The following is a 72,089-nucleotide window of genomic DNA, read 5'->3' as shown; positions in this document are numbered from 1 at the left end:
GCAATGGTTCCTACCCCTGTGATCTCTAGGGACCACAGAAAAAGCCTATGGCACACAGGTTCTTAAACCTGGCTGCACATTAGAATCTCCTGGAAAGCCTAAAACTGTATAGCACAGGGAGCTCAGCTCAGTGCTGTGATGACCTAGGTGGGTGGGATGTGGGGAGGTGGGAAGGAGGTTCTAGAGGGAGGGGGTATGTGTGTATATATATAGCTGCTTCACATTGTCGTACAGCAGAAACTAACACAACATTGTAAAGCAATTATATTCCAATGAAAATTTATTATAGGCACAAGCCCCTCCCTCATAGAATCGTTCTTAATCAGTGTGGGGATAGGACCATGGCATCGGCACTTTAAAAGCTCTCCAGATGAAAACCAGAATTGCCATAAAGGACATCATTGAGCTGATTGACCACATTTGAGTATGGACGTTTTATTAGATCATATTGCTGTGTCAATGTTAAAACTCCTGAACTTGATAACTAGATTGTGGTTACCTAAGAGGATGTTCTTGTTCTTTTTTTTTTTTTTTTTTTTTTATTGAAGGATGTTCTTGTTCTTAGGAAATACATGCTACCATATTTAGGAGTGAAGAACATGATGTCTGCAATTTAGGTGAATGGATTAAAGGGGGAAATACCATGTAGAAACATAACAAGGGATGGATACAGTAAGTGGCAAAATGCTAACATTTGGCAAATCTGGGTGAGGGCTTACCCTGCTGGCAAGGGTTCCTTGTACTATTCTTAGAACTCTTCTGTTAGTTTAAAATGATTTCCAGATAAAAAAAAATTCTAAAAAGTACCCCAGATGAAATAATGTACAACAACATTTAGAAACTACTGGATTCAGAAAAACAGAGAATGAGTACCTATTAAACAGCGGTTACAGTGCAAGCCTTTCTGAGTCACTGTCCTACACCAGTTCATCTCTCTTCTTTAATGGTCATGTAAATCTCCTGGGAGTCTGGTTAAAAACTGTTTCTGATTCAGGAAGTCTGAGCTGAGGCCTGAGATTCTGCATTTTTAATAGACTCTCTGGTGATGCCAGTGCCTCTGGTCCATGGGCCACACCTAGAATAGCAAAGCTCTACGACTGAATCACCCTGCCATCCACCTGTCAATCAATCAACATGTTTTTTTTGGAACCATCTCCTCTGGTCTCAGCAGTGTAGGAGAATCCCAAGCTCTGGGATCTAACCCCTGATGATCTGAAGTGGAACTGATGTAATAATAATAATAGAAAGAAACTGCACCACTAATGTAATATGTAATGTACTTGAATCATCCAGAAACTGTTCCCCCCACCCCCCAGTCCATGGAAAAAATTATCTTCCACGAAACAGGTCCCTGGTGCCAAAAAGGTTGGGGACTGCTGCTCCAAGTGAAGTAGGGTGGGCCTGCAGAGCTCTGTGGATAGGTAGTCCATCCATCTTGACCTCTGGACTATGGCATCACCCTGTGAGCCATGCGGCTTGGCCCTGTCAGAGTCACTCTGATCCCCAGAACAGAATGGAGCCCAGCGGAAGAAGCTGAAACAAAGGCTGGCAGCACATGGAAGGGGGGTAAGAAGCAAAACAGCCCATGATGCAGGTCACAGGGGAAGTTCAGCCCCTCCTGGTGGGTGGCAGTTGGGGCCAAGCTGAGGCTCCAGCAGAGAGCAGCATAATTCTGATGAGGTGTCTGGGTACAGGCTGCCTGAATCTGGTTGCCTCCTCCAGCGTGGAGACTCATTTCTTAGAGTTAGATGTCCAAGGAAGATTCTCGTTTCATGCTGACTGTGGCATGCTTCGAGTTTGTTGCTTTTGCTGTAAGAGGAGCCAAAATGTCTCTCCCCTGGTGGGAGCAGATGGAGCATAGCCCCTGCCTCCATCAGAATTTTCCAGGCCTTGCCTCCCTCCTTTCCCTCATGGCAGCGCCCTTCCCCTCTGCCTGCCTGCTGTGATCATGTTTTCCATGCACTGAATTAGAGGCCAGTCAGTTATTTGTATCTCCCCTGTTTACATCCAAATCAAGGCCAACTAATGGGTGCGCAGAAGGACCCAGCTGGGCTTTACTGAGCAGGCAGCCCCAGAGAAGTTTCTGGAAGACAATTGAGAAAGACCTGGCTGACAGGTCTGAGTTTGGATCAGAGTGTTGCCATCGAAGAGCTGTATAAACTTGAGCAAGTTATTTAACATCTCTGAGGTTTAGGTTCCTCATCTGTAAAGTGGGGCTGATGATAGCATTAAATTCATAGGGCACTGAACATCAAATGAGTTAGAGAGCTGAGCAGGAGCTTACTAGATGGAAGACAGGCATTCATTTGATGGGGATTTATTGAGTTTCTTCTATGTATAGACATATGTGTGTGTTAGTCGCTCAGTTATGTCCGACTCTTTGTGACTCCATGGACTGTAGCCCACCAGGCTCTTCTGTCCATGGGATTCTCCAGGCAAAAATACTGGAGTGGGTTGACATTTCTTTCTCCAGAAGATCTTCCTGACCCAGGGATCAAACCCAGGTCTCCTGCATTGCAGGCAGATTCTTTACTGTCTGAGCCACCAGGGAAGACCTATATGTATAAACATACTTTATACTGTTCTGAACCTGCAAGAGTGTAGGTGTTTGGTGCAGGAAGTGGAGAGCTTCAGTGCCTGGCTTTGGGTCTGAACCTGTACACTTCACTTACTAGGTGACTTTGTAGCAACTCCTGAACCTTTCTGGGGCTCCATTCTCTCATCTGTAAAATGGGTATGGTAATAGTCCCTACCTCTGAGGATTGCTGTGAGGATTAAAGATGGGCTTAGAATGGGAGTTTAACAAGGATTAAGTGTTATTTGCAAAAGTTCCTGCAGTCGAGAGTCATAGGAGCTGCTTTGAGAAACCACACACACACTCATACACACGCATACACTATCACCACATGAGTGGGCAGCCCAGAGAGGACAGGTTACAGGAGAGACACAAATAGGCATTCATTGCCTGTTGGAGGCTCTTTGAACCTCAGGCCAGGGCCCGTTTCTGCAAAAAATTCTCTCTGGGACTGTGGTGCTGTGAGCCCCTGGTTTTTTTTTTATATGGAAGTAAAATCCACATAACATGTAATTAACCATTTTTTTTTTTTTTGGCCATGTTGTGCGACCTGTGGGATCTTAGTTCCCTGACCAGCAATCAAACCCGTGCCCTCTGCATTGGGAGTTCAGAGTCTTAACCACCAGCAAAGTTCCTGCAAGTGACCATTCGAAAGTGAACAGTTCAGTGGTATTTAGTACAGTCACCGTGTTGGCTGCCCCCTGCCCCCTGAGTTCTTTAGAGTTGGTTTCCCCTTTCAACTGGCTGTATCCAGAGGAGGCAGCCCTCATTTGTTTTTGTCAGTCTTCCTGTCACTGTACCATACCTGTCTCCATTCCCACCTGGTTCCTCCCCCTCCATTTTTCCAATGGGCCTGTCTCTCTGCACCCTTCTACCTTTTAGGGAGACAGGAGTAGGTGTCTCTGGCTGACATCTACATTTAGGGAGAGGGAGGGAGTATGTTGACCCACTGGAAAGGTGCCAGCTCTGAAGGGTGGCACCAACAGAGTTCAGGTTGGAGCTGGTAAAGCCACTTTTTGATACGGATGAAAACAGGCACAACCCATTGTCGCTTCGCCCTCCAGTGGCCCCAGGGACAGCAGACAATGCAAAAGGGATTACTACAAACTATTCAGTCCTGAATATTCATTGACAGGACTGATGCTGAAGCTGAAATTCCAATACTTTGGCCACCTGATGTGAAGAACTGACTCCTTGGAAAAGACCCTGATGCTGGGAAAGTTTGAAGGCAGGAGGAGAAGGGGACGACAGAGGATGAGATGGTTGGATGGCATCACCGACATAATGGACATGAGTTTGAGCAAGCTCCGGGTGTTGGTGATGGACAGGGAGGCCTGGGGTGCTGCAGTCCATGGCGTCGCAAAGAGTCAGACATGACTGAGTGACTGAACTGAACTGAACTTCTCTGAACTCCCTTCCATGTCTTTCATCAAGTATAGTTGGGAGAGCACTAGGGGACTCCTCAGGGTTTGGTACAGCAAAGGATTAAATAAAGGCAGTTGAAGTCTTTTAAAGATGGCTCTGGCCTAGTCCATTTTCCTAAAATCACAGCCTATCTATCACAGAGGTTGTCAAGCACATTAACTTGACATGATATGGCTGACAATGCCTTGCATGGTGTCAGTGCTGGCCTCACAGCACACGCTCAAAGGGTGATGACTCTTTTTGTGACTTGTTTTTCTTGGAGGGAAGGCAGAATGCAAAAGGAAGAGGGAAGTAGCAGCCAGGGGCAGGCAGTTTGGGCTGTTGGGCCTCCTGGACCACAAGGTTTGCCAATTCCCCCCTTTCCTTGAAATGAAGGTGTGACTTTGAAACTCAGTTGCTTCCTTTTTAAAGAATTAATTAATTTATTGTAATTGGAGGATAATTACTTTACAATATTGTGAAGGTTTTTGCCATACATAGATATGAATCACCCATGGGTGCACATGTGTCTCCCCACCCTGAACCCCCCTCCCACATCCCTCCCCATCCTATCCCTGTGGGTTGTCCTGGAGCACCAGCTTTGAGTGCCCTACTTATGCATCAAACTTGCACTGGTCATCTGTTTTACATGTGGTAATATACATGTTTCACTGCTATACTCTCAAATCATCCCACCCTTGCCTTTTCCCACATAGCCCCAAAGTCTGTTCTTTACATCTGTGTCTCCTTTGCTGTCCTGCCTGTAGGATCGTTGTTACCTTATTTCTAAATTCCATATATATGGGTTAATATACACTATTTGGGAGAAGGCAATGGCGCCCCACTCCAGTACTCTTGCCTGGAAAATCCCATAGACAGAGAAGCCTGGTGGGCTGCACTCCATGGGGTCGCTAAGAGTCGGACACGACTGAGCGACTTCACTTTCACCTTTCACTTTCATGCATTGGAGAAGGAAATGGCAACCCATCCAGTGTTCTTGCCTGGAGAATCTCAGGGATGGGGGAGCCTGGTGGGCTGCCGTCTATGGGGTCACACAGAGTCGGACACGACTGAAGCGACTTAGCAGCAGCAGCAGCAGCAGCATACAGTATTTGTCTTTTTCTTTCTAACTTAATTCACTCTGTATGATAGGCTCCACTTTCATCCACCTCATTAGATCAGTTGCTTCCTTTTAAAATTTGTTTATTTCAGTGCTTCAGGTCTTAGTTTCTGCACATAGGATCTTCTATCTTCATTGTGGCATTTGAGCTCTTTAGATGCAGCATTTGAATGCTTAGTCGTGGCATGTGGGATCTAGTTCCCTGACCCCCTGGCCCTCTGCATTGGGAGTGTGGGAGTCTTAGCTGCTGGAGCACCAGGGTAGTGGCCCCAAACACAGTTGCTTCTTATTCACTCCGGAACAGTTTATGCACCGGGCTGTGTCTGACTTTCCATGTAGCTTATTTCTGTTTCCCAGGAATGTTGGCAAGGGGATGAAGCCTAGTTAAAGCTCTCCCCACTCCCTCACCCTTCACCTTTCACCTCTCCTGATATACAAATGCTTCAGCAGCAAAGGAGGCAAGACTCTCTGAGCAAGAAATAACTTCTCTTGTCCCTAACTGTAGACATGAAAGACAGGGGAGAAGAGAAACCGGGGATGCAGTGGAGGGGAGAGGAGTCCTCTAAGACCCATGGAAAGTTTTCTTTTTTCTTAATAGGAATTGAATTCAATGTTTTCAGAAATTATAAACGTTCCACACCTTCAGTGCAACCAGTGAAACAATACACAGGCATATGAAGCAAAATAAGCAATGTGCTCCCCTCTCCTTTTCCTCTCTACAGAATAAGCAATAGTAACAGCCTGCGTCTGAATCCTCCCTCTGCCTTCCTGTGCACATGCGAAGGCATGCAGGCACAGAGCCTGTGCTTGGAGATTTTGGTGTTTGTACTAGAATGGGATCATGAGATACACATTGCTCTGCAGCCTGGTTTATGCACTTAAGTACATCACATATATGTGTTAGTATGTGATATTTTTCTCTTTCTGACTTTTACTCTGTATGATGGGCTCTGGTTCCACCCATGTCTCTACAAATGACCCAATTTCATTCCTCTTTATGGTTGAGTAATATTCCATTGCACCACGTTTTTATCCATTCCTGTGTTGATGGACATTTAGGTTGCTTCTATGTCCTGGCTATTGTAAATAGTGCTGCAGTGAATATCGGGGTGTATGTGTCTTTTGGAATTAGGGTTGTCTCAGGGTATATATGCCTAGTAGTGAGATTGCCGGGTCATATGGTAGTTCTGTTTTTAGTGGAATCCAGGAAAATGGTACAGATGAACCTATTTGCAGGGCAGGAAGAGAGATGTGGATATAGAGGACGGATGTGTGTACATGGGGGAGGAGGGGAGGGTGGAACAAATTGGGAGAGTAGGATTGACACATATGCACACACATAGACACTGCCATTTGTGAAATAGGCAGCTAGTGGGAACCTCCTATATAGTTCAGGGGGCTCAGCGCAGTGCTCTGTGATGACTTTGATGGGTAGGATGGGGGCTGGAGGGAGGTCCACGAGGGAGGGGATATATGTATGCATATAGCTGATTCACTTTGTTGTACAGCAGAAATGAGTACAACGTTGTAAAGCAACTAGACCCCAATAAAAACAAACAACAATGACCAAAAAAAAAAAAAATGAGTACATCACAGACCTCCCAGCATACCAGTAGTCATAGATCTGGCTCATCTCTTCAAATAGCTACATAATACTCCATAACATGATTCTACTAGGATTTATTCAGCCATTTGTCTACTGAGGAGGGCTCAAGTTGTCTAGAATTTGTGGTCATTCCTGTGAAAAAGGTCACAATCCCCACTCATCTCAGCATATTTACCAAGGCTGCTTAAGAAGATTGCTGGGTTTCAGAGGGCTTTAATTTACCTATGGCGAGATTGCTTGGCTGGTTTTCATAAACAGAATTCTGATTCTCTCCTTTTATTATCAAAAATTTTATTGTTCATCTGTTAAGCGGATCTCACTTGCCTTCTCAGTAATCCATGTATTGCCCCATAGTAGAGGGTGTGAACTGAAAAGGACTTTTGTAAGGAATGGACATCCAAAGATAGCATCTTCTTTCCTGTGTGATCCCAGGAAGAGGTGGATTACAATTTATCCAACTGGACCACATCTTCCTGATGCCTTCCTTCACTGATCTAGTCCAGTTATTCTCCTGCCTTTTCTAGCCATGAGCATTCTAGGCGCAACCTTGATAAGCAAAGAGAAACTACATTTTGTTGGGAGCAAACACATTCTGGCTTCTCCCCCAGGTAAAGATTCCTTTGCAAGACAATGCAAAAGGGCTAGAGTGGCCACACTAGGAAGATGAGCACAAATTACAGAAAATGATGAATATCAATCTGCTTAGCTGGTTTCTTTTGCAAAACTATCATTGAACAGTGCCTTTAAAAATCAAGGACATGGTGGGGACATGGGTGTCCACTGTAAAGTTCTTCCAAACTTGTATAACAAAGTGTGAAAATATTGATATGTGGTTTGAGTTACAAAAATTCTGGTCACATACCATTATCTGGGCATATAAGATCCATATCAAAATACTTTACTGTGTATATACTTGATGCTTTTTAAAGCACTTTAAAACTCAAATTCCACTCTTACAGCAGCCTTGTGTGTCAGAAATCACTCTCACTGGACAACAGAGAGAATGAGGCCTGGAGAAGTAAATGATTTGTCCAAAGTCTCATATATAATTGGCTTCCCCGGTGGCTCAGTGGTAAAGAATTTTCCTGTGATGCACGAGATGCAGGTTCGATCCCTGGGTCAGGAAGATCCCCTAGAAAAGGAAATGGCAACCCACTCTAGGATTCTTGCCTGGGAAATCCCATGGAGAGAGGAACCGGGCAGATTGTAGTGCACTGGGTCACCAAAGAGCTGGACACAACTTACTGACTAAACAACAACACCGTATACATGATTGGCAACAGTGTGAAGCTTTGACTATGGGATCCTGAATCCAGTGTTCATTTCACTTGTAGGAAAGGGGTATAAAATGATATCTTCATTCCATTTTTCATTAGGCCTCTGTTTGAGTCTCATTTGGCTTAACCCAATTTCTCTTAGTCTAGGCATACAGATCTATGCTTCTTTCCATGACTGACTGAACACTGATGGAGCAGCAGTAATGTACTAGGTGTTCCAGAGACTGTAGAATTAGATCTGGCTGCTGCCCTATAGCTCCCAATCTCAGTTGTTGAAGCCAATCTAAAATAGTTCTTGCTCTGAATAGACAGTAGAGGTTTATAGGAACATGTCTCCTCTCTAAGCTTGTTTCTCACCAGTATGGACTCCTAAGGGAATCTCTTGTCAGACAGGAATATCTGGTAACTGGTGTTTGAGTAGTCCTGAAAAATCACCCTCATCTTGCCCAATTCAGTCTTAAAGATAGATGAATATGTCCGTTTGTTTTCCAGAAAAACAAATAGAGGCTAGTTTTCTCTTCTGAGGGGTCAGAAGTACATCTCACCCAAAATGTTATAGTCTGAAGCACATTGGAATGGTCTCTTTGATCCCAAATATTTTCTTTATCAGCGAAAATATCCCTTTTAGAGATATTACTCCTTTCTGACTGGGCTTCCCTCGTGGCTCAGTTGGTAAAGAATCTGCCTGCAATGCAAGAGGCCTGGGTTCGATCCCCAAGTAGGGAAGATCCCCTGGAGAAGGAAATGGCAACCCACTCCAGTATTCTTGCCTGGAGAATTCCATGGAGAGAACAACCAGGCAGGTTATAGTTCATGGGGTCGCAAAGAGTCGGACACGACGGTGTGACTTACACTTTCATAGATACTATTTCTTTCCTTTAGGGACTTCCTATAGCTCAGACAGTAAAGAATCTGCCTGCAATGCAGGAGACCCAGGTTTGATCCCTGGGTCAGGAAGACCCTCTGGAGAAGGAAACGGCAATCCACTCCAGTATTCTTGCCTGGAAAATCCTATGGAGAGAGGAGCCTGGTGGGCTACAGCCCATGGGGTCACAAAGAGTGGGACACGACTGAATGACTAACACTACTCCTCCCCCTCCTTTCTGACTCTCACATCCTGTTAGTTAGCATACTATATTAACCATGCTCTGTGAATATCTTTTGCAATGTTGTGGACATCTATCCCTTTTCTAATCATTCCCACTGCCCCTGGCCTGATCAACTTCAACAGTTACCACAAGGTCCCAACAGGTCCTTCTACTTATTATCGATATCCTGTGGTTCACCCTGCATTCTACCAGCAGGATTCTAGTTCTAAAACACCATTCTGGTTATGTCATACCCTTGGTCAAAAACCGTAGCTGGCTTTCCATTGCCTGGAGTTGTAGTTTTCAAAGTCTGTTTGTTCATTCGTTCATTCTTTGGTTTCCAGTTACCAGGGGATGCTTTTTTCATGCAAAATACTAGGTATCTGAAACCTCCAAGTGAAAAGCAGATTAAAAAAAGTGACATGCTCCAAAAAAAGGAGCTGTGCTTTAGTTGAAGCGAGGAGGGAGGACACAGAGCCTCCTTTTTTCCCTTGGCCTCAGGGAACACAGTGTGGAGACCACTGACTTAACTCCTGAGATTCAAAGGGCTTAACTTGGTATTCAAGAATGCACTACCCTGGCCCTAACATGCATCTCCTGTTGGGCTTCCAACTTTCTCCCAAAGGAATTTGCTTCAGCAGTTTGGTCTCCACACAGCTGGAGCTTTCTCCACATTTTTTTTTTTTTAACCAAAACTTTCTCTTTTTTTTAAAGCCACCCTTTAAAAAATATTTATTTAGTTTTGGCTGTGCTGGATCTTCGTTGCTGTGTGTGGGCTTTCTCTAGTTGCAGTGAGTAGGGGCGACTCTCCAGTGGCGATGCTCGGACTTCGCATTGTGGTAGCTTCTTGTGTTGCAGAACAGGGACTCTGGGCACCCAGGCTTCAGTAGTTGTGGCCCATGGGCTCAGGAGTTGCAGCTTGTGGGCTTAGTTGCCAGGAGGCATGTAGAATCTCTCCAGACCAGGGATCAAACTGGGGTCCCTTGCATTGAAAAGTGGATTCTTTACTACTAGACCACCAGGGAAGCCCAGCATTCCCCACTTTTTACCTTTTCCTGACATATGCATTGCTGTTCTCTCTTCCTTCATTGCACTCACCCTTCAAGGACAAGCTACTTCAAGAAAGCTTCTCTGACTACCTTGCTTCACAGACTACTCGATTCTCAGGGCTATGATGACTTTATCTTCCAAATAACAACAACAACAAAAAAAATGGAGACAGAAGCTGTTCAGCGAAGAGATTGCCACAGAGACTGTTTTTATGTTCTCCTTCTAGCTAAAGAAGTCTCATGGTGTGAACTGTGAGGCCAAGGTTCCATGAGTTTGTGTCCCAGCCCTGCTACTTGTTAGCCATGTGACTCTAATTACTGTGCTTCAGGTCTCTTATCTGTAAAATGAGGACAATAATAGTACTCATCTCAAAGATTTATGTGAAGATTAAATTGTGTCAAGCTCTTAGAACACTGTTTGGCACTTAGTAAGCAGCTGATTGGAGAAGGAAATGGAACCCACTCCAATGTTCTTGCTTGGGAAATCCCATGGACAGAGGAGCCTGGTGGGCTATAGTCCATGGGGTCGCAGAGTCGGATACGGCTTAGCCACTAAACCACCACCACATGCAGTTGATAAAAGTTAACTATTATTAGGATAGCTCAGACATGAGGTCATGAAAGTCTGAGCTAAGGCAGAGGCCGTGGGGTGTCTATCAAGGGCAGAATTGTTGGGAGATCTAAAGGTAGGGAATTGTGGAGAGAGTAAAATAAAGAGAGGGCTTCCCCAGTGGCTCAGTGGTAAAGAATTCACCTGCAGTGCAGGAGTTGAAGGAGATGCACGTTTGATCCCTGGGTTGGGAAGATCCCCTGGAGGAAGGTACGGCAACCCATTCCAGTATTCTGGCCTGAAAAATTCCATGGACAGAGGAGCCTGGTAGGCCACAGTCCTCGGGGTCACTAAGAGTCAGACGCTACTGAGGCGACTTCTCATGCATGGCAAGCAAGATAAAAAGACTAGTACACAACCAATGAAGGGTGAAACGGGTTGCTCTGTCATCAGAGGAAGGAAGTGCCCTGATAGGTGGTTCTTGCCCAGGCTGCTCTCAGCAAGGCTGTATTCTCATGGAGCATGTGCTCAATAAGAGAACGATAACTATTATATTCCAATGCATATATGTGGAATCTAGAAAAATGGTACTGAAGAATTCATTTACAGGGCAGCAATGGAGAAACAGACATAGAAAACAGACTCATGGACATGGGGAGAGGGGAGGAGAGGGTGAGAGGTATGGAAAGAGTAACATGGAAACTTACATTACCATCTGTAAAATAGATAGCCAATGGGAATTTGCTGTATGACTCAGGAAACTCAAACAGGGGCTCTGGATCGACCTAGAGGGGTGGGATGGGGAGAGAGTTGGCAGGGAGGTTCAAAAGGGAGGGGACATATGTATACCTATGGCTGATTCATGTTGAGGTTTGACAGAAAACAACAAAATTCTGTAAAGCAATTATTCTTCAATTAAAAAATAATGAAATTGATCAACCGTAAGTACCTTAGCAAAATTCTATTTTTCAGTTAACTGGAAGCTAAGAGTATAGCCATTTGGAATTGGGCCCTAAGACAGAAGGTGTTGGGAGAGGTGAAAAGAGAGCACAGGGCACTGTCAGGAAGAGGCGGCTACATGGGAGCAGGTGGGAGCATTGTGCCAGATAGCATAAACTGTCTAAAATGTTAGCTGGTAGGATTAAAAGTGCACTAGCTGCCTGGGGCAGGAAGAGACAGTCCCAGAATAACTGAATGGAGACATGGAAAATCCCAAAGACAAATTTTGATAGCTTGCCTACTTCAAATGGAGAAGGAAATGGCAACCCACTCCAGTATTCTTGCCTGGAGAATCCCAGGGACAGAGGAGCCTAGTGGGCTGCTGTCTATGGGGTCACACAGAGTCAGACACGACTGAAGTGACTTAGCTACTTCAAAACATGCGTGTGTCCTAGAGTGTACATGGAGAGATCACAAGGTCCAAATTGTTTTGTTCAAGTATAATTGGGTTAACAATATTATGTTAGTTTCAAGTGTACATCATAGTGATTGGATACTTTCATACATTGCAAAATGATCACCACAGTACGTCTAGTTACCATCTGTCACCCTACAAAGTTATTACAGCATTATTGACTATATTCCTTATGCTGTACATCCCTATGACTTATTTTAGAAGTGGAAATTTGTGCCTCTTAATCATGCTCAACAATTTGACTCATCCCACTCCCCACCCCCAATCCCTTCTCCTCTGGCAACCACCACTGTGTTCTTTGTATCTCTGACACCATTTCTGTTTCTGCTATTTTTTAAATTTTTAAAAAACAAGTTGTTTTAATTTGCTTATTTATTTATTTTGGCCACGCCTCTCAGCTTGTGGGATCTTCGTTTCCCAACCAGGGACTGAACCCCAGCCCTCGGCAGTGAAAATGCAGAGTCCTAACCAGTGGACCACCAGGGGATTTTCTGTTTTTGTTATTTTCATTCATTTGTTTTATTAGATCCCACAGGTAACTGAAACCAAACAGTATTTTTCGTTCTCTGTCTGACTTATTTCACTTAGCATAATACCCTATAGGTCCATCTATATTGTTGCAAATGGGAAGATTTCATTCTTTTTATGGCTGAGTAAAATTCCATTGTATATGTGTACATATTTATCCATTTATTTATCATTGGCCACAAATTTCTGCCATATCTTGGCTGTTGTGAATGATGATGCAATGAACATAAGGGTGCATTTATCTTTTCAAATTAGTGTTTTTGTTTTCTTTGGAAAAACACCCAGAGGTGGAATTGCCAGATTGTATGTTAGTTCTAGTTTTAATTATTTGAGGAATCTCCACAGTGTTTTCCATAGTGGCCACACCAGTTTATATTCCCACCAACAGCACACAAGGATTCCTTTTACTCCACGTTCTCTCTAACTTTTATTATTTGTTGTCTTTTTGCTAATAGCCATGTGACAGATGTGAGGTGATATCCCATTGTGGTTTTCATTTTCATCTTCATAATAATTAGCGATATTGATCTTTTCTTCATGTGCCTGCTGGCTTTCTGTGTGTCTTCTTTGGAAAAATGTTTATTCAGATCCGTGTGCATCTTTAGATCTGCATTAAGTGCCATATATTCATATATACAGCATACATATGGGTCTTGTGTTTTATATCCACTTAGCCACTCTGTGTCTTTTGATTAGAGCATATAGTCCACTTACATTTAAAGTAATTGTTGATAGGTATGTACTTATTGCCATTTTGTTCATTGTTTTCTTCCTTTGATCTCTTAAGTTGCTCTTTGATGACTATCTTTAGTGTTATGCTTGGATGTTTTTCTCTTTTTGTGTGTGTAGCTACTACAGATTTTTGGTTTGTGGTTTCATATATATATATGTATATATGTATTATTGTTTTAAGTTGATGATCTCTTAAGTTTGGATGAATCCTAACAACCCTGCATTTTCACTCCCTCCCATCTTTAATGTTTGTGACATCACATTTTACATATAATTGTTTTGTGTGTCCCTTTAACTGTTGTGGATATAGGTGATTTTACTACTTTTCTTTTTCAGCCTTTCTACTAGCTTTATAAATGGTTAGTCCACTATCTTTACTGTACATGTGCCTTTACCAATTAAATTTTTCCTTTTATAATTTTTATATTTATAGTTGTGGTCTTTTCTGCTTAGGGAAGTCCCTTTAACATTTCTTGTAAAGCTGGTTTAGTGGTACTGAACTCTTTTAGCTTTTGTTTGTCTGTAAAACTTTTTATCTCTCCTTCAGATCTGAATGGATTCCCTGGTGGCTCAGACCATAAAGAGCCTGTCTGCAATGTGGGAGACCCATGTATCCCTGGATCAGGAAGATCCCCTGGAGAAGGAAATAGCAGTCCCCTCCAGTATTCTTGGGCTTCCCTGGTGGCTCAGAGGTTAAAGCATCTGCCTCCAATGCGGAAGACCCGGGTTTGATCCTTGGGTCGGGAAGATCCCCTGGAGAAGGAAATGGTAACCCACTCTAGTATTCTTGCCTGGAAAATCCCATGGACGGAGAAGCCTGGTAGGCTACAGTCCACGGGGTCACAAAGAGTCGGACACGACTGAGCGACTTCACCTTCACCTTCACCAGTATTCTTGCCTGAGAAATCCCATGGACAGAGAAGCCTGGCAGGCTACAGTCCATGGGGTCTCAAAGAGTCGGACACGACTTTCTTTCACAGATCTGAATGATAGCCTTGCCATGTAGAGTATTCTTGGGTTTAGGTTTTTTTCCTTTCATTATTTGGAATATATCATTCCACTCTTTGTGGCCTGCAAAATTTTCCGTAAAAGTCAGCTGAATTCCTTATGGGAATTCCCTTGCACTTGCTTTTCTCTCGTCGCTTTTAAGACTCTCCTTATCATTCATTTTCACCAATTTAATTACAATGGGTCTAGGTGGGGACCTCTTTGGGTTCATCTTGTTTGGGACTCTCTGTGCTTCCTATACCTCGATATCGTTTCCTTCCCTAGGTTAGGGAAGTTTTCAGCCACTATTTCTTCAAATATGTTCTCTGCCCCTTTGTCTTTTCCTTCTGGTACCCCTATAATGCCAATGCTGGTATGCCTGATGTAATTCTAGAGAGCTCTTAAACTATCCTCATTTCCCTAATTCCTTTTTTTCTGTTCAACTTGGGTGATTTCCTCTACTTTGTCTTACAGTTTGCTGATTCATTCCACTGTATCATCTAGTCTACTGTTGATTCCTTCCAATGAACTTTCAATTTCAGTTACTGTATTTTTCAGGCCCTGTTTGGTTCTTCTTTATATTTTCTAGCTGTTAAACTTCACTGTGTTCTTCAGTTCTTCTGAGTTTGTTGAGCATTTTTATGATCATTACCATGAGTCTTTGTCAGGCAGATTGCCTAGCTCCACTTCATTTTATTCTTCTCCTGAGGTTTTGTCTTGTTCCTGCCTTTGGAACATATTTATCTGTCTCCTCATTTTGCCTAATTTTCTGTATTTATTTCTAAAGATGAGGTAGGTTGGTTACACTTCCTGTTCTTGGAGAAGTGGGCTTATGCAGGAGACATTCAATCGGGCCCAGCGGCAAACTCCTCTCTGGTCACCAGAGCTATATTCTCTAGGATTGTCCCCTCTGTGGGCTATGTGGGCCCTTCTCTTGTGGCAGAGCTGACTACTGTGGGCACACTTGTAGGTAGGATTGGCCCCCAGTCTGGTTGGCTGCTGCCTGCTGGTGGCCTGGGTCACAGCTTGACTGGTTGCATGGTTCAAAATGTCCCAGGGCTGGTGCCAGCTGGCTGGTGGGCAAGTTGGGTCCTGGGTTGGCTGGCCATTGTGTCAGGGGGGATCCAGAAGCTGGTGCTGACCTACTAGTGGGTGGGGTCGGGCCCCAAGTTGGCTGATTTGGGGAGCCAGGGGGCCTGGGTCTTGTCCCAGCCTGATGTTGGGCAGGGCTAGGTCCTGGGATCCCTGGCTATGGGGCAGGATGGTGGTCTAAGACTGATGCCAGCCCACTGGTGGGCAGATAAGACCCTGGCACTAATAGGCTAGAAGGAGGACTTGAAAATGGCACTTTCCAGTGTCCTTATGGTAAACAAGCTCCAAAAAGTGGCTGCTATCAGTATTTGTGTCCCTGGGGAGAGTCCCAGTTGCTCTCTGCCTCTCCAGGTCATTCTCTGAGATCAGCAAGTGAATCTGACCCAGGTTCCTTTCAAATTACTGCCTCTGCACTGGGACTTGAAACATGTGAGATATTGTGCAAACTGTTAAAGAGCAGAGTCTCTGTTTTCTACAGCCCTCAGTCTCTCCTGTATGCAAGTTCTGCTGACCTTCAAAGCTGGATGTTCTGGGCACTTGTCCTGCTGGGGAAGAACCCTCAGGCTGGGGTGCCCACTGTGGGGCTTGGACCCCTCACTCCTTGGAGAGAACCTCTGCAATTGTGATTATTCTCCTGTTTGTGAGTCAGCTACCCAGGGATGTGGGTCTTGACTATACTCTGTCCCAATTCTTCTTACCCATCTCATTGTGATTCCTTTATATCTTTAGCTGTGGAAGATAATTTTTGTTAATCTTCAGGTTCTGGTGGTAGTGATGGCCTTTTTTTTTTTTTTCATTTCTGAAATCAGTAATTTGTGCCTTCATTTTTAGTTAATCTGACTAGAGGTTTATCTATTTTATTGATCTTTTCAAAGAACCAGACTTCGGTTTCATTGATTTTTCTCTTTTGTTTTCCTGGCATAACTTTCATTGATTTCTGCTTTAATTTTTTAATATTTCTTTTCTTCTGCTTACTTTGGGTTTGATTTACTCTTCTTTTTCTAGTTTCCTAAGGTGGAAGCTGAGGTTATTGATATCAGGTCTTTTTTTCTAATATATTAATTCTATGCTATAAATTTCCCTCTAAGCACTGCTTAGAATTTTTATAAATTATATTTTTATTTTCATATAATCCAAAATGTGTTTAAACTTCACTTGAGACTTCTTTGGCCTATGTGCTATTTGGAAGTATACTGTTTAATCTCTAAATATTTTGATATTTTTACAGGTATCTTTCTGCTATTGATTTTTTTAGTCTAATTCTACTATGTTCTGAGAGCATACTGATATAATTTATATTCTTATAAGTTTTGTTAAGATCTGTTTTATGACCCATGAATGTGGTCCATCTTGATGAATGTTCCATTGAGCTGGAGAAGAATGTGTATTCTGCTATTGTTGGATGAAATACTCTGCAGATGACAATTAGATCCCGTTGACTGCTGGTGTGGTTCAGTTCAACTATACCATTATTAACTTTCTGCCTGCTGGGTCTGTTTATTACTAATAGAGGGGTTTTAAACTCTCTAATTAAAATAGTGGACTTGTCTGTATCTTCTTCAGGTACTATCCATTTTCGTATCATGTATTTTGATGCTCTGTTAAATATACACATAATTTCCTTCCTCTAAAATCTGCTTTGTCTAAAACTAATATAGTTACTCCCACTTTCATCTGATTAGTGTGTTAGCATGTTATATCTTTCTCCATCTATTTACTTTTTAAAATTTGCTTATTTTTAATTGGAGGATATCTTTTAGCATCCTTTTACTTTTAATCTATATGTATCTTTACATTTAAAGTGTGTAGATAACATATAGTTGGGTCTTGTTTTTTTTATAATCCACTTGGATAGTCTGTCTTTTAATTGGTGTATATAGACCATTCACATTTAAAGTGATTATTGATACAGCTGGGTTAATACTGACAATATCTGTAATCATTTTCTATTCATTTTCCTTGATTTTTTACTTACGTGTGTGTATTCCACTCTTCCACTGCTTTCTATGGCTTTTTTTGAGCATTTACTATTATTCTATTTTCTCTCTTTCTTAGTATATTAATTATACTCATCTTTTTAATTAGTAGTAGTCATAGAGCTTACAATACACATTTACACAAATATAAATAAACTTTTAAATAACACTATACTGCTTCACAGGCACTGCAGGTACTTTGTAGTAGAATACATCCTTTATAAAATCACTGTCATTCATTTCACTTTTCCATAAACTATAATTATTCAATCAGTTCAGTTCAGTCAGTTCAGTCGCTCAGTCATGTCCGACTCTTTGCGACCCCATGAATCGCAACACGCCAGGCCTCCCTGTCCATCACAAACTCCCGGAGTTCACCCAGACTCAAGTCTATCGAGTCAGTGATGCCATCCAGCCATCTCATCCTCTGTCGTCCCCTTCTCCTCCTGCCCCCAATCCCTCCCAGCATCAGAGTCTTTTCCAATGAGTCAACTCTTCGCATGAGGTGGCCAGAGTACTGGAGTTTCAGCTTTAGCATCATTCCTTCCAAAGAAATCCCAGGGCTGATCTCCTTCAGAATGGACTGGTTGGATCTCCTTGCAGTCCAAGGGACTCTCAAGAGTCTTCTCCAACACCACAGTTCAAAAGCATCAATTCTTCGGCACTCAGCCTTCTTCACAGTCCAACTCTCACATCCATACATGACCACAGGAAAAACCATAGCCTTGGCTAGATGGACCTTTGTTGGCAAAGTAATGTCTCTGCTTTTGAATATGCTATTTAGGTTGGTCATAACTTTCCTTCCAAGGAGTAAGCATCTTTTAATTTCATGGCTGCAGTCACCATCTGCAGTGATTTTGGAGCCATAAAAAATAAAGTTTGACACTGTTTGCACTGTTTCCCTATCTATTTCCCATGAAGTGATGGGACCAGATGCCATGATTTTCATTTCCTGAATGTTGAGTTTTAAGCCAACTTTTTCACTCTCCACTTTCACTTTCATCAAGAGGATCTTTAGTTCCTCTTCACTTTCTGCCATAAGGGTGATGTCATCTGCATATCTGAGGTTATTGATATTTCTCCTGGCAATCTTGATTCCAGCTTGTGTTTCTTCCAGTCCAGCATTTCTCATGATGTACTCTGCATAGAAGTTAAATAAGCAGGGTGACAATATATAGCCTTGACGTACTCCTTTTCCTATTTGGAACCAGTCTGTTTTTCCATGTCCAGTTCTAACTGTTGCTTCCTGACCTGCATACAGGTTTCTCAAGAGGCAGGTCAGGTGGTCTGGTATTCCCATCTCTTTCAGAATTTTCCACAGTTTATTGTGATCCACACAGTCAAAGGCTTTGGCATAGTCAATAAAGCAGAAATAGATGTTTTTCTGGAACTCTCTTGCTTTTTCCATGATCCAGCGGATCATGTAATTATTCAGTACACTGTTGCTATTATTATTTTGAGCAAACTTTATTCTGTTAGGTTAATAATAAGAAAAATAAATGATTTCACTTTACCTTCCTTTATTCCTTCTTTAACACTCTTCCCTTCTTTATATAGATCTGAGTTTCTGACGTTATTTTCATTTTTCTTAAAAAATTTAACATTTCTTGTGAGGCAGGTCAATTGGTGAAAAATTCCTTCAATTTCTGTTTGTCTGAGAAAATATTTCTCATTCACTTTTGAAGCATTGTTTTGCTGGATACAGTATTGTAGTTTGCTGGATTTTTTTCTTTCAATAATTTAAGTGCGTCATTCCTCTCTCTTACTGCTTGCATGGTTTCTGAAGAGAAATCATATGCAATTCTTAACCTCATTCCTCTATATGTAATGTGTTTTTCCTTTTTCAAGATGTTCTCTTTGTCTTTGATTTTCTGCAGTTTAAATATGATATGCCTAGGTGTAAGTTTTCTCACATGTACCTGCTTTGTGTTCTCTGGGCTTCTTGGATTTTTGCTTTGGTGTTTGTCATTGCTTTTGGAAAATTCTCAGCCATTATCACTTCACTCATTAATTCTTTTTCCTTTCTTTCATCTCCTTCTGTCATTCCTATTACATACGTGTTACATTTTTTGTAATTTTCCCACAGTTCTTGAATATTCTATTGAATTTGATCACATTTTCAGTTTGGGACATTTCTCTTGGCATACTTTATTTATTTATTTATTTATCTATGGCCGTGCTAGGTCTTTGTTGCTGCATGCAGTTTTTTCTAGTTGTGACAAGCAGGGAGCTATTCTTTGTTGCAGTACTCGGGCTTCTCATTGCTGTGGCTTCTATCGCTGTAAAGCATGGGCCCTAGGGCATATGGGCTTCAGTAGCTGTGGCATATGGGCTCAGTAGCTACAGTTTCCAGGCTCTAGAACAGAGACTCAATAGTTGTGACACATTGGCTTAGTTGCTTGCTCTGCAGTGTTTTCCCAGATGCTGGAAAAAAAATCTGTGGGATTTTCCCATATCAGGGATTAAACCTGTGTCTCCTGGATCGGCAGGCAGATTCTTTGCCACTGAGCCACGAGGGAAGCCACTTGCCGTATCTTTAGATGACTTACTCTTTCTTCAATCATGTCCAGTGTGCTGATGAGTTCATCAAAAGCATTGTTCATTTTTGTTACAGTGTTTTTGATTTCTCACATTTCCTTTTGATTCTTATTTTACATCTCTCTTTACATTGCCCGTATATGCTTACATTTTGCCTCCTTTTTTCACTAGAGTTCTCAACACATTAATCTTATTTATTTTAAATTCCAAGTCTGATAATTTCAAAATATCTGCCATACCTGAGCCTGGTTCTGATGCATGATTTGTCTCTTCAGATTGATTTTTTTTTTTTTTCTGCCTTTTAGAATGCCCAGTACTTTTTTGTTGAAACTCAGACATGATGTACTGAGTAAAAGTAACTGAGGTAAATGGAGCATTAGTGTGAGGTCTTATGTTAAGCTCTCTAGGAGTTAGGCTAGTTTTACTGTTTTTTGTAGCCATGGGGTCAGAGGCTAAAATCTGCCTAGTGTCTTTCTTTATCCTCTCCATTGTTATTGGGTTTCCCTAGATTCTTCTTCTTAAACAGTGTCTAAGGCTTGCAGGTCTTTCAATCTCCTGTTATTATATAGGATCCCAATTGATGTGTAGCAAATTGTAGGGGAAGGAGAAATGTTCTATAATCATATAATTAGCTCTCAGTTTTTAGTGATCCATGTCCCTGAGTTGTGACCTTCAAAAGCACTGATTAACTTTGCTCCTGCCCACCAGTGTAGGTAAGACAGGAAAGCTAGTGGAGTTGGGCATATATTCCTTCTTCCAGGGTGGTTCCACTTCACTGTAGCCCACCAGGCTCCTCTGCCCTGGAATTCTCCAGGAAAGAATACTGGAGTGGGTTCCCATTTCCTTCTCCAGGGGATCTTCCTGACCCAGGGATCGAACCCATGTGTCTGGAATTGCAGGCAGACTCTATACTGACTGAGCCACCAGTGAAAACATTCCAGGGTGGTTAGACTCTGATAAAACCCAAATTAGTTAGTCTAAGATAAAATCATTTCCCTTGGTTTTTCCAGTAGTCATGTATGGATGTGAGAGTTGGACTATAAAGAAAGCTGAGCACCGAAGAATTGATGCTTTTGAACTGTGGTGTTGGAGAAGACTCTTGAGAGTCCTTTGGACTGCAAGGAGATCCAACCAGTCCATCCTAAAGGAGATCAGTCCTGGGTGTTCATTGGAAGGACTGATGTTGAAGCTGAAACTGCAATCCTTTGGCCACCTGATGCGAAGAGCTGACTCATTTGAAAAGACCCTGATGCTGGGAAAGATTGAGGGCAGGAGGAGAAGGGGACCAAAGAGGATGAGATGGTTGGATGGCACCACCGACTCAATGGACATGAGCTTGAGTAAACTCTGGGAGTTGGTGATGGACAGGGAGGCCTGGCGTAGTGCGGTTCACGGGGTCGCAAAGAGTCAGACACGACTGAGTGACTGAACTGAACTGAACTGAGGCCAGGCCTTAGTTAATGAGAATAAAGAACTCTAGGCTTATTTTAAATGGTTACATTTCCCCCTCCTCTACCTATAACAATTATAAGTTTTTCACCAAACCTGAGAACCTGGTGGGGATCCTAAAGGTAAAAACTCACAAAAAGGAGTTTTTCTCTCTGAAGCTAGAACATGCTCCTTCTCCAGCAATTAGTCGATTACCTGATTACCCGTTAAGTGCTCCAACCAGATCCAGCAGTGGTGATTGTATTCACCTGTCTTTCCAGTTTTCAAGGTAAAAACCACAAGGCAGTTTGCCCTGTGACCTCAATTTTCTGTGATTTTAAGAGGACTTGCTGATTTTCATGTCCTTAAGCCTTTGTTCTTGTGACAATAGGAGTGACAACTTCTAAGCTTTTTACATGTTAAGAAACTACAAGCTCTTTCTAGTCTCTCTTCTGTGCATAAAGGTATATAAAGTTTTCTATTTATATAATTAACATATAACAATATACATTTTATAAACTACTTCTAAAGTTAACACATTGTGTACATTTTTGTGCCATTAAATATTCCCCCTATACTACATGCCTAGTGACATGATTTTTCATTAACACAGTTGAAACATAATTTCTTTATCCAATCCCCTATTTGAGGGTTCAAATTGTGTCCTTTTCTTTGTTTTAAAAAAATTCCATGATAAATATCCCTGTATATAGGGGCTTCCCTGGCTGTCCAGTAGTTAAGACTCTGTGCTTCTACTGCAGGAGACAGTAGAAGATCCATGGTCAAGGAACTAAGATCCCATATGCCTCTGCTGCTGCTGCTGCTGCTGCGTCACTTTAGTCGAGTCCAACTCTGTGCGACCCCATAGACGGCAGCCTACCAGGCTCCCCCGTCCCTGGGATTCTCCAGGCAAGAACACTGGAGTGGGTTGCCATTTCCTTCTCCAATGCATGAAAGTGAAAAGTGAAAGTGAATTCGCTCAGTCGTGTCTGACTCTTAGCAACCCCATGGACTGCAGCCTATCAGGCTCCTCCATCCATGGGATTTTCCAGGCAAGAGTACTGGAGTGGGTTGCCATTGCCTTCTCCGCCATATGCCTCTAGGTGTGGCCAAAAAATAAACAAAAAATAAATATCCTTGCATATACACTAATGTATGGAATACTGGTTATTTACTAAATATAAATTCTTAGAGGTAGATTTATTGAGTCAAAGGTAATGAACGCTTTTAAATTCCCAATCTATACTGTCAAGCTGCCTTCCAGAAAAGCTGCACTAATTTACTTCCCAATTGCAGTGTGTGAAAATGTCCAACACTGGATATTTTAATTGCTTAAAACCTCGCAAATTTGGTGAGGGAAAATGGAAACAATATATATTTTTTTTATCAGTAACTTTTAATTTCTCTTTTTATGATATTATGATTATTATTGTTAATATTATTATCCTAAGCTACATTCTGGACTAAATGTAAGTGCTCAAGACCATTTATTGATTAAAAGAACTCCGAAAAATCAAAATTACTTTGTAGGCAAAAGTTATATATTTTTCACCCAAGTCTCAGGAATACAATTTTTTTGGTAAATACACAAATTAGACCTCTGCTCCACAGTGTTATAGAATGAAGTAGGAAATATTTTTAACAATCCCTGCATGTTTAACTGAAGACAGACAAATCATGAATTTCCCAAAATAAACATAAATTAGGCACCTTTTGCAAACTTCCACATACTGGTGAGAAGAGAATGACCGTTTCTCTAAAATAAATTTGATAAATTCATAATCTTTAAAACACCTAAGTTATTTGCCTTTCATATCAACAACTTACCTAGACATTTCAGAAAAATCTGAGTATACACTTAGAAGCAAATCCATGAAGGAGGCTATTTAGGTGGTATTATTAGGCTGGCATAAATTGCCTTGTATGGTTCTTCAATTGCTAATACTTGGATGGAGGTAAGCTGGAAATTACTTTGTTGATTTAAATTCACATTGCAAAGTAAGATGGAACCTGTGTATTCCATATTTGATTCTGGATTATTTTGCCAGAAATAATCAGCTCCCTCAGAGGCTGACATGAGAACTACCTACTTCAAATATGAAACTGGATGAGCTTTCATTATTAGCAATGTGATCTGCATGGTTGGGTGATTTATTCCTTTCTGGATGATAAAGAGATGGGATAATAAAAGATAAGGACCCACCCCTGAAAGACTAAGCAAGCACCAAAATAAGGCAAGCTATCAAAATGTGGGTTTCATGTGCATTTACGTATTTTAAAACTCATTTCCAAATTGCTAAGATTCTAACTTACAGGCAAGTCAATTTCCAAAGGAACGGTATACACCAATGCCACAAGGAGGGTATTCTTTATCTACAGCTGTTAAACAAGTTGCTATCACCTCTCTAAAATATCTTTAAGATAGATTTCTTTACAGAAACTCTTGAATGGATCCTTTCAATATATCTGAGCTCACCACTATTCATGACAACCACAGATGATCCAAATAACTTGTTTCAGCCAACAGATTCTGTTTGCCCCAAATTCAGCCTCTAGACAGAGTATTGTTAGACAATGTGTGAAACTGACTGATCTGAATTTGCCTGCTCCAAATTTGGCTCAAGGATAAGGAGGTAGAAGATAAAGGTAAAAAGAGGCCAAGAAACCAGGTCCTGAAGAACACTGAGCCATTTGAGCATGATGATAACAGTAATAAGAAAAATAACAACAAAATTTGTTGAACATGTCTTATAAGCTAAGGGTTTTACATCCATGAATTCAAAAATTCTTACCACAACCCTACAAGCTAGATCCCATTATTAGCCCCATTTTAGACATGAGGCACAGGGAGGTTTGGTAACTTGCCTAAGTTGACCTAAGTAGTCAAGGTATGGAGGTGGGATTCAAATCTAAGAAGGCTGGCCTCAGAACCAAGGACTGAAACCACAGTAGCATTTTGCCTGTCCTGCTACATGAGTGTAAAGTGCATGTCACCCACTTTTAGAACTTAAAAAATAAAGGGCTTCCACACATTCTTGCCTAACTTTTTCTCAAGCCACCCTTCCCACCCTACCTGGAAACACAGCTTTGCTCACCTTTTAAAGAATCAGGTGTTGTCTGTAGTGAAGACACGTCATACTCAAATGACTATAGGAAACGATACAACTGGAAGACTTCATTTTGCATTTTTTGGTATTTATCTCAAGGACAGATTATAAAGTATGAAATAGTGCCTATGCTTCCAAGAGCTATGAAATAGAGATGGGAAGAGAAGAGTAACTCAGCTAAAAGTTCTTTTTCATTCTCTTTATACACATCAGCATTTTTCTCACAATACATGGCATTTATCTCACATTACAATACTAGGTCAAGGTCTAAGTTGCTTCAGTCATGTCCAACTCTGTGCGACCCTGTGGACTATATCCCGCCAGGCTCCACTGTCCATGGGATTCTCCAGGCAAGAATACTGGAGTGGGTTGCCATGCTCTCCTCCAGGGGATCTTCCTGACCCAGGGATTGAACCTACGTCTCTTATGTCTCCTGCATTGGCAGGCGGGTTCTTTACCACTAGCGCCATACTAGTGTCTTCCCAACTATGCATCTTGAGGATGAAAACATCTTACTCAAAAACTAACTATGCATCAAAACCTGACCATAAATGCAAACATAGTGGTTTGCATCAAGTACTCTGGTCCCATTACCTCAGCAACATGGGATTTGGCTAATTATGCTCCAAAGAGAAATCCACAAATTCCCGGAAGGAGCAAATTCAGGAACTGAAGGCAGAGACAAGGAGCTAAACGGTAATATCACTGGTGCTATAAAACAACACTTCTGCAATTACTGACACTGATTTCAACTACATAGCAAAAGTAAACACTATAATTTTTTTTTAACTATAATCTTTAAGACATGTTTTACCATGGTTGTCCAAGATTGGGTGCTTAGCTGAATTACAGCTGATTTCTCCATGAGTACATGGAACAATGCTCAATTTTCAGAAACTATGATAAAGTCCATTTCAGCACATTCTTGTCAGTCTGAACTTTAAAAAACTTTCATGAGTTACACAGCAACATTGACCACACCTCAAGTTCCAGTATATTATCTTGGACAAGAAGCACAAGTGAGTTGATTTTATTGAAACAGTGATACCTCACCAACTTGAAGGAGACGCAAGTAAGCAAAGTAAACTTATCACTTGCCAGTACCTGAGCGATACCATCTGGAGACTTCAAGTGCTCAGTCTCTTAGTCATGTCCAACTCTTTGTGACTCCATGGACTGTAGCCTGCTGAGTTCCTTTGCCCATGGGATTTCCCAGGCAAGAATACTGGAGTGGGTTGCCATATTCCATCTCCAAGGGATTTTCCCAACCCAGGCATTGAACCCTTGTCTCCTGTGGCTCCTGCACTGGCAGATTCTTTACCACTGAGCCACCTGCGAAGTCCAGAGACTTCATGACTTACCACTGACTCATGGTATCTGTAGAGTAGAACTTGGTCCCAAGGGAATTTCAATGAACATTTGAGATGGACCTTCAACCTGTATCATCACAGCTATTTTTCAAATGGGTTCATGTGGCCCTAATTGAAAGTGATAATCCCTGATACTTTAAAGGCCCCTGTTAACAGAAATGATGACAAACAGTAAACAACAAAGATGTGCTTCTATGCCATCAATGTTTTCCCCAACCATTACTGTCTAGCACCGAGCACCAGGTCAAAAGTTCAATAACTTCATCACCAGTCTAAAGGCAAGAAACATTCCCATAAACAGTTTTTGATAAGAGCTATTACTGTAGACACATCATCATGTCAAGTACTACAATAATATTTATTTTATTATAACACATACAGTCAGTGGACAGGGAGAGATGAATCTTTGCTGTTCATTATATAAGAGGACAAATCAAGTAAACAAATTCTTTTTGGAGTATTTTTTAAAGGCTACTATAATGGTGAAGAAAAAATTAAAAGCATAAGTACTTCTCTTCTGACATTTATCTAACTTGAAGCAGGACAAAGGGCATGATGGAGCAGTCATTACAGGAAAAAAATGTCCTATTGCTCTGGAAATTGGGTTTCTAGAACTGAAGTCTCAGTCAGAATTCCTCAGGGCTTTAAGACGTCATTTTCAGGCTACCAAAGCCAGTGAAAGCAGAAAGTCAAGAAAAACCCAAGTCCTTCACTTTTGAGTATACAGCTTATTTCTCTTTATCTGGTAGTTAATTATCTTATTCCTACTTGTTGGATCATTTGTCCAAAATTAATTCAACTTAATATATATTGAGTGGCCTATGCACAGCCTGGGCTTCCCACTACCTGCCTTTTCTACTAGCTTTTCTACTAGCAGGTGGGCAAACTCAATGAGAAGAAAAGGTCCATATTTCAAAGAGGTTTGAGAGTTGAGCAAGGCAACATCATTGGCTAAGTTGAGAAATGAAGATTTTCCATGAAATTTCACTTCATTGTGCCCTTCTATCTCCCATTAACATGGATAACTGAGACTTGGTGGTATTCTCAAGGCCATGGGAGATACTTTTACAGAAAGGCTGCTCAACTGGTGAAACCTGATCTGAATAATTTTTCTGGCTAAAATAATCTCTTGTCATCTGGCATAGGACTTTGGGCAAAAAATTAAATCTCTTGTCTGAAAAAAACAAATTGTTCTTTCTATCAGCACCTCAGCTGCACAAATCTCTGCTAAAGGAGGTTTACTTACTATTTGGTCAAGAATTTAAGTTGTGCTCTTGAACTTTTCACAACAGAATCAACTTTGTGTGCCCCACAACTGATACCTAACTTATCCAGTTTTCACTTCAGACAACATAGGCTAAATCTCCACTACAGGTGCACTTTAGAGAATCCATGATGAATCAGTGCTTCATTTAAAAAATTTTTAATAGGAGGATAATTGCTTTACAATGCTGTGTTGATTTCTGCCATTCACCAGTGTGAATCAGCCATAAATATACATACGTCCCCTCCTCTTGAGCCCCCCTCCCACCCCTCTAAGTCGTCACAGAGCACTGGGTTGAGCTCCCCATGTTATACAGCAACTTCCACCTAGTTGGCTTATTCATATATGGTAATGTATATATTTCAACAGTATTTTATCAGTGCATTCCATGCTCTCCTTCCCCTGCTCTGTCCACAAGTATGCTCTCTAAGTCTGCATCTCTATTCCTGCCCTGCAGATAGGTTAATCAGTATTATTTTATAGATTCTATACATATGCATTAATATATGATATTTCTTTTTCTCTTTCTGACTTACTTCACTCTGTGTAACAGGCTCTAGGTTCATCCACCTCACTAGAACTGACTCAAGCTTGCTCCTTTTTATGTCTGAGTAATATTCCATTGTACATATGTACCACAACTTCTTTATCCATTCATCTGTCAATGTACATCTAGGTTGATTCCATGTCCTGGCAATTGTAAATAGTGCTGCAATGAACACTGGGGTACATGTGTCTTTTTGAATTATGGCTCATGCAGCTCAATATCAGAAAAACAAACAACTCAATCAAAAAATGAGCAGAAGACCTAAACACATACTTCTCCAAAGAGGACACCCAGATAGCCAATAAACACATGGAAAAATGCTTAACACTGCTCATTAGTAGAGAAATGCAAATCAAAACTACAGTGATATATCATCTCACTCCAATCAGAATGGGCATCATAAAAAAAAAATCTATAAACAATAAATGCTGCAGAGGATGTGGAGGAAAGGGAGCCCCCCTGTACTGTTAGTGGTAATGTAAACTGGCACAGCCACTATGGAGAACAGTATAGAGATTCTTTTCAAAACACTAGAAATAAACTACCATATGACCCAGTAATCCCACTACTGGGCACATACCCTGCCTGAGTGCTTCATTTTTATAAAATAATATATATGTGTTGTTGTTGTCATTTAGCTGCTAAGTCATGTCCAACTCTTTTGTGACCCCCATAGACTGTAGCCCACCAGGCTCCTCTATCCATGGGATTTCCCAGACAAGAATACTGGAGTGGGTTGCTATTTCTTTTCCAGGGGATCTTCCCAACCCAGGGATCGAACTTGGGTCTCTGGCATTGCAGGCAGATTCTTTACCATCTGAGCCACCATGGAGGCTCACATATGTGTGTGTGTGTGTGTGTAGCTGCAAAAAAAAAAAAAAAGACTCTAAGTCTATATACCAATTAACCATGATTAACATAAATGTTGAGATTACCAATGACTTTTGTTTCTCTAATACTTTTATTTTCTTCTGAATGTTGAAAAATGACATCTATTTTTAAATAGAAAAAAATCACGTTGATGTAAACTTTGCTTAGGGCATCTGATAATTGACAATGCAGTCTACTAGACATATTAAACAACCATATGTATAACATTTCCGCGTTCTAGCCTTCGATTAGCTTATATCATTCAAAGGTAAACTATCTGGACTACATTAACTTAGCACTTATAAAAAAACTTATATTGAGCTATAATTTAATGTTTGCCCTATTCCTTTACAGAGGGTTAATAGAGAAATGCCAAATATGATTCTTCTTTCTTCTATGAAACCAAGATTATTTTGTACCACCCAAAATGTACTTTCTGCAAACATCCCATCATGAATACCATTTGAATAAGTGGGAGGTAGATGAAATTGTACCTTTCTCTTGCCAACCAATGGAAAGCTTCTCTTTTTATCTTTTCAGGAAGCATACACCAACTTAGAAACGTGAATCCTGTAATGTATCAACCTTTGTGCATGCTCAGTCACTCAATTGTATCTGACTCTCTGAGACCCCATAAACTACAGCCCACCAGGCCCCTCTGTCGATGGAATTTTCCAGCCAAGAACACTGGAGTGGGTTGCCATTTCCTTCTCCAGGGGATCTTCCTGACCCAGGGATGGAACCCACATCTCTTGTATCTCCTGCATTGCAGGTGGATTTTTTACCACTGAGCCACCTGGGAAGCCTCATGATACCAAATCAGGTGTTAAAAATATCTACCCTTTCTACTTTGGTCAGATGGCCTCTATTTTTGGCTTCAGCTTTTAAAAAGTTATCTTGCAAGTATTCTTTCATATATGCTGTGATGCACTGGGCTTAGTCACTCAGTGGTGTCCGACTCTTTGTGACCCCATGGACTGTAGCCTGCCAGGTGCCTTTGTCCATGGGGATTCTCCTGGCAAGAATGCTGGAGTAGGTTCCCATGCCCTCCTCCAGGGGATCTTCCCAACCCAGGGATTGATCCCAGGTCTCTCACACTGCAGGTGGATTCTTTACCATCTGAGTCACCAGGGAAGCCCAAGAATACTGTAGTGGGTAGCCTATCACTTCCCCAGGGGATCTTCCCAACCCAGGAATTGAACCAGGGTCTCCTGCATTGCAGGTGGATTCCTTACCAGCTGATCTACCAGGGAATCCCATTCTTTCATATATAACCTATATCTACTCTTTGGGGAAGTAGCACGCTATAAATCTTAAATGAGTAAAACGCTTTTTGCAAAGACCTTGTGACAATGATAAAAGTCCAGGTGTGCTCCAAATACTAAAGACAGAGCCTTGGTTTCCCTGATGTCTCAGACAGTAACGAATGTGCCTGCAATTCAGGAGACAGGTTCAATCCCTGGGTCGGGAAGATCCCCTGGAGGAGGAAATGGCAACCCATTCCAGTATTCTTGCCTGGAGAATCCCATGGACAGAAGAGCCTTGCAGACTACAGTCTATGGGGTCCAAAGAGTTGGACGTGACTGAGGGACTAACACTTCCACTTTCATTTTTCTGGTTTCCCTTGCCCTCCCCGCTGCACAACCCCTTATTCTCCCATCCTTTAGTTTGCTGTCCAGAAGGGAAGAATTCCTCTCAGAGAGTAGAGAATCTTTAGTTCAGAGAGAGCGTGAATGACTCAACCAACACCACACAGTGAGCAATAGAACTGACCAGAAGCCAGGTCTCCTGACTTAGAGCACAGTTCACTCTCCATTCGACTATGAGGGCATTCCAATCCTTCTGATAAGTCAGGGAAATCTAAGAAGCATGCACATAAAGGCACATATTTTTAGCCTCCCTCACACATTTCCTTTGGCTTAGCTTATTTAGGTTCCAGAATAACTTTAGTCCTAGACTCTATCTTTTAACTCCCAAATAGTATACTGCCTGTCTTTGGAATTCTGATTACAAAGTTCTTTATTCATCTACTCAGATCATCTCACATGTTAAGTGGCTGCCATGTGCAAAGCTGTGCATGCCATGCTAAGTCACTTCAGTTGTGTCCGACTCTTTGGGACCCCATGGACTGTAGCCTGTCAGGATCCTCTGTCCATGGGATTCGCCAGGGTAGAATACAGGAGTAGGTTGCTATTTCCTTCTCCACATGTGCAAAGCACTGGGCTTCTATTCAAGGGAAGGCACTGGCTTCCTCAAAGAACTGCTAGACACAAACTGGTGTTGTGAACACAACAGCGGATCTGGAGACCTGGGTTTTCATTCTGGTGCTGCCCTGGATTTGCTGTCTGGCTTTGTACAAAGTCACTTGGCCTCACTCAGGTTCAAGTTTCTCATTTGAAAATTAAGGTGATAATATCATTGGGCCTGTAAGAGAGTTACTCTAATTGCTGTGTGTGCGTATGTTAGTCACTCAGTCGTGTCTGACTCTGCAACCCCATGGATTGTATCCTGCCAGGCTCCCCTGTCCATGGAATCTCCAAGCAAGAATACTGGAGTGGGTTGACATTCCCTTCTCCAGGGGATCCTTCTGACCTGAGGATCAAACCCGGGTCTCCTGCACTAGAGGCAGATTCTTTACTGTCTGAGCCATCAGGGAAGCTACCATTCATTAAAAACTGTGTGCCAGCCACTGTCACACAGCCCTCTGTGTGCACAATATGATCGAGTCTTTAGATGACCATGTTTACAATCAATACACTATTATTTCCCCTACTGTACTGATAAGAGCACTAAAGCTGGAGAGATTAAGCAACATTCCCAAAGTAAGTAAGGAGGATCTGGGGTTTGGATCAAAGTGGACTCCAGAGTTTCCATAGCCAACACCACTGGTCCCTCCCAACATAACAAATAATTAAGAATATACCTTGAAAGGCATTAAGCTAATTTTAAAGCATTCTCATTTACTCTACTTCTACCTATCTGAACTTCTAAGACGTGAATACATCTATTCTTCTGCTCATTTCTTTGTCTTGTCAAATAATCACCTCGAATGTCCAAGTGATAACCTGGAGGTGAAGGACTCAAGCCCTTGACTTTCACAATAAAGAGGCTCTGGGTAGGCTCCATAAGACCATGCTTCCTGTGTCTCAAAATTTCACTATCTTCTTCCTTCTCTGCAATCTTTTGGGGACTCATCCTTCCTGGGAAGTTCAGAGGCCCATTTTCAGCCAAATACAAATGTTAGAAGCTTTTCTCCAAAGGAGAAAAATGAGTGAGAATCTAGTCCCTTGGAAGATCCAGCTAACCCATCTTATAAAGCAGGCACAGAAGCCATGAAATACACCAACCATTTCTCTCCCAAGGACTTTTGCCAGCCTTGGCACAGGCTGGTTCATTTGAAATATATAATTAAATATTCTTAACAACTCAATTATTCTACCTCACTTTGATCAATAGTTCATTACCTAAGTCAGATGTGCCAAAAGAGGCAAACTCTTCAGCTCATTTTGTCCTACATTTGCATGAATATTATGCACTGAATATTATGCTTCTTTGAACTTCAAAAGAACTTCCTGGCCTCTTTTGACTACAACTTTAACAATTGAGCATAATGGAATTATAGAAAGACACTTTCCCAGCTAAAGATCTCCATCCTCGCTGCTTTTGGACAGGAACAAACTTTTATATAAGCCATAAATGGCTCATTCATTCACTATGATGGCACTGTCCATATTTCCCGGGTTCCTGAGCAGGTTTTCCCTCCTGTGAGAGCAAGGTAACTCTGGCTAATTAGCTACTAGCAAGCGGCAGCACCCACTTCTACTTTTCCTTGTGCAAACAGCTTTCTGCTTTGAAAGCATTTCCTCCAGACCTCCTCAGATTCTACACCAGTTGAGTGAGTGTCTTTGACCATAATAGCATCACCCCTCATTCCATCCTGATGCCTAAAATGCGAGAGCAAACAGGCTACCGAGCATCTGCCTTGACCAACATGCTTATACTCAAACCAGCCCATGAGTGAGAAAAAACCTTGGCTTCCTTGGGTACAACAGTATCAGGCAGCAAGGAGCGACATGAAACTTTATGATCCTTACACATTTCTTGAAGTTTTTTCTGTTATTTTTTCCCCTCATTTTGCTTCTTCCATTCCTATACCTACTCTTCTCTAGAACTCAACAGCACAATATGGGAATCCTGATTTCCTCTTACTTCAAAGGACTTTTTCCTGTTGTCAAAGTAATATTGCCAATTGTGAAATCTTTGGAATAAACAGAAGTATAAAGATGAAAAAAATAACAGTCATGAAACTACTACCCAGAGATAAAAAATTAGTTCCCTCTTGCACACCATGTGTGTGCGTGCATGCTCAGTCGTGTCTGACTCTTTGTGTCCCCATCGACTGTAGTCTGCCAGGCTGGCTCCTCTGTCCATGGGGTTTTCCAGGCAAGAATACTGGAGTGGGGCTGCCATGCCCTTCTCCAGGGGACATTCCTGACCCAGGGATTGGACCTTTTTCTCCTTCATTGGCAGGTGGATTCTCTACCACCGAGCCACCTGGGAAGCCTCACTGTGCACCAAGCATGAATATAAAGTTCAGGTAGAAGAGAGAACTATGGGTAAAACCCCAAACTATAGAAGCAGTAGAAAAAATATAAGAATATGGAGTAGGAAAGACCTTCTTAGGAATAAGAAGAAATCCACAAGCCATAAAGGAAATGAGTGACAGATCTGACTACACAAAAATTTAAAACTTCTATATGGGAAAATATGGCTTATACAAAGTTTGAGTGAAATGGCAGACTGGGAAAACAATACGTGAAATACAAAAGGTTAATAACAACATTTGAAATAACAAAATGTTAATAAATAAGCTTTTGCAAATCAATAAGACAAGCAACCCAACTGAAAAATAGCCAATTCACTGGAGAAATACAATTGAATTAAAAGTAATTGAAAATACACTCCAGTAACAGGAAACTCTCACAGCACAACTGAAATAGGATTTCCTCTAGTAAACTGGCCCATGAATACAGCCATTAAGAATACTTTTAGTGAAGGAATTAGAAATGGACATGCATACATATATGGTGGAAGTGTAAACTGATACTTTTTTTGGAAGGACAATTTGACAGTTTTTGCCAAGATTAAAACTGAGCATACACTTTGACCTGACAATTACTCACAAACACTTGCTTAAGTGCTTTCAGGCATTCACTAATGCCTTACTTATAGTAATAACAAAACTGGAAACAATCTAAATATCTACAAAGAGGGACTATCTAAACAATCCATGGCACACTCATATAACCGGGTACTATGTAGGCATTAGAATGAACATGGTACTGTTACACTGAAATGTTCTGACATGGAAGGATGTCCTGGACACACTGCTGAATAAAGCAAGTTATAAGGAAAAAAAAATTTACATATATATAATATCCAATTTTTGTAAAAGAAAAAATCCCTATAGATATGTATGTTTTGATAACACAGAGAGAAAACAGCATGGAAGACACAGAAAACTATTACTATTATTAATAGTAACAGTCATCCCTGAGGTGCGGGAATGGGAGTTGAGAGAAACAGGTTCTTTATGAAGTTCAGATACTTTCACATCATTTTGTTCAGTGAGTAGTATTCATTTCACAATTTAAGAAATTTCAAAATAAGCTAATATAACCATTTTCCAGGGCTATCATTTGCAATAAGGAGTGTTTGGTAGCATGAGAATGCATTACAAGGATCATTTATGCAACCGTTTCCTAGTGTTTCTAATGTCTTGTAGAGCTGCAATATAAATTTCGGTGCATGCAGTGTATGTGTGTGTGCAGTGTATGGGTGTGTGAGTGTGTATGTGTGCCGAGGCAACATACCTAAGGCATAGACTTTTAGAGTCTCCTTTTAGTGGAGATAACTTTGCACATATCTTTGAGACAGTTAGCTTGGGTCAGGCCCCAAAGAATGATGCTGAGGGCTCATTTAGGGAATGACGATGACCTAAGCCTCATTATCTGACTATAAGCTGGAAACACTAGCCCAGAACTGGTCCCTTAGGCCATCTGTTACATAATCATTTTGACACCAATTGAATATCCAAAGGGCTTGGGACAGACTCACAGGCAGTAGGAAATGTTAGAGAGTGATAGTTTGGGGTCTGTCAATCAGTTTTCAATCACATTTTTTCTTTGGTTTGTCAATTAAGCTCTAATTGTCTATTTCTATGGACAATATTACTCAATTCTTCATTAATATGGAAGGCTTCCCAGAGAAGATTGTCTCCTAAGAGTTGCAAGCTTCCCCATGCTGCCACAAGGCCATAAGGGAAGTTTCTCCCTAAGAAACAAAGGAGTTTTAAGTCCAGCTGCTTGTGAGCTTAGCTGAGAATGGACTGGACTTTTCTCTCACATCCACTTAAATCAAGGCAAACTTCTGGAAGACGAGGGTTCTGAGGTGGATTACGTATTCAAGCAGAAGAAGGTCGGCTGAGGACTACAAGAGAAGAGGCTGATTTAAGCTCTCTTGCTCCTACTGTGCCCTGCTCAAACTTCCTTTTTTGTGTCTCAATCATACGAGATTACAATGGATCACTCATGTTTAAAAGCCTAATCAAAAGCCCCATTTCTTCCAGGAAGGAGACTCACTTTACTATGAAAACCATAGTGAAGCAGAAAGACAGGTAACAGTGGAACAGATTCGGCACTGTTCTCCCTAACAGAGAGCCTCATGCCCAATATATTTAACTTAAGCTGATAAAGGGGATACGTGTTGAAGTGATGGGCTTCAGATGCTGTTTCAGTTCCTACCAGGCATACTTACACACTTCCTTCTCATGAATAAGTTCAGTGGAGCAGAGAATGCCCCGTCTTGGACCAGTTCCACATTGTGCTTCTTTTGATGCAGCCAAAAAGGGGAACTAGAGAGAGGGCTTTTCCTTCAAATGCAGAGCCAGGGTCCACCTTGGAGGTGGCTGCGAATGGCCCAAAGATGGTGAGGCTCACAGTGGGCGAAGGCAGGCAGACAGCTCCTAACAAGGGCAGAGATGTCAATGGTTACTCATAAGTCTCCCAAATGTGGCCGCAAGGAGGGTTAATTACCCCCCTTTCCTGCCACTCGGCTTTCTCCAATGTGTCAGCCCATGACACGGATCGCTGATTTTCTAGAAATATTCCCTGGCTTTGCAGGGACGTTCCGTTCAACAAATGGCATCCAATTTGCTCATGGTCCCTGGAATCTCAATTTCCTCAAAGGATTTTTCATCTCAATCCAGCTCGTGTGAAGGTTTTTTCCTTCTTCATTTTTCAGCAGAAGAGAATAGGCAGAGCCTGCTTTACTTTTTTTTTTTTTTCTTTTTCTTTTCTGTGTTATTCTTTTTCATAAAGTGAAATCCTTTGCTGAAGAGTCTGAAATTTGGGAAAAAATCCAGCTCATCTGCCAGATATTTCTAGAATTATGTAAAATGGAATGAAATTTGTACAGTTCAGAATAGGAAATGGAAAATAACTAATGTGTCATGTGTTCTATGAGATGAAAACTATATGATAATCAGAAAAAGAGCCCCAAATTCATTGGCCTGATTCAAAGCTCTCCTTTTATCAACTCACACATAAACCAGTAACATTCACTTTCTTAGATTCGTGGCAGGGCCACATTTGGGCTAACTCGCAATCTCTTCAGATTATAAGCACCTTCTCAAAGAAATGACAAGAAAATATCTTGTTTTGTTTTTTTTTTAAATTCAAGACACTTATGTTTTACTTGCTCTGTTCTGCTTCCTTCTAGGAAAAGAAAGAACAGCAACAAGGAAAAGATGTATCTCATGCCTCCCATGCAGCCCATCTTCCACTTTTTTCTCATTCCAGCCAGTGCAAAAGGCAACTTGAAACTTTCAGGGCCCCGTGTACTCAAGCTGCTGGGAAGAAAGCAGACAAAAAGACTTAGAACAGATCTACTGGAACTGATGGAGACCTCTTATCTCAGGCTTCTAACCTACTAGGGGGCGGGAAGGGCTGGGGGAATTTACATGTGTAATAAGCACTGTTTTCCTGCAAAGAAAGAAAAGGCCTCTCCTGCCTTACAAAGACTGTGGAGGAAAATGTAAGTGGACTAACATACATTCCTATCCAACGCTAAGGCTAAATCCTTACAGGCAAGTCATAGGAAAGAAAAAATAAACTTTGAAATCCTCATTTCTAAGGGAATTAAAGATGATTTCTCAAGAGATTTTCTTTGGGAGAAAAGGGAAACTGGGGTTTGCAAAACGGCCATTTTGGCAAACAAGATAAAAATAATAGGCAGTGACCCAAACAATTTTTGAAACGAAAGTCAACTGATCTTAGCTTCAAGACTATCATTATTTTTAATCCTTCAGGGATGGGGCAAGCATTGATCAGTGTTTCGCCTGTGTCTCTTATGAGATCTATAAGGATTTTCAGTTTGGTTACTTATGTTGGAAAAGACAGATGTGATTAGCAAATGGATGTGATGTAAGCACCTGAATGGTTCAGACATACTCCTCTCACATGAAGTCCCCTGTGAAATGGAAATTTTAAATGGACCATTTAAGGAATATTGGGCAAACTTAAGTAGGTAATATGTTCACATTGCATCACCACGCAAAAGACCACCCCAAAAGCACCTATCATTCCTAAAAATAGGAGAACTGCATTTCCAGTCTCAGGAGTGGAAAGCTTTTTGAGGCTTAGAACACAGAAGGTTTGCTATAGATTATATCCAGCCACAGGTCATTTCCATCGACTTTAGAGCTGGCAAAACTCTTCCAAAGGGGGATTTGAAAATATTTAAATAACTCAAGAAACACCATATTTCAGTCTGGGATTAACACTGGATGGGAAGTGAGTTCAACAATCTTTTCAGCAGGTCCAACCTAAATATTGAGTATAGAGAGCTGGATGGAATACAAGATGATCATTCTGGAGAACTGAATTGTCTTTGGGCCACGATGTGAATGCCACCACTCTTACTTTAAATATTATGAAGTTGGCCAGATAATTTAAAATCCATGGTTTCAAATTAAGAGTATGTAACCAAAGCAGAACTGGTCATAGAGAATAATTTATGGTATCAGCCAGGATTTGCAGGACCAGTTTGCCACTCTACCTCCTTCCTGCTCCTTAAAGGACAACTAAATTTTCCTGGGACATGTTCATAGCCTTCAAAAGACCTGGGTTCTGATGACCATATCCCTTCTGGGAGTTTCTGCCCTCCTTCAATCACTCAGAATGTCCAGCTCTGTCCTCTTAGAGTTACCAGGTTCCCTTGAAGCAAATCATTTCCATGAACAGCTTTAACACAGCGACTCACCCCAGTGAGGTTCTTCCCGAGCCTTCTTTAATAAGCTTATCCCCCAAGTCTCCAAAGGAGAAAGATTTTTTTTAAACCACTGAAATTCAATTTATCATAATCACATATGGCTCTCAGGGGGGATTTCTGAAGCCATGGTTTTCTGGTCTCCCCATGCAAGAACCAACTGGATTGTTTTTCTTGTACAATGGTTGGGTGATTTGGTGAACAGTAGCATTGCCTCATAACTCAAGCTGGCAAGAAAACGGCTCTTAGGTTTTGGTTTTTGTTTTCTCTTTTTTTTTTTTTTTTTGCTTTTCTTGGGTCTCAACTAATGGTATGAGCAAAGAGAAAAGTTGGTGACTAGAGAGCAATTAATCTCTTTTGGCATTCCTGTCATCCCTGTGGCCTCCCTGGCTGGGCTGAAGAACATCAGAAAATGAATCTCTTTATAAATAATCACTTTTGCTTTACAAGATCCTGAAGTCCTGCCTTTATGTTCTGTATGGAGCTATAAACCTAGAAGAGTTTCCCTCCCCAGGTCTCTGTTAAATTTCTCTTTATCCCTTTAACTTTTTCTTTTGGGGGGAGGAGAACAGTTCAAGACATTTTGTTGGGGCTGCAGCAATAAACACGAGTGAGCATTGCTCAGCAAACATGCCGACTCTTACACTTGCAAAGAGCCAAACTGTCCTTAATTTTTCAAATTATACTTTGACCCAGTTAACTGGAGTTATTTCGGCATTAACTCTCTGTTTGCTTCACACAGGCCGTTGTGCCATTGAACTTGCACTGGCTCTTTTACAGGTTACTTAGAAATGTAGCCATTGACATATCTGGGGGAAAGCCAGGCTCCAACAAGAAAACAACAAAGAAAACAAAAATTCTGAGACCAACGCTGCCGAGGTGGGGAGGGTGAGTGGGCTTTACAGGAGTCTAAGAAACACGTAAGATCCTAAAGAAATGTACCCATTAAGGTGCCTTCGTAAAACAAGCATTCACCAAGTTCATTTGCAACAAGGGAGGGGATCAAGGGCTCCTTGCCTGGCTGTGACTACAAGGGATCTGGGCGGCCAAGTGTCAAGGCTCTGTCCGTTCTCAGAAGAGGTCTCCTGGGTAGAATAGAATCAGAGACATTCCCAAAGGAAGGCTAAAGGATGGGCAGGTCAGCCAGCTCTTCATGCCCCACAGTGTTCCTTTAATCCTTCCTAGAGGCTTCACTACCCTTGTAATCTTACATGCACTATTGTCTGTGGGACAGCCCCCAGGGTAACAATTCTCTTTTGGACAAACAGTAAGAGGACACTGGAGTCGCAGGCCAGAGTCCATCAGCTAAAATCCTCTCCCCAATCTACCACCCAACAAGAAAAGCTCCATTCACTGGCGGTGGGCTGGCTCTGAAAAATGGCAGCTTCAAGGCCAGGGTGTCTCTGGTCTGAGTTGAGATGCCTTCGTCGCTATGAGGGACAAACAACGACTGGAGTTTGGTTTGCAAAACACCATGCTATCTATCATTTCCTTTTGATTCCCCACAACAACTCCACCTTCAAAATGGGCATCCTGGAGCCCAGAGAACTCAACTGCCCATTCTCATAAAGTTAGTGGCAGGGCCGACAGGAACTAGAAGGCAGGCTTTCCAGGCCCTGAGTTCTGGCAATACTGCATTGCACCCTGAGCTTAGCGGGTCCAACTCTGACCCCAGTGGTCCGGGCCAGAAAATGAGGCAGATGTCCACAAGGAGGACAGAGGCGCCTCCAGCCCCGTCTGCTGTTTCCTTAACTTGAGTACCTCGGAACCACCTACTGGTCCAGGGCACTTCAGCAAGCAAGCAAAAAAGACTCGGGACACAGGCGATCACTAAGGGGACTGCAGAACCTGTTAGATGGCTACCCAAGGGGCCTCCCCGCAGCTCCAGAGCCTGGAACTAAGCAGGCCAAGCGGGAGTGGCGAGTTCGAATCCGGAGGGAGCCGACCCCCCCCCCCCATCCACCCACCTACCTTGGTGCAGCGCCCTGGGCCCCACCTCCAGCCGGGCCGCGGGCAGCTGGAACAGGGAGCCGGCTGGGGTGGCAGGTTCGGGGAACTTTGTGGTGCCGTGGGGGAAGACGGCCCACCTGCGCAAACGCTGGAAAGGAAGAGTGGGAAAGCAGGCGCCAGGCACCTCTCACTGACCTGGCCACCGGCCTCCTCCGTGGTCCACGCGTGCAGGCGCTCCGAGCTCTCCGGGGCGCTCCTCCGAGGTCTGGGATTCGCAGGTTGTGGCGAGAGCTAGAGTGCGTGCGAGGGGGGAGGGGGGACTCGAAAGTGGGTGGGAGGAAAAACATCACCGCCCTCACACCACGAGGGAGCAGCGGTTCGCTTGGCTCCCGGGGGCAGAGCCAAGGCGCAGGTGCGGCGGCCCGGGGCCACCTGCCCGCCCGCCGCCCGCTCCCCAGTTGGCCAGCGAGGCCGGCGGCTCGGCGCGGGCGGGAAGTCCGTGACCACGCAGCAGCTGCAAGCCCGCACCCCCTCGCCTCCCGGACACCGCCGCTTTCTCCCCTATCCCCCGACCCGAAAGTTAAGAAATCGGGAGAAAGTGTGAGGCTCAGCCGGCGACTTTCCCATCACGCAGCGCCAGCCGCCCCCACCCCCCCCCCAACCCCGGCTCCTCTGGCTAAGCGAGCGTTGGGGTCTTAAAGGGACCGCACATCTCCTCCGGCCCCTCCTCCCGCTCCGCGCTGGAGGCGCCTAGGAGCTCCCCGCCGCTTGCTCACGGCCTGATGACCCCGGCTGCCCTCCGACTTCCCTGCTGGAAGCCCTCAGCGCCCTCTCTTCCGGCACCACGGCCGCTCTGCGTGCACCTGGTCTGGTCCCCAGCCGGCGCGCGGGACGCGGGATGAATTGGCCTCGAAAATGATGCCCTATAGCAGGCTGCTGATCATTTCGGGGTGTATCTCAAATCCACATCGCGGCTAGTAAAGTGACAAAACGTTGGTGCCCTTCAAGGCAGGATGGCGATGAGTGTGTGTCTGTGGAGGGACAAGGGACGACTTAGAAATCTGCTTTCGTCCACCAAGAGAGTTCTTAAGACCCAGGGAAAGGGTCTCCAGTGACTGTTAGGTGTCTTGAAGAAAACTTGGGAGTGGCTCACCAAGAACCCATCCGTGAAATCGCAATATCACTGCTGACCCCTTGGTGAACCCGAGATGGACTAGTCCAGATTTGAGTTTATTCCATGAGCAAGAGGTACAGATTATCAGAATTCTCTAAGGGCCTGAAAGCGGTGCCTTGACAGACAGTACCCATTTATATTTTGAGCTCCTAAATTTAAAGGAGAGCTGCAGGATTTTTTCAAGGTGGAACTGCCTTATATTTGATACTCTTAACATCAACATGCCACTTTATGGCTTACAGAGTACTTTCCTATGCATCATCATTACTTTTTAAACTTTCACAACAAACCTAATGATCTGTCCGTGGCCTCAAGTGTTGAAGTTGGCAGGAACTTCTGGACCATTCTAATCAACCTCTTCCTGTCACAGAAGAAACTGATGGAGGAGGGAGCCGGAGACCTGATGTATGGAAGGCCGCGCTAGATAGATTTGACCTTCCAGTTAGGATTTCCTGACTTTCAACCCACTGCTCTCTGGCTGTTATTGCCAGTCTATAGATGAGGAAACTGATGCTCAGAGCAGTTGTGCTTGCCAAAACCATATCATATATCACGAAGAGAGAACAAAGGAGAATGAAAACAAAAATAATTATCCCTGGAAGTTAACTCTTTTTTTTTTCTTTCTTCACAAGTGTTAATATCATCCAACTAGCCCTGAATTGCTGGGGATGTTTATTTCAGTGTTAACAAAGAAAACTTGGCCCTTTCTGAAATGTTGCCTTCAGGGCCCAAAATGTCTAGCTCCATCCTGCTACCTAGGTAGCCACACATTACCACATGCATTCCATTTGTGCTGTACTATATTAGTTTGAACTTGCTGATTTGTTGCCTCATAACCATTCTCATGCCATTTAAGGCACTGATGTTTTGTCTCACTATAATGAGTTCCTCAAGGCCAAGGACTGGTTGTTTAATTTCCTTTGTATCTGCATCCCCCAACCCCCATCATCACTCCCAATGTGCTTAGAGAGTATTCAGGAAAATGGGTCGGCTGAGGACTACAAGAGAAGAGGCTGATTTAAGCTCTCTTGCTCCTACTGTGCCCTGCTCAAACTTCCTTTTTTGTGTCTCAATCATACGAGATTACAATGGATCACTCATGTTTAAAAGCCTAATCAAAAGCCCCATTTCTTCCAGGAAGGAGACTCACTTTACTATGAAAACCATAGTGAAGCAGAAAGACAGGTAACAATGGAACAGATTCGGCACTGTTCTCCCTAACAGAGAGCCTCATGCCCAATATATTTAACTTAAGCTGATAAAGGGGATACGTGTTGAAGTGATGGGCTTCAGATGCTGTTTCAGTTCCTACCAGGCATACTTACACACTTCCTTCTCATGAATAAGTTCAGTGGAGCAGAGAATGCCCCGTCTTGGACCAGTTCCACATTGTGCTTCTTTTGATGCAGCCAAAAAGGGGAACTAGAGAGAGGGCTTTTCCTTCAAATGCAGAGCCAGGGTCCACCTTGGAGGTGGCTGCGAATGGCCCAAAGAAGGTGAGGCTCACAGTGGGCAAAGGCAGGCAGACAGCTCCTAACAAGGGCAGAGATGTCAATGGTTACTCATAAGTCTCCCAAATGTGGCCGCAAGGAGGGTTAATTACCCCCCTTTCCTGCCACTCGGCTTTCTCCAAAGTGTCAGCCCATGACACGGATCGCTGATTTTCTAGAAATATTCCCTGGCTTTGCAGGGACGTTCTGTTCAACAAATGGCATCCAATTTGCTCACGGTCCCTGGAATCTCAATTTCCTCAAAGGGTTTTTCATCTCAATCCAGTTCGTGTGAAGGTTTTTTCCTTCTTCATTTTTCAGCAGAAGAGAATAGGCAGAGCCTGCTTTACTTTTTTTTTTTTTTTCTTTTTCTTTTCTGTGTTATTCTTTTTCATAAAGTGAAATCCTTTGCTGAAGAGTCTGAAATTTGGGAAAAAATCCAGCTCATCTGTCAGATATTTCTAGAATTACGTAAAATGGAATGAAATTTGTACAGTTCAGAACAGGAAATGGAAAATAACTAATGTGTCATGTGTTCTATGAGATGAAAACTACATGATAATCAGAAAAACAGCCCCAAATTCATTGGCCTGATTCAAAGCTCTCCTTTTATCAACTCACACATAAACCAGTAATATTTACTTTCTTAGATTCGTGGCAGGGCCACATTTGGGCTAACTTGCAATCTCTTCAGATTATAAGCACCTTCTCAAAGAAATGACAAGAAAGTATCTTGTTTTTTTTTTTTTAAACTCAAGACACTTATGTTTTACTTGCTCTGTTCTGCTTCCTTCTAGGAAAAGAAAGAACAGCAACAAGGAAAAGATGTATCTCATGCCTCCCATGCAGCCCATCTTCCACTTTTTTCTCATTCCAGCCAGTGCAAAAGGCAACTTGAAACTTTCAGGGCCCCGTGTACTCAAGCTGTTGGGAAGAAAGCAGACAAAAAGAACAGATCTACTGGAACTGATGGAGACCTCTTATCTCAGGCTTCTAACCTACTGGGGGGCGGGAAGGGCTGGGGGAATTTACATGTGTAGTAAGCACTGTTTTCCTGCAAAGAAAGAGAACTTGCCTCTCCTGCCTTGCAAAGACTGTGGGGGAAAATTTAAGTGGACGAACATACATTCCTATCCAACGCTAAGGCTAAATCCTTACAGGCAAGTCATAGGAAAGAAAAAATAAATTTTGAAATCCTCATTTCTAAGGGAATTAAAGTTGACTTCTCAAGAGATTTTCTTTGGGAGAAAAGGGAAACTGGGGTTTGCAAAATGGCCATTTTGGCAAACAAGATAAAAATAATAGGCAGTGACCCAAACAATTTCTGAAACCAAAGTCAACTGATCTTAGCTTCAAGACTACCATTATTTTTAATCCTTCAGGGATGGGGCAAGCATTGATCAGTGTTTTGCCTGTGTCTCTTATGAGATCTATAAGGATTTTCAGTTTGGTTACTTATGTTGGAAAAGACAGATGTGATTAGCAAATGGATGTGATGTAAGCACCTGAATGGTTCGGACATATTCCTCTCACATGAAGTCCCCTGTGAAATGGAAATTTTAAATGGACCATTTAAGGAATATTGGGCAAACTTAAGTAGGTAATATGTTCACATTGCATCACCACGCAAAAGACCACCCCAAAAGCACCTACCATTCCTAAAAATAGGAGAACTGCATTTCCAGTCTCAGGAGTGGAAAGCTTTTTGAGGCTTAGAACACAGAAGGTTTGCTATCGATTATATCCAGCCACAGGTCATTTCCATCGACTTTAGAGCTGGCAAAACTCTTCCAAAGCGGGATTTGAAAATATTTAAATAACTCAAGAAACACCATATTTTAGTCTGGGATTAACATTGGATGGGAAGTGAGTTCAACAATCTTTTCAGCAGGTCCAACCTAAATATTGAGTATAGAGAGCTGGATGGAATACAAGATGATCATTCTGGAGAACTGAATTGTCTTTGGGCCACGATGTGAATGCCACCACTCTTACTTTAAATATTATGAAGTTGGCCAGATAATTTAAAATCCATGGTTTCAAATTAAGAGTATGTAACCAAAGCAGAACTGGTCATAGAGAATAATTTATGGTATCAGCCAGGATTTGCAGCACCGATTTGCCTCTCTACCTCCTTCCTGCTCCTTAAACAACGACTAAATTTTCCTGGGACATGTTCATAGCCTTCAAAAGACCTGGGTTCTGACGACCATATCCCTTCTGGGAGTTTCTGCCCTCCTTCAATCACTCAGAATGTCCAGCTCTGTCCTCTTAGAGTTACCAGGTTCCCTTGAAGCAAATCATTTCCATGAACAGCTTTAACACAGCGACTCACCCCAGTGAGGTTCTTCCCGAGCCTTCTTTAATAAGCTTATTCCCCAAGTCTCCAAAGGAGAAAGATTTTTTTTAAACCACTGAAATCTAATTTATCATAATCACATATGGCTCTCAGGGGGGATTTTTGAAGCCGTGGTTTTCGGGTCTCCCTATGCAAGAACCAACGGGATTGTTTTTCTTGTACAATGGTTGGGTGATTTGGTGAACAGTAGCATTGCCTCATAACTCAAGCTGGCAAGAAAACGGCTCTTAGGTTTTGGTTTTTGTTTTTTCTTTTTTTGCTTTTCTTGGGTCTCAACTAATGGTATGAGCAAAGAGAAAAGCTGGCGACTAGAGAGCAATTAATCTCTTTTGGCATTCCTGTCATCCCTGTGGCCTCCCTGGCTGGGCTGAAGAACATCAGAAAATGAATCTCTTTATAAATAATCACTTTTGATTTACAAGATCCTGAAGTCCTGCCTTTATGTTCTGTATGGAGCTATAAACTTAGAAGAGTTCTCTCCCCAGGACTCTGTTAAATTTCTCTTTATCCCTTTAACTTTTTCTTTTGGGGGGAGGAGAACAGTTCAAGACATTTGTTGGGGCTGCAACAATAAACACGAGTGAGCATTGCTCAGCAAATGTGCCGATTCTTACACTTGCAAAGAGCCAAACTGTCCTTAATTTTTCAAATTATACTTTGATCCAGTTAACTGGCGTTATTTCGGCACTAACTCTCTGCTTCACACAGGCCGTTGTGCCATGGAACTTGCGCTGGCTCTTTTACAGGTTACTTAGAAATGTAGCCATTGACATATCTGGGGGAAAGCCAGGCCCCAACAAGAAAACAACAAAGAAAACAAAAATTCTGAGACCAATGCTGCGGAGCTGGGGAGGGTGAGTGGGCTTTACAGGAGTCTAAGAAACACGTAAGATCTTAAAGAAATGTACCCATTAAGGTGCCTTCGTGAAACAAGCATTCACCAAGTTCATTTGCAATGAGCCAGGGGACCAAAGTCTCCTTGCCTGGCTGTGACTGCAAGGGATCTGGGCGGCCAAGTGCCAAGGCTCTGTCCGTTCTCAGAAGAGGTCTCCTGGGTAGAATAGAATCAGAAACATTCCCAAAGGAAGGCTAAAGGGTGGGCAGGTCAACCAGCTCTTCATGCCCCACTGCTGCTGCTGCTGCTAAGTCGCTTCAGTCGTGTCCGACTCTGTGCGACCCCAGAGACGGCAGCCCACCAGGCTCCCCCGTCCCTGGGATTCTCCTGGCAAGAACACTGGAGTGGGTTGCCATTTCCTTCTCCAATGCAGGAAAGTGAAAAGTCAAAGTGAAGTCGCTCAGTCGTGTCCGACTCTTAGCGACCCCATGGACTGTAGCCCGCCAGGCTCCTCCATCCATGGGATTTTCCAGGCAAGAGTACTGGAGTGGGGTGCCATTGCCTTCTCCGTCATGCCCCACAGTGTTCCTTTAATCCTTCCTAGAGGCTTCACTACCCTTGTAATCTTACATGCACTATTGTCTGTGGGACATCCCCCAGGGTAACAATTCTCTTTTGGACAAACAGTAAGATGACACTGGAGTCGCAGGCCAGAGTCCCTCAGCTAAAATCCTCTCCCCAGTCTACCACCCAACAAGAAAAGCTCCATTCACTGGCAGTGGGCTGGCCCTGAAAAATGGCAGCTTCTGGCCAGGGTGTCTCTGGTCTGAGTTGAGATGCCTCCGTCGCTGCTATGATGGACAAACGACTGGAGTTTGGTTTGCAAAATACCATGCTATCTATCATTTCCTTTTGATTCCCCACAACAACTCCACCTTCAAAATGGGCATCCTGGAGCCCAGAGAACTCAACTGCCCATTCTCATAAAGTTAGTGGCAGGGCCGACAGGAACTAGAAGGCAGGCTTTCCAGGCCCTGAGTTCTGGCAATACTGCCTTGCACCCTGAGCTTAGCGGGTCCAACTCTGACCCCAGTGGTCCGGGCCAGAAAATGAGGCAGATGTCCACAAGGAGGACAGAGGCGCCTCCAGCCCCTTCTGCTCTGTTTCCTTAACTTGAGTACGTGGGAACCATTTACTGATCCAGGGCACTTCAGCAAGCAAGCAAAAAAGACTCGGGACACAGGCAATCACTAAGGTGACTTCAGAACCTGTTAGATGGCTACCCAAGGGGCCTCCCCGCAGCTCCAGAGCCTGGAACTAAGCAGGCCAAGCGGGAGTGGCGAGTTCAAATCCGAAGGGAGCCGACCCCCCTCCCCACCCACCCACCTACCTTGGTGCAGCGCCCTGGGCCCCACCTCCAGCCGGGCCGCGGGCAGCTGGAGCAGGGAGCCGGCTGAGGAGGCAGGTTCGGGGAGGTTGGGGTGCCCTGGGGGAAGACGGCCCACCTGTGCAAACGCTGGAAAGGAAGAGAGGGAAAGCAGGCGCCGGGCACCTCTCACTGACCTGGCCACCGGCCTCCGTGGTCCACGCGTGCAGGCGCTCCGAGCTCTCCGGGGCGCTCCTCCGAGGTCTGGGATTCGCAGGTTGTGGCGAGAGCTAGAGTGCGTGCGAGGGGGGAGGAGGACTCGGAAGTGGGTGGGAGGAAAATCATCACCGCCCTCACACCACGAGGGAGCAGCAGCTCGCCCGGCTCCCTGGGGCAGAGCCAAGGCGCGGGTGCGGCGGCCCGGGGCCACCTGCCCGCTCGCCGCCCGCCCCCTACTCGGCCCGTGAGGCCGGCGGCTCGGCGCGGGCGGGAAGTCCGCGACCACGCAGCAGCTGCAAGCCCGCACCCTCTCGCCTCCCGGATACCGCCGCTTTCTCCCCTATCCCCCGACCCGAAAGTTAAGAAATCGGGAGAAAGTGTGAGGCTTAGCGGGCGACTTTCCCATCACGCAGCGCCCCCCGCCCCCGAACCTCTGGCTAAGCGAGCGTTGGGGTCTTAAAGGGACCGCACATCTCCTCCGGCCCCTCCTCCCGCTCCGCGCTGGAGGCGCCTAGGAGCTCCCCGCCGCTTGCTCACGGCCTGATGACCCCGGCTGCCCTCCGACTTCCCTGCTGGAAGCCCTCAGCCTCCTCTCTTCCGGCACCACGGCCACTCTGCGTGCATCTGGTCTGGTCCCCAGCCGGCGCGCGGGACGCGGGATGAATTGGCCTCGAAAATGATGCCCTATAGCAGGCTGCTGATCATTTCGGGGTGTATCTCAAATCCACATCGCGGCTAGTAAAGTGACAAAACGTTGGTGCCCTTCAAGGCAGGATGGCGATGAGTGTGTGTCTGTGGAGGGACAAGGGACGACTTAGAAATCTGCTTTCGTTCACCAAGAGAGTTCCTAAGACCCAGGGAAAGGGTCTCCAGTGACTGTTAGGTGTCTTGAAGAAAACTTGGGAGTGGCTCACCAAGAACCCATCCGTGAAATCGCAATATCACTGCTGACCCCTTGGTGAACCCGAGATGGACTAGTCCAGATTTGAGTTTATTCCATGAGCAAGAGGTACAAATTATCAGAATTCTCTAAGGGCCTGAAAGCGGTGCCTTGACAGACAGTACCCATTTATATTTTGAGCTCCTAAATTTAAAGGAGAGCTGCAGGATTTTTTCAAGGTGGAACTGCCTTATATTTGATACTCTTAACATCAACATGCCACTTTATGGCTTACAGAGTACTTTCCTATGCATCATCATTACTTTTTAAACTCTCACAACAAACCGAATGATCTGTCCATGGCCTCAAGTGTTGGAGTTGGCGAGGAACTTCTGGACCATTCTAATCAACCTCTTCCTGTCACAGAAGAAACTGATGGAGGAGGGAGCGGGAGACCTGATGTATGGAAGGCCACGCTAGATAGATTTGACCTTCCAGTTAGGATTTCCTGACTTTCAACCCGCTGCTCTCTGGCTGTTATTGCCAGTCTATAGATGAGGAAACTGATGCTCAGAGCAATTGTGCTTGCCAAAACCATATCATATATCATGAAGAGAGAACAAAGGAGAATGAAAACAAAAATAATTATCCCTGGAAGTTAACTCTTTTTTTTTTCTTTCTTCACAAGTGTTAATATCATCCAACTAGCCCTGAATTGCTGGGGATGTTTATTTCAGTGTTAACAAAGAAAACTTGGCCCTTTCTGAAATGTTGCCTTCAGGGCCCAAAATGTCTAGCTCCATCCTGCCACCTAGGTAGCCACACATTACCACATGCATTCAATTTGTGCTGTACTATATTAGTTTGAGGGAGAAGGCAATGGCACCCCACTCCAGTACTCTTGCCTAGAAAATCCCATGGAAGGAGGAGCCTAGAGGGCTGCACTCCATGGGGTCGCTAAGAGTCAGACAGGACTGAGCGACTTCACTTTCACTTTTCACTTTCATGCATTGGAGGAGGAAATGACAACCCACTCCAGTGTTCTTGCCTGGAGAATCCCAGGGACGGGGGAGGCTGGTGGGTTGCCAGCTCTGGGGTCGCACACAGTCGGACACGACTGAAGCGACTTAGCAGCAGTAGCAGCAGCATATTAGTTTGAACTTGCTGATTTGTTGCCTCTTAACCATTCTCATGCCACTTAAGGCACTGATGTTTTGTCTCACTATACTGAGTTCCTCAAGGCCAAGGACTGGTTGTTTAATTTCCTTTGTATCTGCATCCCCCAACCCCCATCATCACTCCCAATGTGCTTAGAGAGTATTCAGGAAAATGGGTGTCAGGGAACAGACGGGGACAAGCATAGATCCCAGTATTAAAAATCAGTAGACTCACTGAGATTTAACAACTCATCTATTTGGCTACAACCACTGGCTCCCCTCGCTTGATGTAGTATTCTGATTACTCCATAACAAACCATCCCCAAACCTAGTGGCTTAAAATCTTCCAATGATTTATTATGATCAAATGGTTCTTTTCAACTGGGCAGTTTTTGCTCAGGATATCTTGTACCCTTGGCAACTGTATAAGGGGGTGCTGGAATGCTCTGAAAGGTTCTTCATGAGTGTAAATGCTGCTGGTCCTTATATTCATTCCAGTCTTGATTTCTGAATTGGGAACTCCAACGTGGGTCCTAACCTAGACTTCGTACCAGGTCTTTTTCAAGCTAAACTGATGATTATCTCTATGCTTTATTTTTCTCTACTTATTAAATGGGGGATCAAGCACAGATCATCTCATAGTCATTCTTAAGAAGTTTTACTTTGAGATAATCATAGATTTATATGCAATTGTAAGAAATAATTCACAGGGATCTCAAATACCTTTCACTCCCAATGATAACATCATGTATATCTATAGTTGTTGTTTAGTCACTGTCCTGTCCTACTCTTTTGTGACCCCATGGACTGTATGTAGCTCTCCAGGTTCCACTGTCAGTGAGATTTCCCAGGCAAGAATACTGGAGTGGGTTGCCATTTCCTCCTCCAGGGGATCTTCCCAACCCAGAAATCGAATCCATGTCTCCTGCATTGGCAGGTGGATTCTTTACCACAGGGCCACCTGGCAGAGCATATCTATAGTACACTATTACAAACAGGAAATTGACATCAGCACCATCTATCCGCCTTATTCCAATTTCAACAATTCTATATGCACCCATCTGCCTGTGTGTACAGCTCTAAGAAAAGTTATCACGTGTAGGTTGATGTGATCACCACCATAGTCAAGATACTAAACAGTGCCAACACCACAAGGGTCTCCACTGTTACTCATCTTCTGTCCCTCTCTTCCTGACAACCACTAAACTGTTCTCCATCTCTGTAATTTTGTCATTTAAGAATATTACATGGAATCATACATAGGTTACCTTTGGAAGTTGGCTTTTTCCACTCAACATAGTTCTCCGGAGATCTATTAAAGTTGTTCCAATGTCAAGAGTTTGTTCTTTTTACTGCGGAGTAGTATTCCATGGTATGGAGGTATCACAGCTTGTTTGACCATTCATATATTGCAGGATATCAGGATTGATTCCAAATTTTGGCAATTACAAATAAAGGGGCGATGAACATTTGTCTACAGATTTTGCATAACCTAAATTTTCATTTCCCCTGAATAAATGCCCAATAGTACAGTTCCTGGATTGTATGGCAAGTGCATGATTAGTTTTGTAAGAACTGCCATATGCTTTTATAGAGTGCCTACACTATTTACATTCCCACCAGAAGTGAATGAGAGATCCAGTTTCTCTACATCCTTGTCAGTATTTGCTGTTGTCATTATTTTTCATTTTAGCCATTGTGATGGGAGTACAGTGATATATTATTGTGGTTTTAAATTGCATTTCCCTAGTGCCTAATGACAGCTGCTATCTTTTCTTGTGTGTATTTAACATCTGTATATCCTTTTCAGTGAAACGTTTCTTCATATATCTTGGAATCTTCTAATTGAATAGTTTCTTACAGTCAATTTTTAAGAGTTCTTTATTTAGGTACTGATCCTTTGTTGCATACGTGGTTTGCAAATATTTTCCACCAGATTGCATCCTCTTCCCCTAAGCATTTATAGAACAAACATTTTTAATTTTGATGAGGTCCAATTAGTCAGTTTTTCCTCTTATGGATTGTGTTTTGACAATAAGTCTAAGAACGCTTTGTTTCAGTTCAGTTCGGTTCAGTTGCTCAGTCCTGTCCGACTCTTTGTGACCCCATGGATTGCAGCACGCCAGGCCTCCCTGTCCATCACCAACTCCTGGAGTTTACTCAAACTCATGTCCACTGAGTCGGTGGTGCCATCCAACCTATGTCGTCCCCTTCTCCTCGAGCCTTCAATCTTTCCCAGCATCAGGGACTTTTCCAATGAGTCAGCTCTTTGCATCAGGTGGCAAAAGTATTGGAGTTTCAGCTTCAGCATCAGTCCCTCCAATGAATATTCAGGACTGATTTCCTTTAGGATAGACTGGTTGGATCTCCTTGCAGTCCACGGGACTCTCAAGAGTCTTCTCCAACACCACAGTTCAAAAGCAGCAATTCTTCGGCACTCAGCTTTCTTCAGAGTCCAACTCTCACATCCATACATGACCACTGGAAAAACCATAGCCTTGATTAGACAGACCTATGTTGGCAAAGTAATGTTTCTGCTTTTTAATGTGCTGTCTAAGTTCGTCATAACTTTTCTTCCAAGGAGCAAGTGTCTTTTAATTTCATGTCTTTAGTCAACACCTGCAGTGATTTGGGAGCCAAGAAAATAATCTGTCACTGTTTCCACTGCTTCCCCATCTATTTACCGTGAAGTGATGGGACCAGATACCATGATCTTAGTTTTCTGAATGTTGAGTTTTAAGCCAACTTTTTCACTCTCCTTTTTCACTTTCATCAAGAGGCTCTTTAGTTCTTCTTCGCTTTCTGCCATAAGGATGGTGTCATCTGCATATCTGAGGTTATTGATATTTCTCCCAGTAATCTTGATTCCAGCTTTGCTTCATCCAACCCAGCATTTCTCATGATGTACTCTGCATATAAGTTATGCTTTGTTTAGCCCTAGGTCAATTTTTCCCCTATATTTTATAGTATTATAGTTTTAAGTTTTACATTTAAATCTGTGATTCATTGAGTTAATTTTTATATAAGACATGAGATTTAGATTGAGGTTCACTTTTTGCCTGTGGATGTCCAGTTGCTCCAGCATCATTTTAAAAATAACTATCTTTCCTCCATTGAACTGCCTTTACACCTTGGTCAAACATCAGTTGGGTATTGTATGGGTCCATTCCTAGTTTGTCTCTTTCCTTATATCAGTTTCTATGTCTATCCCTCTGTCAACAGCATCCAGTTTTTATTGTTACAGATATATAGTAGGATTAATATCAAGTAGAGTGGTTCCCCCACTTTATTCTTCCTTTTCAAATTGTTTTAATTATTCTGGGTCCCATACCTTTCTGTATAAATTTTAGAATAAGCTCATCTATGTCTACAAAAAACCTTTCTCAGATTTGGCTAGGAATTGCATTAAACCTACAGAACAATTTAGGAAGAACTGACAGCTTTCATGTGTCTTGTCTTCCAATCCATGAATACAATATGTTTCTCCATTTCTGTAGGTCTTTCTCAATTTCATATATCAATGCTTTTTATATTTCAGCATATAGATCTTGTACACATTTTGTTAGATTCATGCCTACATATTTTATTTTCTTTGGAGCAATTGCAAATGTTATTGTGGTTTTAATTTTGATTTCCAGTGTTCACTGCTAGTATATATAAATGCAATTGATTGTTGTGTGCTAATCTTGTATAAAGTGTGCTGTAGAATACACAGTCATTTTATTTTTTCCCAGCTTTATTGCAATTTAATTGACCTAGAACATTGTGTAAGTCTACGATGTACAACATGATGATCGGTCACGTGTATATATTGTGAAATGATTGCCACAATAATGTTAGTTAACATGTTCATCACCTCACATCACCTCACATAATTACATTTTGGGGATCTACGTTGAGAACATTTTTTAAATCTACACTCTTAGCAACTTTTAAGTATATAAGAGGGTTATATTATATATTTAATTATATCCTAACTGTAGTCACCATGCTGTGCCTTAGAGTCTCACAACTTATTTATTTTATAGCTAGAAGCTTGTACCCTCTGACCATCATCTCCCCATTTCCCTCATCCTGCAGCTCTTGGCAGTCACCATTTTACTGTTTCAAAGTTTGGCTTTAAAAAAAAATTTATTTTCTGCACTATGTCTCAGTTGTGGCACTGGAGATCTTCATTGCCTCATGTACGATCTTTGTTGTAGCATGTGGGATCTAGTTCCCTGACCAGGGATCGAACCTGGGCCTCCTGCATTGGAAGCCAACAGTCTTAGCCACTGGACCACCAGGGAAGTCCCAAAGTTTGGCTTTTTTTTCTTTAAAGATACCACAGATAAATGAGATCATACAGTATATGTCTTCTTCTGTCTGATTTATTTCACTTAGCATAATGCCTTCAAGGTCCATCCATGTTGTCAAAAGTAGAAGAAGTGAATGTAAAAATGGAAGCATTATGGAATGAATAATATTGATCAGTGTTCTGAGAATATAGATTTTAGCATTTTAAATCCTTCTCATCCTATCTGAACCTGGAAAATCTGGTTATTTGATGATCTTTCAAAAACTAGCAGGTCATATAGAGATTAAGAAGAAGTATATTATGGCATGGGGCTTCCCAGGTGGCACAGTGAAGAATCAGCCTGCTGATGTAGGAGACACAAGAGACGCAGGTTTGATCCCTGGGTTGGGAAGATGCCCTGGAGAAGGAAATGGCAACCCACTCCAGTATTCTTGCCTGGAAAATTTCATAGATAGAGGAGCCTGAAAGGCTATAATCCAAGGGATCACAAAGATTTGGACACAGCTGAGTGACTAAGCACAGCACACAGCAAATTATGGCATATGTTTACTTCTTTATACAGAAAATCAGACCAACCTGAAGTTTGTATTAATCAAATACTTGATTCAGTATCTAGAAGTTGACCTTTGAGGACCCTTAAGCTGCACTTAATATGACCCCATTTATCACTTGTATGTATTCATGTTTGTTACGGAATTTTTGTCTTTGTTATATTTTCTTCTTGCTAGTCATTTCTAAATGACTCTCCACTTTCACTTTCATCAAGAGGCTTTTTAGTTCCTCTTCACTTTCTGCCATAAGGGTGGTGTCATCTGTGTATCTGAGGTTATTGATATTTCTCCCGGCAATCTTGATTCCAGCTTGTGTTTCTTCCAATCCAGCGTTTTTCATGATGTACTCTAAGTGCTAGAACACAGAGTTGGCTGTCAATAGTGTGGTTCACCTAATATTTCCATCTTTCTTTCTTTAAGATTCATGTAGAACTTTACCCTCACCTCCTACTATGAGCACCACCATCTGATTTGCTTTGTTGTTCAGTCACTAAGTTGTGTCCAACTCTTTGCAACCTCATGGACTGTAGCATGCCAAGCTTCCCTGTCCTTCACTATCTCCTGGAATTTGCTCAAACTTATGTCCATTGAGTTGATAATACTATCTAACCATCTCATCCTCTGCTGCCCCCTTCTCCTTTTGCCGTCAATCTTTCCCAGCATCAGGGTCTTTTCCAATGAGTTGGCTCTTCGCATCAGGTGGCCAAAGGACTGGAGCTTCAGCATCAGTCCTTCCAATGAATATTCAGGGTTGATTTACTTTAGGATTGACTGCTTTGATCTCCTTGCAGTCCAAGGGACTCTCAAGAGTCTTCTCGAGCACAATTCAAAAGCATCAGTTATTCACCACTCAGCCTTCCTTATGGTCCAACTCTCACATCTGTACATGACTACTGGGAAAACCATAGCTTGCTGTGGTCATTGAAATCTTAGGAGAAGTGATGTGTGGGAATAAAGAGTTAGCGCATGATTTGTCCCATTCCCTTCCCACTACCACAGGAATCATGAATGCATATTTTGAAATGAAGCCTGAGTTTCAGAGTGACTAAGATGAGCAAAGATCCCAGCAGAATTATTTTGGAAATCAAAAGTGTGTGATACATGGAACTTTGTGCAGCACAGCTTCTGAGATTTGGAGGTTGCTTCTTTTTGCAGCGTAATCTGCCCAATTCTGAATGATATCACCAGTAAAAACAATTCTGTTTCCTTGCATTTTGTGAAAATCAGAGAAGTAAACAGAGCAGCTTATAGAATCCTGGAAATAGAGTTAATAGAAGTCATTTTTTTTGGTTCCATGTGTTATTTTTAGCTAAGCTGTCATTTTCCATTTATGCCTTTCAGTTACTATATCAAACAAAAATTACCCAAGGAATTTTTTGATTTGTGCTTTGTGTTATATCTGAATATCATTTTATAGAAATGCTTTTCCTTTTAACTGGCTTTAAGAGAATTGTGGGAGAATTTTACATCATTTTCTTCCCAAAGAAGCACATCTCCAGATTTATCATAAAGCCACTGAAAAAGCAAGATTTGGTTTATAGGAAATTTCAGGAACATATGTATTTTAAACTCATCACACTGTGCAGGATTATAGTAAATATGTAAAAGATGAAAGGGAGTGTATTCCTTGACTCAAAATTATAGCATGCCCACAATCACCATGAGTGAGTCAAATGGGTAGAACATAAAATACATTCACTTCTGGTTGAGGATTCTTCATGTAGTTTAATTACATTTTCAAGCAGTCTCACAAAAGTATGTAAACTTTGTTCACTAGGGACGTCATAAAAACAAACTGAAGATCAAGTGTGTCCAAGTGTTATACTGTGTATAGAAAAATGCAATCTGGTGGAATAAAAATTGCCTCCCTAGTAGCTTTATTGCTATAAAGCATTTAATCACTTTAAATTGTCTTTGCTTAAATAGCTTACGATAGGATCTCAAGGTACCCACAGTTCTTTAGAACTGCCATGAACTGCTCACAGTATTTGTGTTTATTACAAAGCTAGAGAGCAGAAAGTCAAGTCGCTCAGTCGTGTCCAACTCTTTGCGACCCCATGGACTATAGCCTACAAGGTTCCTCCATCCATAGAATTTTCCAGGCAAGAATAGAGTGATCCACTATTATTCTTTAGTAGAACCCACAGAAGTGACTGTTTCATTGTCTTTGGTGCTTTGCGTGTTAAGTCACTTCAGTCATGTCCAACTCTTTGTGACCCCGTGGACTGTAGTCCACCAGGATCATCTATCCATGGAATTCTCCAGGCAAGAACACTGGAGTGGGTTGCCATCCCCTTCTCCAGGAGATCTTCGCATGGTTTTAGAATCAAGCATTTCTGAGTTTGAGTCCCAACAAGTCATATAACTTTTCTGAGTCTGTTTCCTTTTATGTAAAAAGAAGATGATACTATTGCTGCTATGGAGGTTCAGTGGCCTAATGTATGAGTAGGGCCTGGCACAATGCCTTACATAATGCCCGTTAGTTCTTTCCATCCCCACTTTTCCTCCCTGCCCCCATTCCTTAGGCCAAATGTGAGAGTTATTCTGCACTAAGTAAAGTCCTTTCTTAGCTACTTAAGATTTAGTTCCCTGTCTGAAGAAGAGAGTGGGGATAAAAGCAGGAAGAATACACCAATAATTAGTCCAATTTTCCACCTTCTTCTTATAGGCAAGGAGTGAGTTGGGGAGTAGAATTCCAACATGTCTTCAAGTGGAATAGTCAAGAGACATGCCAAAATGGAAGTCACTCTGTCCTCACACACAGGTGCATCAGCACTGGGTATCGTCCTGGTGCTGGGAGAACATCATAAAATATTTGATGCAGATTTGGGCCTAACATCCTTTTCTCTGGCTTCATGGCACATGGACTAGAAAACAAGACACAGGCCAGAGTAGAATCGTGAGAAGCCACCTGGATATCCTCACATCCGAATTCCCTGTTCTTCCAGTTCTCAAGGAAAGAAAGTTTGTTTTTTATTAGGAAATGGTGCTGACAACTCAGCATCAGTTATAACCCAGGGAATAAGAGCAGGAAACAGAAGATCTAGAGAGCAAAGATGGCAAAATGCTGACCCAAAGGCTGACAAGAGCCTGCACATATATTTTGCTTGGACTGAACAGAGATTTATTTTTTCAAAAATTTGAATTGGTTCCAAACAATCTTTAGTGTTTATTATTAGGATATTTCACATAAAACCTTGGTCTCAACTTCCTCTTGAAAAATTAGAATTGCTGGCAACAATGGGCTGATGTCTCTGCCTAGTAACATACTCTGGAACAGAGGAGTGGCTGCTACTTTCACATAGCATATGTGCTCATCAACTGCCACAGTCTCTACCCGTCCCATTGTGTCCCTTTTGTTACCTTCAGGCCTGCTTTATTCATTCAGATTACTTTTCTAGTCTCTAGAGCCATTTGGAGTTTTTAAACTTTATTTACTTATTTTTGGCTGCTTTGGGTCTTCATTGTTGCATAGGTTTTCTCTAGTTGCTGTGAGTGGGGGCTACTCTTCTTTGCAGTCTGCAGGCTTCTCATTGCAGTGGCTTCTGTCTTGTTGTGGAGCACGGGCTCTAGGGCACGTGGGCTTCAGTATTTGTGGCACATGGGCTTAGTTGCTCTGCAGCGTGTGGCCTCTTCCCAGATCAGGGATCAAACCTGTGTCTCCTGCATTGGCAGGCGGATTCTTAACCAATGGGCCATCAGGGAAGGCCAACAGTCATTCAAACTTGAACCATGGTGTACAGAGATAACTGTTTAACAAGTGACTCTCTAGGGAGAAAAACCTGACAATTTCCGATTTCTGTTATATAAATATCCCCAATATGGCCGATTTCAAACTACCAATGTGTTGTCATTTAACACAAAGTGGTTAAGAGATGCACACAATTGCCCCTCCCAAGCTGATGGGAGCTGGCATCAGAACACCGCTGGCTCGAACCCACTCAAAAAAGCTTCAGCAAAACAAGTGGTATGACCAGGGTGTGAGCTAGGAATTCTTATGCACAGGCTAAGAGTCAGAAATCAACCAGAAAAAGTCAGATTCAACACCTGACACAGAATTCATCATTAAGTCAATACTACTTCCTTGTTCCTTACCTCTTTTTAAAAATCCCACAGGCAAATTATCCAGTTTGGGAGCATGGGTAATATGCAAGGGAGGTGTGGACTGATGAAGGGTTGGCACTAGCTTGATGAGGTCAGATGACAAAATACAGGCCCCCTGACAGTGCCGCTGAATATTACACTGCTTTTCTCCTTATGAGAAGGAGACTAAGGGAGGGGACCAGGGAGGGCAGTGAGCTACCCATTTAGAAGCCAAGTTGGCAGTGAAAGAGAAATAGGCTGTGAATTACATCCAGAAACCTCTTCTCACACCAGAACTGCAGGGCTGCTGACCTCAAATGCAGAGGGCAAAGACCACAAGTAGGGACATCCTCTTCTCACACCCCATGCTTAGAACAGTATTCTAGAAGGTGAAAACTCTACACACCTTCAAGACAACTTAATCCAAATCTGATTAACCTACACGTGGAGAAACTGAGGCCCAGGGAGGAGGCAGAGAGTGGGTAAGTGGCTCAGCTGGGTCTGGAAGCCTGGTTTTCTGACCACCAGGCTCAGACCTTTTTTTTCTACCAAACACTGTCTGTCAAGGAGTTAAAAAGTGAGAGATTCAGTCCACAAATGGGTGGTGTTGCCAAACCAGCAACATGAATAATATTTTTTGACTGAATCAACTGTCTGTTTAGGCATCATGTAGACACAGTCAAACACTCATCTCCAGTTTTCCCTGTGTTTGGATGGTTTTAAAACCTAGCAGAGAAGCTGCACGTCCAGGGAGTTTTGCCAAGAAAATCTGAAAATCTAAACAGCCACTCTCACATTGGCCCTATAACCAAGTATCCAAGTCTTTTTTTTTTTTTTTTTCCTTTTTCATATTAGAGAAAATATGTTCTTGCTACAAGAGAAGAAGCATCAGAACCTGGATGGATCCTTGAACTGAGATCAGGATTCTGGGCTCCAGTCCTGACTTTGCTTTGGATGGGTCATATCCTGACCTTCCTGTGGACCTCAGTTTCCCCATCTGTTTCTTCAAGCTCTTTGATCGTAAAATCATACTCTGGATGCCCGGTCACTCAGCCTGTTGGCCTCTTCCAACCTGTGTTTCTTGGCCACAGAGCATTCTAGAAGCCAAGTGCCAGAGATATGGCTGAGCCTCTGAAATACTGCTTGTTGGGCTTATTCTCCACAGCAGCTAATTTATACAGACAGGCCCCAAATGTCTGTACTCATGACAGACCTCTCTTCTCACTGCCTTTGAATTTTCCTGGTAACCTCTCAGTCATAAAAGCTGCCTGTAATCGAAAAAAAAAAAAAAAATTCTCCAAGAATCATATCTTTAAAAATAAAAAAAGCCTAAACCCAAATGAACCTTTTACTAGATTATGGGCTCCAGTGCTTATTCCTCAGGGGAGTCTTATGAAATCAGAGACAAAAACTTGAGATCAGACAAAGAGATGTCAAGCGAAGGTTTGGGTTTATTTAATTTTAATGTTTTCAAATCCACCCTGAGTTGGGAGGGAGGGTAGAAAAAACACAGAGAAACCCCCCTCCCAGCTGCAAAGCCCACGTGCTCAGCCATGCTTTTCTGTCATTTAGATTTCAGCTTTCCCCAATATTAGTGGAACTTAAGCCAAACAAGACTTCCTTTTATTCCTTCTACCCCTCTGCTCCATGCTTGCTAAGTCCTGTGCAAACTTGCCACAGTTCCTAAGCACACGGCTGTGAAATTATCAAGGCTGGACGAATGCCAGTACAAACCAATTTATTGGGGTCCTGGAATTAACTAAAACCTAGAAAGCCTGATTAATTGTGGCACAGCACAGCGAGGAGCATTCAGGGCGGGGGAAAGGGGCAGCAGGCCAGAGCACATGCAGGGCCTCCGTCCTGCCCCTTGATTTACAGGACACATAAAGAAGAGTTCCTTCTGTGCACAGGGTTGTGCTCCTCTTACTACTTATTCATCCCTAACCAAAATGTCACTGAGTCCAGCAGGGAAAATGGTAGTCAGTGTGTCTTAGCTACCTATGGAATCAGCCAATCCCATAATGGTAGTGCTTGGGATTAATTTAATTTAATTTGGGCTTCAGGCCCCCCATTTGGAGCATCATCTTGGAGAGCCAGTGCTACTGTGGTTTCTTGGGGCACCTTACCACATAAGAGGAGGAATAGAGTGACTCTAGGGTAAATTGTTGGGGTCAAAAAAGATACTGGGGATTTCTCTGGTGGTCCAGTGGCTAAGACTCCCCACTCCCAACGTGGGGAGGGGCTGGTTCGATCCCTGGTCAGGGAACTAGATCCTTCATGCCACAACTAAGAGTTTCCATGGCGCAACTAGAGACCCCGCATGCCACAGCTAGGGATCCCTCCTGTCACAACTAAGACCCAGTGCAGCCAAATAAATATTAAAAATAAGAAGCTATTGGTGTCCCCCACAGACCAGTACCTTCTCAGTTCCTGTTCAAAACCATGCCAGACCAATCCACTGCAAAAAACACTCCTCATCTCCTGGGGCGGGCTCAGGGATGAATTAAAAGTTAGGCATTAGCAGATACAAACTACTATATATCAAATAGATAAACAACAATGTCCTACTGTATAGCATAGTGAACTATATTCAATATCTTGTAATAAAGTACAATGGGAAAGAATCTGAATATATAGACATATGTAATAAATGTATATGTAACTGAATCACTTTTCTATACACCAGAAACTAACACAGTATTGTAAATCAGCTATACTACATAAAAAATAAAAATAAAAAGACTCCTTGTCTATGGTGGGAATGTAAATTGATACAGCCACTACAGAGAACAGTATGGAGATTACTTAAAAAACTAAGAATAAACTACCATATGACCCAGCAATCCAACTACTGGGCATATACCCTCAGAAAACCATAATTCAAAAAGGCACATGTACTCCAATGTTCAGTTCAGTTCAGTTCAGTCGCTCAGTCGTCTCCGACTCTTTGCGACCCCATGAATCACAGCACGCCAGGTCTCCCTGTCCATCACCAACTCCCGGAGTTCACCCAGACTCAACGTCCACTGAGTTGGTGATACCATCCAGCCATCTCATCCTCTATCATCCCCTTCTCCTCCTGCCCCCAATCCCTCCCAGCATCAGAGTCTTTTCAAATGAGTCAACTCTTCGCATGAGGTGGCCAAAGTACTGGAGTTTCAGCTTTAGCATCATTCCTTCCAAAGTAATCCCAGGGCTGATCTCCTTCAGAATGGACTGGTTGGATCTCCTTGCTGTGTAAGGGACTCTCAAGAGTCTTCTCCAGCACCACAGTTCAAAAGCATCAATTCTTCAGTGCTCAGCCTTCTTCACAGTCCACCTCTCACATCCATACATGACCACTGGAAAAACCATAGCCTTGACTAGACGGACCTTTGTTGGCAAACTAATGTCTCTGCTTTTGAATATGCTATCTAGGTTTGTCATAACTTTCCTTCCAAGGAGTAAGCGTCTTTTAATTTCATGGCTGCAGTCACCATCTGCAGTGATTTTGGAGCCCCCAAAAATAAACTCTGACACAGTTTCCACTGTTTCCCCATCTATTTCCCATGAAGTGATGGGACCAGATGCCATGATCTTCGTTTTCTGAATGTTGAGCTTTAAGCCAACTTTTTCACTCTCCACTTTCACTTTCATCAAGAGGCTTTTTAGTTCCTCTTCACTTTCTGCCATAAGGGTGGTGTCATCTCCAGTGTTCACTTCAGCACTATTTACAATAGCCAGAACATGAAAGCAACCTAGATGTCCATCAATAGATCAAAGAAGTTATGGTGCATATATACAATGGAATATTACTCAGCCATAAAAAGAAATGAATTTGAGTCAGTTGTAGTGAGGTGGATGTACCTAGAGCCTGTACAGAGTGACTTCAGCAAGAGAAAAACAAATATCATATATTAACACCCACATGTATATATGGAATCTAGAAAAATGATACTGATGAACCTATCTTCAGGGAAAGAATGGAGATGCAGATGTAGAAAATAGACTTGTAGACACAGCTGGGAAAGGAGAGGGTGGGACGTACTGAGAAAGTAGTATTGCCATACATACATCACCAAATGTAAAATAGCTAGCTAGTGGGAAGCTGCTATGTATTAATAGCACAGGGAGCCCAGCCTGGTGCTCTGTGACAAGCTAGTGTGGGAGTGGGATAGGGGAGTGGGAGGGAGGTTCAAGAAGGTGGGGATGTATATATCTATCTATCTATATCTATCTATCTATATCTATCTATCTATATCTATCTATCTATCTATCTATATAGTTATGACTGACTTGTGTGGTAGTATGGCAGAAGCCAACACAACATTGTAAAGCAATTATCCTCCAGTTAAAAAAAAGACTCCTTGTTTAAAAGTATTAAGTACAATGTCTAAAGACTCCTGAAGTGTTTCCCAGTCAACACCCTTGAAGGCAGAGACAGTGGCAGCAAGGAGACTTCTCAAGCTTGGGAATGAGGCATGGCTATAAAGTGCTCAGTTGTCAGCAGGTAGGGGGTTTCCACTTCTGCTCAGCTGTCTTAGAGCCCTGGCATGGGCATAGTGGTCTAATATGTAAGCTTCCAGAGTGCCAGACCCACTCTCACTGGTTTTCTTTGTCCGCTCCACATCCAGGCTGACTAAGCAGTATAGAAAGTGAAGTCGCTCAGTCGTGTCCGACTCTTTGCAAACTCATGGACCATAGCCTACCAGGCTCTGCGGTCCATGGGATTTTCCACGCAAGAATACTGGAGTGGGCTGCCATTGCCTTCTCCTGGGGATCTTCGCAACCCAGGGATCGAACCCGGGTGCATTGCAGACAGAGGCTTTACCGTCTGAGCCACCAGGGAAGCCCAACTAAGCAGTATGCTCCATGTAATTGTACCACTGTTACAGCACTGAAGTATTTCCTAGACTCTGGGTAAAGTGCAGCTATCTCAGGCTTCCCCAAGTGTCCCCTGCAGACTCCACTGCTTCTGCCCCTCCTCTGGGACCCTTGAGCATTCTCTACAATCCACAGCTAAAGGGTAAATGCCTGGCATAGCAGAAGGCCTTTAGTATCCTATACCCTTGGTCCTCCAGCATCTTTTCTGGTTGGTTATTGCCCAAGCTGGACCAGAAGGTAAGTATTTTGGAAATCACTTGGTCCCATCACTTCATGGAAAATAGATGGGGGAACAATGGAAACAGTGACAGACTTTATTTTCTTGGGCTCCAAAATCACTGTGGATGGTGACTGCAACCATGAAATTAAAAGACGCTTGCTCCTTGGAAGAAAAGCTATGACAAACCTAGACAGCATATTAAAAAGCAGAGACATTACTTTGCTGACAAAGGTCCATATAGTCAAAGCTATGGTTTTTCCAGTAGTCATATATGGATGTGAGAGTTGGACCATGAAGAAGGCTGAGCGAGAAGAATTAATGCTTTCGAACTGTGATGTTGGAGAAGACTCTTGAGAGTACCTTGGACTGCAAGAAGATCAAACCAATCAATCCTAAAGGAAATCAGTCCTGAACATTCATTAGAAGGACTGATGCTGAAGCTGAAGCTCCAATCCCTTTGCCACCCTGATGCAAAGAATTGACTCACTGGAAAAGACCCTGATGCCGGGAAAGACTGAAGGCAGGAGGAGAAGGGGACGACAGAGGACAAGATGGCTGGATGGCATCACTGACTCAATGGGCATTAATTTGAACAAACTCTGGGAAATGGTAAACGACAAGGAAGCCTGGTGTGCTGCAGTCCATGGGGTTGCAAAGTCAGACACGACTTTAGTGAATGAACAACAACACATCACAAAATGACACCTTCATTGCTTGTGGTGATGAGGAGAAACATACTGAGAAAAGCCCCTCAGATCTTCATGAGAAAAGCACCGAGAATCTGTTTCATTCCTCAGGGCAGCCCTGAAGCCATGAGCACTGGCATTGCCACCAGCTCCCTGGGTAGAGAGCATGGTATCTAGTACAAGGGCTGGCTGGAAGTGAGTATGCAGGAAGTGTGCATGGTAGCAGGTAATTCCAGCTGCTGAGGAAGCTGCTCTTGCCACTCTCCTCAGCCATGATTTTCCTTAAGTGTAGGCCAGCTCTTGGGGGACTGAACTATATCCCAGATAGGAATCACCTGGGCTTTTGATTGAGACCAGAATGGGGAAAAGATGGATGGAAGGATATAAAAGACCAAAGTGACCTAATCATGATGCTGTCAAATTATGTATGTGCCTTGGGGTAAAATGTCTTATGGACCTACATCAGGAGACCAGAACTAGTCCTTGTGCTGTCATTAGCTGTCTGCTTCAGACATGTCCCTTCATCTCCCTGAGTCTTGGCTTCTTCACCTATATCATCAAAGGACTGAGTTAAGTGATCTCTGGGGTTCCTTCTGGCTTTGAAATTCTATGGATTAATCATCATAATTATATAATTAGAACACTCAGTCATGTCCAACTCTTTGTGACCCCATGGACTGGAGCCTGCCAAGCTCCTTCATCCATGGACTCCTCCAGGCAAGAATACTGGAGTGGGTTGCCATTCCCTTCTCCAGGGGATCTTCCAAACCCAGGGGTAGAACCCAGGTGTCCCACATTGCAGGCAGATTCTTTACCATCTGAGCCACCAGGGAAGCCTAATCAGAAGCCTACCTTCAATTTATCAGGTACTCACTGTGTGTTGGGTATGATGCTAAGCATTGGTTGGCCAAATCTTATGGAAAAACCCGAACAAACATTTTGGCCAACCCAATACTTTTCCATGTGTTCTTTTGAATGTATTCAAAATGCATTTTGAATGACTTACATGGATTCATGGGCTTCCCAGGTGGTGCTAGTGGTAAAGAACTCGCCTGCAAGTGCAGGAGACATGAGACGTGGGTTCAATCCCTAGGCTGGGAAGATGTCCTAGAAGAGAGCACGGCAACCCATACCAGTATTCTTGCCTGGAGAATCTCTATGGACAGTGGAGCCTGGCAAGCTATAGTCCATGCAGTCACAAAGACTCAGACATGACTGAAGCGACTGAGCCTCTGCTGCACTTGGATTCATGTACATGTATTCTAAACAGCCTCAAAACAACCCTATGAGGTAAGTATTAGTGTTTTCATCTGCTTTTTTACAAATCTGGAAGGTCACATAGGTATAGTAGGAAGTATAACCAGGACTCAAACTCACGGCTGCTGAATCTAAGACCCATGCTCTAACCTCCTCACTTTCCCTCAGCTGTGGCTCCATGTGTCCAAGACTGCAGGCTATGTGTCTACACCCGTCTTGGTTTGAACCACTGCCTCTGTTTTTCTTTCCCCACATTCCCTGATAGTGAATTCTCTGGTTCTCCTATCTCAAGATTCCTCACTCACCACCTCCCCATCTTCCTGGTGTTTCACAGGCAAATAAATAGAATAGGCAGGAAGCCAAAAATCATACATTGGCTCCTAAAAATTAAATAGACCCACTTTCTTTTATTTTTATATTTTATTTTCTTTTTAAACTTTATGATATTGTATTGGTTTTGCCATATATCAATATTCATTTTAATTGGAAGTTAATTACTTTACAATATTGTATTGGTTGCCATACATCAACATGAATCCACCAAGGGTATACATGTGTTCCCCATCCTGAACCCCCTTCCCAACTCCCTCCCCGTACCATCCCTCTGGGTCATCCCAGTACACCAGCCCCAAGGATCCTATATTATGCATCAAACCTAGACTGGCGATTCATTTCATATATGATATTATACATGTTTCAATGCCATTCTCCCAAATCATCCCACCATCTCCCTCTCCCACAGAGTCCAAAAGACTGTTCTATACATCTGTGTCTCTTTTGCTGTCTCGCATACAGGGCTATCATTACTATCTTTCTAAATTCCATATATATGCATTAGTATAATGTATTGGTGTTTTTCTTTCTGGCTTACTTCACTCTGTATAATAGGCTCCAGTTTCATCCACCTCATTAGAACTGACTCAAATGTATTCTTTATAATGGCTGAGTAATACTCCATTGTGTATATGTACCACTGCTTTCTTATCCATTCGTCTGCTGATGGACATCTAGGTTGCTTCCATGTCCTGGCTATTATAAACAGTGCTGTGATGAACATTGGGGTACACGTGTCTCTATCAATTCTGGTTTCCTCGGTGTATATGCCCAGTAGTGGGATTGCTGGGTCATAAGGCAGTTCTATTTCCAGTTTTTTAAGGAATCTCCACACTGTTCTCTGCCGGGAGCCAGCGTGAGGAACTCCGCCCATGGCAAAGGTCATGAGGAAGGAGGCTCAGCATACACAAAGGTGGGATCGAGCCTCAGGAGTCCCCCTGGAAATTCTCGAGCATCTACCCCTACAACCAGAGTTTGCCTACTTTATTGCTTTGTGTTCTCACCTACACCTCTGACTTTACGGGGGCTGTCCTGGACGTGACAAGAGTGTTTTAGTTCACAACCGTGAGAGGCATGAGATGTTCTAAACTGTCTGAATACAGATTCCTTTGAGCAGTTAAAAGATTGATTAGAAATTGTATTGGTGAAGGGTTTTTCACTTGTTGGGCCAATGTTTGCTGCTAAGTTTCCATATCCCTTACTTCTGTGTCCCTGGCAGTGTATTGATTAATATAATTGGTGTAAGTAGTAGCTTTAATGTTTGTAACCTTGGACCCTTGAGTTAATTCTTTTTCTTGTTATAGCCCACCACACCTTTGCCCTATAGGAATGCAACTTTATCTAATGCTTTTGGAGGGCAGCGCCTGACTAATCACCTTTAGAGAAAAATAAGTTTTCTGAAGAAAGGGTCTTAAAATGTTAACAGGCCTCTGGGCCAGAAGATGATGCAAATCACCTAAACTTTTGCATATGATAAGTTTGCAGGAAGAAAGCCTGGCTTACTGCATGACTCTACCCCTTCCCCCATTATCCTCTATGCATAACTTAAGGTATAAAAACTACTTTGGAAAATAAAGTGTGGGCCTTGTTCACCGAAACTTGGTCTCCCCATGTCATTCTTTCTCTCACCTTCTGGCTGAATTGGAGCGTGGAGACTCGTCAAGCCTACTAATTATGCCTGGGCTTCTAAGATCTGATCGGGGAGGCCTTAGTGTCTCCTCTCCTTCGGGAGAACGGGAGATCGCCTGCAGCCTACGTAGGTAATATAAATTCCTTATTTTGGAATTTTATTAGCTTTCCATGTAAACCAAGTTATTCAGCCTCTTTTCTCCACTGAATTTTCTCACTGAGCTATCCTTATTTAACCACTCTTTATATCTTTAATTCTATCATATCCTTATCACTGAAGCCATCTCCCCTTCGAATTCCCTGGATCCACCGGGGCTGGACCCCGGCAAGTGGCGCCTGAACAGGGATGCCTGAGCAGTTAGGGTCATCAGCCCTATTGCTCCCCCCTCGGAACAATCTGGGTCATAAGCCCTGTTGTTCCCCCTCGGAACAAATAGGGTCATCAGCCCTGTTGTTCCCCCTCGGAGTAGTTAAGGTCATCAGCCCTAATGCTCCCCCCTCAGAACAATCTGGGTAATAAGCCCTGTTGTACCCCCTTGGAACAATTAGGGTCATCAGCCCTGTTGTTCCCCTGTGTTGAGTTTTTGGGACGGCTAGGACCCCACTCAGGGTGCCACGGACCCCACTTTAGGATAGACAGGGCGAGTAGGAGTGGGAAGTATTGAAAGTGTTAAAGGGTTGGAGAGAATACCCGGTTCCTGGAGTTAAAAGGTTGAAGGAAAACCTGATCTTTGAAAACTAAAACTATATCTTCTACTATACTTAATTTTCTGACATGGGTAACACTGAATCAAATGAAAGACAGCTCTTTATAGGAGTAATTTTGCAGCTATTAAGTAAGAGAGGAATCAAAGTTAAAAAATCTACCATTCAATCCTTTTTTTTTTTTTTTTCATTTGTACAAGAATAGTGTCCTTGGTTTCCAGAAGAGGGTACTGTTAATTTAGATACTTGGGTGAAGGTAAAAAAAAAAAAAAAACCAAAAACTAAAAACTTATCCTACAAATATGATTAAAAATGTTCTGAACCCCTGTCATGAGGCTGTTGGATAGCCTATGGGAGAGGCTATAGCGGTGGATGGTAGTGGGTCTCCACCTTCTGCGCAGATCATATTTTCTGCTATTGACGAAGAAAAGGAGGGAGACTGTGCTCTACCTCCCGAGGAATAAGAGGGCTTACAGGACACTGCAGCTGGGCGCCCTGGCAAGCCCCCTCCCCCTCTGCACAAACCTTTAAAAATTTATCCAACAATTTCTGATTTAAGGCGACTACCCCACCTCTGCTTGCACCTCCCAGGGCCTAGGAATTCCCCAGTTTACATCCAAAGCCTCCCAGAACATTTCCTAAGGCTGAAAAAGATAAAAAAAATTTTTCTTTTAAACAAAGGAGCTTTTAAAGAATACACAATATACAGAGCCTGCTCCTTGCAGAAAAACCCCTGAGGGGGGCCTCACTCAAGCAAAAAAAAAAAAAGAGAGAGAGAGAGAGAGAGAGAAAGAAAAAGAAAAAAGGAAAAAGGAAAGAAAAATAATTGTAATAGAAAAGGATTCTACAAATAAAAAATGTTTCTCTTATGACCAAGCAGAACGGTAAGGGGATTTAGCAACAGTATTAACCCCTGATGTGCTGGTTGCTCTGATTCCAATGGGAGTGGCTGGCCCCCTGCCTGAGGGCATTGTAGGACTTGTGCTAGGGCATAGCTCGCTTTCTTTTCAAGAAATTTCGGTGGTGCATGGTGTAGTAGATTCTGATTATATTGGAGAAATTAAAGTTTTGATCTCGCCGCCTACCAAAACTGTGCAAATTTATAAAGGTCAAAGAATAACACAGTTTTTGCTTTTACCTTACTGTCAGACAAGAAACACCTTGACTTCTCAAGCTAGGGGCCCTAGAGGATTTGGATCTAGTGACCTAGCTTTTTGGGTACAGGAAATTACAGCTTCTAGGCCTTTAAAAAAATTTTTTTTAATTCAAGAAAATAAAATGCCAGGGCTATTAGACACAGGAACAGATGTCTCTTAACATTGCTGGGAAAGACTGGCCCAGCTCCTGGCCAACACATACTACTGAAAATGAGTTGGGATTAGAGAAAGTGGTATGCGGGGTGGGAATGCTGTAGAGAAAAAGGTGAGGGAGAGTTTAAAACCTTGAAGAGTAGTGAGTTCCCCACTGCTGGAAGTATTCAAGCAAAGGTTAGATGGTTGCTTGTCATCTAAAAAGCTATAGACCAGATTTAGGTTACAAAACAATAACTGGAGAAGCTTATAAAGATATTGTGCAACACCTCTTTACTTGCTTCTCACGTTTAGGTCTGCCAAAAGTTTTGAAAACTGATAATGCCCCTTTGAAGCTGCAGAGAGATTGTTTACTAATTTTAAATGATTTCCAAAAATTATTAGGGGACATTAATTGGATACACCCACATTTAAAACTGACTACTGCAGATTTAAAGCCTTTGTTTGATTGCTTAAAAAGAGATCCTAATTCCAGTTCTAAGAGAAAGTTGACTAATGAGACAGAGTCAGCTCTTGTTAAAGTAGATGAGACTTTAAATGTTCAGTTAGTTAGGATTAATACTACCAAAAGATGAGATTAAATTATTCTTGCCACAAAACATACACCTACAGGGTGCTTGTGACAAAAAGGCCCATTGGTTCCATCTACCAGTGACCCCAAGAAAAATAGTTTTATCTTATCCCAGCTTGGTGGCACAATTAATTATAAAAGGAGGAAAAAAGAAGTGTGGAACTTTTTAGAAAAGAAGTAGCAAATATAGTAATTCCATTCGATAAGGATCAACTACAAGTCTTTTACAAAATAGTGATGATTGGCAAGTTGCCCTGATAGATTTCAGGGGTCAAATTTTGTTTCATTTGCCCTCGAGCCCCCACAGTAGTTAAAAGTTCAAAAATGTTAGATTGACGGTTTGAGGATACCTGTGGAACTTTCCAACCATATGTAGTTCCTACGCTCCCCTTTACCCTATGGGGGAGGGACATGCTCTCTCAAATAGATGCTCAGAGAAGGGTTTTCTCAATTTCTTAGTTATCAACAGGCAGTACAATTAACAATACTTTATATATTGTTATAAATACATAATATAAATATATATGCCTAATTACCGTTTGCCTAATTAGGTATGGGTACAAATAAAATATAATAAAGGTATACCTAATTCTATTTATAGATCTATACTTAATTTGTATATAAATTAATATGTATACTATATATGCATATTATATATATACTGTATAATTATATATTGCAGTAATATAATGTGTGTGTAGCTGATATTAACTGATATAGATTGATGTGCTGTGATGATATATGTTCTATATACTGTATAATTATATTATATATGTGTGACATGTATTATTATAATACATTGGTTTGCGTTGGTTGGTATTAGCTGTGTACGTGTTGTATTGCTATAATATATATTAATTATAAAGATTAGTTCAAGTATATTGATTTATATATATTATATGTCAATAAGTTTATACTTGTTGCCATATATAAATACATATATAAATACATTTTGCATTTAGGTATATCTGTATACCAAAATGAGATAAGGAGGTTATACATTTATTATTTAAATTTATACAGAGACCTAAACTAAACATTAGACCTAAATTAACATATCCCTAAATTTATGTTGTTAAAATGTAAATTTTAAAAATTTTAAAAATTAAATTGACAACTGCTTGACAATTCCTTTGCCATAAAACCCCCATAGGTGTAATTGGGGTAGCCAGACAAAAAATTTGTTTTATGGCATAACGGCCTCCTAGAGTGGGTCCATCTTCCTGCTCAAACTAAAAAAGTAGCGGCTTCTTATCCAGGATTGATAGCTACGTTGATATTAAAAGGAAGAAAGTGGAGCATTGAATTGTTCGGTAAAGAGCCAGCAGAGATTGTAATTCCATATAATAAAGAACAACTTGATACTCTTTTAATGTTTGATGAAAATTGACAGATTGCTATAGAAAACTGTTGTGGTCAAATTTTTGCATCATTTACCCTCCAATGTTTTGTTAAATTTTATATGTAGACACCCAGTTATTTTTCCTGTTAGATACAAACAGTTCCCTATTCCAGATGCCAAAAATTTTGTATAAAATTTCAAATAAAACATAACATGGGCATCCCTTATTATCCCCAGGGACAAGCTATAGTAGATAGAGCGCACCAAACATTAAAAATATGCATTCAAAAATTAAAGGAAGGGGAATTTAAGTGTAGTCCCCCCCCATCAGATCTTACAACATGCTCTCTTTGTAATAAATAACCTAAATGCTGATTCGTCCAGAACAACAAGATACAAAGCTGTTGGTGAAATGGAAGGACCTCCTTTCCGGACAATGGAAGGGTCCTGACCCATTATTAACTAGCAGTCGAGGATGTGCTTGTATTTTTCCACAGGAGGCAGATTCTCCAATTTGGATCGCAGACAGGCTGATTCGCCATGTTGCAGTCCCCCAGACATCCGGTTCCCCCATTGCTTTGATCACAAAAGAGGAGGGGCACTCCTCTGCCCCTGCCACCACAGCACGGAACAGCCGCGCATCAGGAGCCCTGGGCCGGACCAGCCTGGCTACCTGGGCCCAGCACACAGCGCTCGCAGCTGGTAGCCCCACCAGCGTCCATCTGCGCTTGCTTGGCCACCACTGAGGCCAAGGCCGGTTCAGCGAGGGAGCCGGGGTGGCGCCCGCCGACAGGGGAAGCAAGATAAACATCGAGATCCTGGCGAGGCTGACAGGGCTGCTGCAGTGTGAACTCCAACCAGAAAATAATTCTACTTATTCTGTTTTGGCTTGTCTATGCTCTCCTTATGTTTTTCTCTTTACCAACGCTTCTGGAAAACTTAATGTACATATGACTTTCACTG

At 42.6% G+C, this 72,089-nt stretch overlaps 2 long non-coding RNA genes across 2 annotated transcripts; both read right to left on the bottom strand.

Annotated features, from left to right (window-relative positions):
- Positions 1-12,830: 12,830 nt before the first annotated feature.
- On the bottom strand, positions 12,831-40,418 carry LOC139182097 (uncharacterized). Its single transcript, XR_011565675.1, has 2 exons — positions 39,995-40,418; positions 12,831-36,428 (listed from the first exon to the last, which is right to left on the bottom strand). It is a non-coding gene; the product is annotated as an uncharacterized lncRNA (long non-coding RNA).
- Positions 40,419-42,368: 1,950 nt separating this feature from the next.
- On the bottom strand, positions 42,369-48,955 carry LOC139182093 (uncharacterized). The gene is made up of 2 exons (XR_011565673.1): positions 47,221-48,955; positions 42,369-43,387 (listed from the first exon to the last, which is right to left on the bottom strand). It is a non-coding gene; the product is annotated as an uncharacterized lncRNA (long non-coding RNA).
- Positions 48,956-72,089: the final 23,134 nt, after the last annotated feature.

The sequence above is a fragment of the Bos indicus genome, unplaced genomic scaffold (genome assembly GCF_029378745.1).
Source record: "Bos indicus isolate NIAB-ARS_2022 breed Sahiwal x Tharparkar unplaced genomic scaffold, NIAB-ARS_B.indTharparkar_mat_pri_1.0 scaffold_84, whole genome shotgun sequence".
Classification (NCBI taxonomy): domain Eukaryota; kingdom Metazoa; phylum Chordata; class Mammalia; order Artiodactyla; family Bovidae; genus Bos; species Bos indicus.
Note: the sequence above shows the minus strand (reverse complement) of the source record. Positions and strands in the feature narration are given on the sequence as shown.